We start from the raw sequence: 72,089 nt of genomic DNA, 5'->3' as shown, positions 1-72,089 counted from the left end.
TCACTACCACCTGATGACATCTGCATACATAAAATTAATAACTCAATAATGATATATTGATCGTAGGTAAAAATTTAACAAGTATAGAATTGTGTTATTATCAAGTATAGAATAAACTAACATGCAACTAGTTATCCTCCCACTCATCCTCGCTTGTTTCATTTTCATCAGATGATTCTTCCTCATCGCTTGTTTCAGGTCCATCGGTCGATTCTTCCTCAACATTTTCTATGATAGTTACATCATCTTCATTAACTTCTTCCAATATGTGTTGAGGATGTTCCAAACTATTTTCTAACTCTGTGTCAACCGTTTGATGAACAACTGGTACATCATTTTGATACGCCACATCTAATGCATTATCGACCTCAATCCTCCCCACAGGCTTAGTCTTTATAACCACCCACCAATCAGCCTTATCCCTACGCAAAGGATATGGAGCATAATAGACTTGCTTAGCATTTTGTGCAATTATAAAGGGATCATAGCGATTGTATTGTCTTGTGTGTTTGACTTCAATTACGTTATGTTGACGATTCACCCTTGTACCTCTTTGGCTTGGATCAAACCACTTGCACCGAAATAATGTTATCTTCATCCACATACGATCCATCTACAAAAATATACCCACAAATTATTGAGGTTATAGAAATATATTATAACTTAAGAATTCTAACTTAAAATATAACTTAAGAAAACACAATCCCACCATTTCTAACTTTGGATTCTCAATAACAATTCTAACTTTAATAATTTATAAATTCTAACTTTAATATAATTTTGAAAAGCACAATCCCAACTAATTCTAACTTTGAATTCTCAATAACAATTCTAACTTTAATAACTTATGGATTCTAACTTTAATTCTAAAAATTGAAAAGTAAATGTAGTCAAATAAAGTCTACATTTTAGTTTTGAGGTTATAGAAATATTATAACTTAATAATTCTAACATAACTTAATAATTCTAACTTAATTTGAAAAGCACAATTCCAACCAACTCTAAAAATTGAAAAGTAAATCTAGAGAAATAAAATCTTCATTTTAGTATTGAGGTTATAGAAATACTATAACTTAACAATTCTAACTTTGAAAAGAACAATCTCAATCAATTCTAATTTTGAATGATCAATAACAATTCTAATAACTTATGGAATTCTAACAAAAAGCACAATCCAACAAAAAAAAAACTAGTCAAATAATTAAAGTATATATTTTTGCACATATTCAACATCAATAATATTACACAGAAAGATAACTAAGCTAACACAAATACATTGACAAAGAATATGAAATATAGCACAATCTTAAGCCAAAAAAAAAATGACAAGTAAACTAGTCAAATAAAGTTTACATTTTTTTTTTCACAAATTCAACATTAATAACATTGCAAATGATGTTTAACAAAGCTAAATAGACTAGCATTAGGCCTAAAATCTACAAATAAAACTAAAATTAAAAGAATTTTAAATGCCCTAATTTAAGAGAAACTAACCTTCAAAATGGGTTTGCGGTAGGTGGGAAGGGGCTGCGCAGGTAGCGGCGCTGGGCGGCGGAAAAACGTGTGGCGGCAGTGGGCGGAGGGCGGCGGGTAGGGTTTGGGGGAATGGGGTTTTAATTTGGAAGAGGGAGAGCAGTTGAAATGGGTATGAAACCCGCTGCTGTGAATTTAAAGAAAAAACCGACGGACAAAACCGACTCTGTCCGTAGGTTTTTTCCGCACGTTTGACCGGATTTGGACCCCAATTTTTTTTTTTTAAAAAAGAAGAAACCGACCCTATCCGTCGGTTTCTTTAAAAAAATTGTTTATTATTTTTTTAAAAAACAAAATGAATTGTATATTATTTATAATATTTTTAAAATAAAACCGACGTACGACGTCGGTTTTATATTAATTTTTTTTTTTTTAATGAAACTGACGTGGGACGTCGGTTTATTTTGGCGGAATTATATTTTCAAAATTCTGCCAAAAAAACCGACGTCGTCCGTCGGTTGTCTGATTAAAATAATTTAAAAAAATTAGAAATACAAAAAACCGACTCCGTGAGTCAATTTTTCGTCTGTTTTGTGAAACGACGCAGTGCGTCGGTTTTTTATCCGTCGATTTTTAGCAGTTTTTTAGTAGTGAATCCCTTAAGAAACATTAAAGAACAAGATTAATTAAATCAACAAAGACCCACTTCAATAGCAATAAAAATCATTCAATACATAAGCAAAATAAGAGTTTCATCCAACACTTTAATCATAGAATATTTCCATAAACAAGATTCAAGTGATGAAAATAAATACTACACACTTAGATATACAATACAAAGCAAGGAATTGGAGAAATGAATTAAAGGTTTAAGAAATGCTCAACCAAATCTTCAAATTTTCAACCCCAAAGTGTAGTGTAGGAACCTAGTCTCCAAACCTTGTATGAAATGGCCAAAGATGAGTTTTACAAACCCTAGCATTCTATTTATAGAAGTGCCAAAATGGGAACAAAATCTGGACAAAAATTCCCTGCGTGCACAACATGCTACTCGCATCTTGTGTCGCATGTGCAACATGCCAGTCGCATGTTGTGCCAAACCGTAGCATGTTGTGCAAATATCTCTGTCAGCACATGCTGCACAACATGCTGCTCGCATGCACAACATGCTGCAGCAAGTGCTACTAGCATGTGCTGCCACAAAGTGCTTCTTGTTCTATTTTTGCTCTATTTTGCTCCGTTTTGCTCGGTTTTGCTCCGTTATGCTCTCCGGGCATCTTATCCTACAAAACAACATAAATACACAAAAAGTAACAACAAAAGTGCTTGAAGAGTCACAAAATCTTAAGGAATTAGCATCGAATATCCCGTAATTTCGCGGCACATCAGAAGATATGCTAAAATCAAGGGGGAAAAGATCGATATGTGCTGTTTATAATTAAAGGACCCTTTAGTGGGAAACAACCTGGTTTTCCAGTTCGCAAAGGAAGATATGTGTTGATGTGATATGTGTTGATGTGTTGCTGTGATTCAAAGAGGGAAGATATGCTAAAATCAAGGTAGAAAGATTGATATGTGTTGTTTATAATTGTAGGACCCTTTAGTAGGCAAAAACTTGGTTTTCCAATTCGCAGAGGAAATGGTATTATGTTGCTAACATGTTATAGGTGCCTTAACAATGATGGTCTGCTTCGCAGGGGGAACAAGTGGGTAGCTGGTCCTCAAGGGAAACATAGTCTATAAGTTTGTCATCATCAAAAGGGGAAATTGATACGTCCAAGTGCCTTTTGTTTTGATGATTGTCAAACTGATTCAGAACCAGATAGAGACCTGGTCTATGATCTACTCTCTGTGCATCTTGCATGATAAGCAGAGATAGCTGTAAATCCGAGCTACTTACTGCACACAAGTACAACAGTTGAGCTGGCCCATGCTTTAGGGCAAATATTGAATGAGTGGTCTCTAACCATCCCACATGCTTCCCACTATATATACAACATGTTCCAACATATTGTGCATCACTTGGAAAACCTAAAAATCACTCAAAAGGCGCATCCATCACAAAACACTCCAAGTGTTCAACAAAGCTAATCACAAACTGAATGATCTGTTTCCAACACTGAAGACGCTTTATTCTCTTAGTTTGTTTTAAGCTTTGTTTTATGTGCTTTAACTTGTAAACCTACTCTTCTCTTATAAGAAGCTGTTGTAGGTATTTCAAATTCTTAGTAATTGTTAGGCAGTTTACCTTTCTATCTATTAAGTGGTACCCTTGGCTAGTGTTTAGTCTACGGTGTATTAGTTAGGTTTGGCTAGAGTTAGTCAACCTTAGTTTTCTGGGATAAATTTAGTCAAGTGGAGGTGTTTGTAATCGGTGTATTGCAAAGGTTGAGGGACTACGAGAGTTAGTTCCTAGGTTGCTACTGTTGTAAGGGTGGAGGGATTACGGAATTAGTTCCTAACTTACAATAGGTTGTAATCTGAAGTTGCTCGTGTAGTGGAGTTGAAATCCTACTGGGGTAGGTCGTGCTTTTAATTCCTTGAGCAAGGAGTATTTCACGGTAACATCCTGTATCCCTTACATACTGCACTGCATAAGGGAGCTGGTACACAACCAAGTCCCTCCATATACTGTTTGGTGGACGTACAGCCTCGAAAAAAGGTTCTCTAAATGTGAGTTCTGGTTTAACTTTGTGGATTTCCTGGGCACATTATACCAGAAAAGGGCATCAGGATTGATACGTAGAAGATAAAAACTGTGAAGAGTTGGTCTAGACCCATGACACCGTCGGAGGTTTGTAGTTTTCTAGATTTGACTGGCTGTTATAAGAGGCTTGTAGAGGGTTTCTCCTCTTTCTGCGCCTCTAACGAAGTTGACTCAGAAGGAAACTAAGTTCAGTTGACCGATGCTTGTGAGTGGAGTTTCCAAACATTGAAGGATATATTGATTTCAGCAACAGTTGTTGCACTTCTAGAAGGGTCTAAAGGCTATGTTATTTATTGTGACACTTTCAGCGTCGGACTGGGTTGTATGTTGATGCAGCACGGTAAGGTTATCGCTTATGCTTCGAGGCAGTTGAGGAAGCACGAGAAGAATTACCCGATTCATGATTTAGAGTTAGTTGCAGTGATTCATGTGCTGAAAATGTGGAGGCATTACTTATATGGTGTTCATGTTGATATATATACAAATCATAAGAGCCTCCAGTATATTTTCAAGAAAAAAGAGTTGAATTTTCGTCAGAAGTGATGGTTAGAACTGTTGAAAGATTATGATGTAGACATTCTATATCATCCAGGGAAGGCAAATGTAGTTGCCGATGCCCTTAGCAGCAGATCCATGGGTAGTTTATCTTATTTACAACCAGAGAAACGGGAGTTAGCTCATGAGCTTCACCAGTTGGCTAACTTAGGAGTTCGATTTTTGGACTCGAGCGATGCAGGAGTTACTATTCAGGATTCAACAACCTCATCGTTAGTAGCCGAAGTTAAGGAGAGCCAGTACGAGGATCCCATGCTAGTCCATTATAAAGATACAGCTCCCCAAAAGGAGAAGTCGCCATTTGATTACTGAAGATAGAGTCCTCAGATATCGAGGCAGATTGTGTATTCCAGATGTTGCAGGGTTACGCCGACAGATTATGGGAGAAGCTCATCATTCTCGCTATTCTATTCATCCAGGGAAAACGAAAATGTATCATGATATTAAAGAAGTTTACTGGTGGGACGGGATGAAGAGAGATATAGCTAAGTTTGTAGCTTAGTGCCCTAATTATCAGCAGGTTAAGGTTGAGCACCAGACGCCCGGTAGGTTGCTATAGATTATAGAGATTTCGACTTGGAAATAAGAGGCGATCAATATGGATTTCATTATAGGCTTACCTCGTTCTCAGCGTAAGTTTGATTCAATAAGGGTGATTGTTGATAGGCTCACAAAGTCAGCGCATTTTCTACGTGTCAGAACTACTTATTCCGTCGAGGATTATGCGAAGTTATATATTAAGGAGATAGTGCGACTTCATGGTGTTCCAGTATCTATTATTTCAGATAAAGGTGCACAATTTACAGTTAACTTCTAAAGATCTTTCCAGAAAGGATTGGGAACACAAATGAGTCTTAGTACAACATTCCATCCCAGACAGATGGACAGGCTGAGCGTACAATTCAGACACTTGAGGATATGCTACGAGCATGTGTGATAGATTTTGGAGGCAGCTGAGATGATCGCTTACCACTTATTGAGTTTGCGTAAAATGATAGTTACCACTCCCGCATTCTGAAAGCTCCGTATGAAGCCTTATATGGACAGAAATACAAATCACCTATCGGCTGGTTCGAGGTTAGGGATTCTAAGCTAATAGGATCAGATTTGATCCAGCAGGCAGTTGAAAAAATTAAGCCTATTTAGGAAAGGCTATTGATAGCCTAAAGTCGCCAGAAGTCTTATGCAGATAATCGACGATGAGATTTGGAGTTTCAGATAGATGACTGGATATTCTTGAAGGTATCGCCAATGAAAGGTGTTATGAGATTTGGCAAGAAGGGAAAGCTTAGCCCTAGGTACATTAGACCTTACAGGATTATGCAAAGAGTGGGCCAGGTGGCCTATGCGTTAGATCTCCCTCCAGACTTGGAGTCTGTACATCTGATTTTCCATGTGTCCATGCTTCGTAAGTATATCGGAGATCCTTCTAGAGTCGTACTTGTTGATGATGTTCAGATTACAGAGCAACTATCATATGAGGAAGTCTCTATTGCCATCTTGGATTGACGTGTTCCTAGGTTGAGAACCAAGGATGTGGCATCGGTAAAGGTACTTTGGAGAAACAAGAATGTGAAGGTGATGATTTGGAAAGCTGAGGAAGATATGAACTCGAGATATCCTTATTTGTTTCCGACTTCAGAGCAGATGCAGACTACAGGACAATCGTCTTCAGGTATGTATTATTTATCAGCAACTCTTATTAATCGTGTGGGGCCATATTTATTATTGATTGTTGTGCCCTGTATGGTATTATATGGTTTGGGTTGCTGTGTGGCAGGTTGTAGTGGTACAGTTACAGATGAGACTCTGCTAAATTTTCTATAAGATTCCTGAGAGTTTAACATTCGAGGATGAATGTTTCTAAGGGGGGAAGGATGTTACACCTCGTAGTTTTATATATTGAGATTCGTCGTATGTTAGTTGCCATAGTCTTGGACACCGGGGCTGTTTTTGAGGTTATACGAGGTTAGACATGCCTATCTTATGTTTATAAGGGTTTAAGTTCATGTTTGGTAAGTTATGGAAGGATTAGAGATTAAGTGAATCGAAGAGAATACGTTTCAACAAAAGTTGGTTTTGGAAATGTGAAATACGGACCGTATTTATAAGATATGGTCCGTATTTTGTGATATGGACCATATTTAAGGATTTGAAAAATTAACAGCGAAGGCAGATTTTTAGGTGGTAGTATAGGGACCATGATACGGTATGTATAAAATTATACGGACAGTAAATTGGCCATATAATTTTATACAGTCAATATATACAGACCGTATCTTTATGGCGGTGGATTTTACTGATTTTATATATTATGACCTCCCTTCATTCTTAAGTCATTTTAACCCAAACCCAAGTTCATATAAGCTCTTGAAACTTCTTCCATCATATTCAATCACTTCCCCAAGCATAAATCAAAGATCAAAGTCAGAATCAAAGAGCCTAGGGTTTACAAAGTATTGCTGAAACTTGTCTCCTATTCTTGTAGAAGCTTTGGAGGATATTTCACGGTGAAGTGATCTTGGAGTTGAAGTGTTCTTGAGTTCTTGAGGTAAGAATTCATTTTATTTCCATGTTTATGAGTTTATGTGGTAATTATGCTAAGGTTTGAGGGAAAGAAATTGGAGGAAAGGTTCAAACATGAACTTGATGTTATTTTGAGTTGTAATTTAACTTGAGCTATGATTGTTAGTGTGTTTTGAGCAAAATCTTGTTATGGGGGATAATAGTTAATGTTTAGGGTGTGTTGAGGTTGTATTTGGTGTGTTTGGAAGAAGGAAGTGTTGTATACAAACATATATGGGGCTGCTCAATTGTATATTTTTAAATGTTGTGAATATGAGTTTAAAGAAGATCATATGAGGTTGTTATGTAAATTGTTGGTTGTGGATTTTTTGGTGATAATTAAGAAATAGGGGAAAGGTTGCCCGTTTCACTTTAGAGTCGAGTTATCATTGATATACTTGATATACAAACGCAATCTAAGTTGTATATGTATTCTTTTGTTATAGGATTGGCACTCTAGTGGTGATAAGCTTGTTGTAGGATTATTTGGATGGTTTGATGTATGTTAAGGCTGACTTTCCTTCTTTTTGGCATGATCCTTACGAACAGAACGAAAACGTAACGCTAATCCAAAATGCAGCGACGGATCCAAAATTTAAGGATTGTGGGTGCAACTAAAAGATACCTACATTTAATATTACTAGTCTCTACGAACGTGCCTTGCACGTTATTTCCTATCAATCTCTCAAATGTTAGATGATACTTGGAATTACATATTATTTATTTTATAAGGTACAAAAATATTTTTTGATCTTATCCACTTAATACTTTCCATTATCAGTTATGTTTTTACCTGCGTGGAAAAACAATTATGACTAAAATAACCCAAGATTAGGAATTGAGCTAGTGACCATATATTTTATTTATTTTCATTATACTGAAAAATATTATATTATGCAAAATCAAAAGAATACCAAACATTTGTTTGCCGAAGAAGTTAAATGTATATTAATAAAATTAAAAAAAGGGTAAATGTGCAAATATACCACTCAACTTTGCGATTTAGAGTAGATGTACCCCTCATTCAAAAAGTGATGCATATACACAAATGTGCAAATATATCACTCAACTTTGCGATTTAGAGTAGATATACCCCTCGTTAAAAAAGTGATGTATATACACCCCTGCCGTTACACAAATGGTGCAAATATACTCTTTTCGCTGACAGAATTTAATCATTTAACTTGTTTTTTAATTAAAAAAATATCAAGTGGCTTTAAAAATCTAAGGCTTTCAAATTTATATTTTTGGAAAGAAGTCTTTCCATACTCAATTTAAATTGGAAACACAGGTGATAAAGATAAATTGCACGAGGTCTAATAGTACTAAACCTAAAATTATACAACTTAGTTAAGACATTAACACAACTCAATCCTTTTAATATTGAGACTCAGACTCTTTGATTAATCAGATTGGAAGCCGAAATTCAAGAAGTTTATAGTCTTTATTTTAATTTCTATTTTCAACTGTTATATTCTTTTGTATTTACGAAAATGGTCGATAGAAATATGATAAAATTAGACTAAAAAGATATATAAGTCGATCAGTATCTTAGGGATATTTTCATACTTTTATAATATAGATAATAAAAGAGTATAACATATAACCAAAACCAACTTTATTGAAAAAGTTTGACACAATCAAAGGATAAATTAAATTGAACATAACATTCTGAAATCACAAAGTGATGCAATTAAAGATGTAAAATCACTAGATTAATGCAACAATATTTAACATTTTTTTCCGTGATGATATGATTCACTGTAAACAAAGATAACTAAAACGTTGCTCGTATTTGATATGACTTTCATGGCATTACCTTTTTGTACTCCCGTTCATATCCTTTTAGAATTTTACTTTGGAGTCCGAAATACTAAAGAATAGGTACATAGGAAGTTGAAACTTGATTGCGATTAGAATTCCATAGAAGTTAATATTAGGGGAAGTTTAAATTACAATTTTATCCAATACAAAATTATATTTTGAAGAAATAATTCTTCTTGAAGGGTATAACAGTCGTTTAATATTTGAAGGATATTTTGATCAACCAACATTTATATTCATGCTTTAAAATAAATTGATTATTACCAAAATTGAAATGTTGAGCAACAAGTTCGAACACAAGTCCCCTGCCACCCAAGCCTTTAAGTTCCACCAGGAAATCAAAGCACCCAATTGTCTTATTGTTTTCTAGGGTGCTTTTTTAACATTTACAACCAAATTTCATGTATTTCTTATATAACTGTACCTAGTCTACGTCGGATTTAACAGGTGGTGGAGCAACACCAAAAAGCACATAGGTCCGCCCTTGGCATAATGGTTCTATTCTTAGTAGCTAAGGATGTTCTAGGTTGGTTCATATTGTAGAATGTTATTTTCAGTAAGTCTTTCTTCAGATTCAGTATGATTTTCTAGAGTCACTTGTTAATGAGAATGCTATCCCATAATGATGTTCGGAGATATAACGACCTTTAGTCACTCCGACAGCTGGTCACATGATGATGATGATGCCCACAGAGGCCGATATGATACAATAGGATGCTCACAGAGGCAGTTCAGACATACAGGTTGCACTCATTTCATCTTATGTTCTCTTATGTCTCTTTCATGTTACTTTCATGCCTTACATACTCAGTACTTTGTCCGTACTGACGTCCCTTTCTGGGGGCGCTGCGTTTCATGCCCGCAGGTGCAGATAGACAGATTGGTGATCCGCCCCCGTAGGCCGCTGTTCAGCTGATATTGGAGCATTCCCCTTGTTTCGAAGTTGATGTTTTGTTTTTGATATGTTATTCTTTTGTGTACATAAGGGTATGGTGGGGCCCTGTCTCGACCCTATTATGTCAGATACTCCGGTAGAGGCTTGTAGATAGGCATGGTATGGTTAGACTTGGTATGGCCCCTTTGATCTATATTTTGCTGTATAGTTTTTCATGACGGCCTAGTCGGCTTGTTTAGTTTTGTCCAGCATAGTTAAATAGTATGTTTTCTTGGGCTCATTCCTTTTTCAGCATATCTCTTATATGTTTTTAGCAGATTTTCATTTGGTGATCCCGACGTCCATTCTTGTTTATGATCATGATAGGGAAGCTTATTTAATGGTGCTCGGTAGGTAGAGCCCGGGTGCCCATCATGGCCCTCCAATTGGGGTTGTGACAAACAAGAACTTCAGGATCATACTTTAATTGAGCCAAAGCTCCGATACCATGAAAAGAATGAACCTTGGGCCTAACTCAACCCTAAAAGCTAGTTCATGAGGGAGATTGCCCAAGTCCATATAAGGAACCACCCACTCATTAACTACCGATGTGGGATATTTTTCATTCTTCAACACCCACCTCATGCTCAGAGCTGGACATCTGATGCATAGGCAATTTTAATTTGAGGGCCACATCGGGCGAAATGGATCCTGCTCTGGTATCACGTAAAGAATTAATATTGGATGAACAAAGATAACTTGAGCTCTTTGTATATTTCAGTACATACTTTGTTACAGGGATAGTACCATTTATACACCAAGGTAGACTAAGTAGGATAGTCCTATGCAACGTCTATACATGTTTAGTACTTGGACTCTCATCTACAAAAGTATTGGACTTATCCTAATATTACTAAATCACACACGACTCTCCTAGGATAGATACAATTGCTGCTATCACCGTATGTCTATCAATAACCACAAGATTCAAAGGACATTCAATACATTATACACATCTTTAATTTAGGATCACACGATTAAAAAATCTATCTTTAATTCTTAAACTTACTAAAGTTGGACGGAGGGAGTATTTGTTTATTACTTCTTCAAATACCGTTATCGCTTGTATGATGGAGCCAAGACCAAGGTAAAGACAGTGAGAGGAGACTCAGAGCACTTTTCAGTCGTGATGGGGTTGCACCAGGGATCAACCCTTAGCCCATTTCTATTTGCCTTGGTGATGGACAGACTGTCGCGACAAATCCAAGGTGAGGTGCCAGTGTATGTTATTCGCGGAGGACATAGTTCTAATTGACGAGACTCGTGGTGGAGTTAACGCTAAGCTGGAGGTTTGGACATAGACTCTGGAGTCTAAAGGGTTCAGATTGAGTAGGACCAAGACATAATACTTGGATTGCAAATTCAGTTACGTATAGCATGAGGCTGACATGGATGTGAGACTTGATACTCAGGTTATCCAAAGGAAAGAAAACTTCAAGTATCTTGGATCTATTATCCAAGCAAATGATGAAATTTACGAGGATGTCATACACCGTATTGGTGCAGGATGAATAAAATGGAAGCTCGCATCCAAAGTCTTGTGTGATAAGAAGGTGAACGTGCCGAAGTGGTTATCGGCATGACGTGGGTTCTGCCCTCGCAGGTTCGAATCTCGCCGTCCACATTTTTATTAGCATTTTCAAACATATTGCTCGTCGGTCTGTTTGGGGAATTTAAACCCATATATAACGAAAACGTCTTACAATCCAAATGTATCAAATAATTTATATTTTGGTGATATCACAAAATATTTGACCATTACTATATGTTCGGGACTATTGTCATAGGTACGTTTTTGAAGTCTAAAAGTAGCATTTTGCCCGCTGTATATTACTTTCTTCTATGAATTAAAGCATTTATACTCATCATTAAAACACAAAGAGAGAAAAAGACGTTGGCAAAGGGTCAAAAATGCCCCTTATTTTAGGAAAAGGGCTAAAAATATATTTCATTACAAATTTGGGTAATAAATATCCCTCCCGTCATTAAATTTTTCAAATATACCTCTGTTTTAAATGAAATCTTCAAATCCCCCCAAAATAACCCGATTTCATTTTTAAACCCGCTCCATTTAAACCCGATCTAACTACATAAAAAACCCATATGTGACCAACTTGTTCCTGAGTCCTACATCTGGAGCCACTATGCATAGGAGTGGGTGGCCCATATGAATTTTTTTATTTAGTTGGGACGGACTTAAATAGAGCGGGTTTAAAAATGAAGTAGGGTTATTTTGGAAATTTCCGTTAAGAGAGGGGTATATTTAAAAACTTTGATGGTAGGAGGGATATTTTTTATCCAAATTTTTAAAGGAGGATATTTTTAGCCCTTTTTTCAAAGTACTGGGGTGTTTTTGACCCTTTTCCCGAAAAAATTACTATTCCTTCTGTTTCAATTTATTTGTCTTAGTTACTTTTTGGATAGTCAAATGATATTTTCTTTGACTATAATTTTTTCAAATAACTTTTATATATTTTAAATTGTTAATATATATAATTTTTAAATATTTAAATTTTATTTAAAAAAAATAATTGAAGATTCTATATTTGAATTCACAGTGTTTTTGACCCTTTTCCCGAAAAAATTACTATTCCTTTTGTTTCAATTTATTTGTCTTAGTTACTTTTTGGATAGTCAAATGTTATTTGCTTTGATTATAATTTTTTCAAATAACTTTTATATATTTTAAATTGTTAATATATATAATTTTTAAATATTTAAATTTTATTTAAAAAAATAATTGAAGATTCTATATTTGAATGCACGGTAAACATTAGTTAATTTGAAAACATACTCCGAACCAGCCGAACAAATTGAAACAGAGGAGTACTATCTTTTAATGTGGTCAGTATAGCAAGTATACCGCTCTTCTTAAGACATGGCAAATGAGTAAAGATGATGAAAAAATTCAAAGAACTCTTCAATTCCCAAAGAAGAAAACGAAACGAGTTTTTTTTAAAAATCACTTCACCTTATTGTTTCATACATCAAATTCACTTTTGCTTACAATATTTTTCCTGTTTTCAAAAATCACAGCCTTGGAAATTTGCTTAAGTAACACATACTAAACTCCCTCCACACCCAAAAAAAAAAAAAAAAAAAAAAGAAAAACTCAGAAGAAAAAAGAAAAGGTAATTAAAGACTTTCTTTTTCCTTCTTTAATTTGTTCTTGCATGTGTAAGATGTGGGAGTGATGATGATGTTTTGTTTGTTTTGATCACTATTAGGGAAGATGGAAACTACTACAAAGAAGAAAACAGACTACCCCTAAGTTGACAGAGTTTGTGTTTTCTTGGTCTTTAGGTGATGTGCTGAATAAAAATCTTTACAAAGACAAGGTTTGAATCTTTCTTCTTTTCCATATTGATATGCATGCCTTTAGAGTATTTCTAGTATAGTGTTTAAGTTACATTTAGTGACCATGTAAGAATATTTATACAATCAGATCATTTACTAAGGTAGATGGTAAGCTTGCAGTGAAAATGGTCTATAACTTGTTATTACAGATTAAACTAAACTAATACTGTAAATATACATGTTAACAACTTTAATCCTTTTGAGTATTAAACATCGCCACCCCCCGCCCCCTCCCAACCTCCCCACCCACCCAAAAAAAAAAATTACTGACTCTCTTACATTTTATGTGGCGAGGTTTGAAGTAGCGATGGTTAAACTACTTAAATTTAGGTGTGAATTCGAACCTACATTTTTTATTTCTTTTTGAAATAGTTAAGTAATAATTTAAAATGTTGAAAAAAATATTTAAGAGAATCGTAATCTTAGAAAAATCTCCTTGACTAAGGCAATAGTGTCACATAAAATTGACATTCAGAATTTTATGATCAGATGTTACCATACAGGCTCCCGGACTACCATGTAGCAGCCTGGACTGGGTAATCTGTTGGATTTACAAGTATTCATGATGATAAGTTGATAGATGAAGAAGAGGAGAAAATATTACAAAAGAAAAGGGCGTTGAATCATACAGAAAATGCCAACACTGAGACAAGAAGATGTATATCTTCCTCTCCTTCTAGAGAAACAGGTGGCATGCTAACAACCAACAGATCAACATCTGTTGGATTTAATCACAACCATACAATTACATAGGATTCCATGTACAGCTAATTATAGTTAGTTATTTTTTATTCTTACCTGTACAAATCATAGCTAGACACGTATGTACTTTGTTATTTCTCATTTCTGCTCAAAGTTTGTATATATACAGTGCGTATGGGAATAAAACAGTAACAAAACTTTTCACAAATTCTCTCAATTTCTATATGGTATCAGATTAGGAATATTCGATCCTATTCCTACTTCATTCTTCATTTCTCACTTTCTTTCTTCTTCACTCCCTTTGATCCAAAATGGCAGATGTTCTTGTTGGAAATGCCACTGAATCTGCTCCTGCAGCTACTGGATCTACTCCTCTTGATTCCAGTAGTCCTTTCTTTCTCCATCCATCAGATTCACCTGGTATGACACTAGTCAATACCACCTTTGATGGTCGTGGCTTTGCAGGCTGGAGGAGAGCTCTTCTTATTGCACTCTCAGCTAAGAATAAACTTGGTTTCATCAATGGGAGCTGCAAATCACCATCTGTTGATTCTCCCTCTTTTTCACTTTGGACTCGATGCAATGATATGGTCACTTCTTGGTTGCTTAATTCCCTTTCCAAGGAGATAGCAGCCAGTGTGCTTTACTCAAAAACTGCTGAGAGCCTTTGGACAGATCTTGAAGATAGGTTTGGCCAATCTAATGGGGCCAAACTCTACCACCTGCAGAAGGAAATCAGTGACTTAGTGCAAGGTAACAGTGATATATCAGGTTATTTTACAAAGATAAAGCTATTATGGGATGAACTTGATGCATTATATACCACTGTGACCTGTTCTTGTGACTATAAATGTGGAGGAAAAACTAAAATGTTGAAGTCTCACCAGGATGAAAGGCTTATTCAGTTCTTAATGGGACTAAATGACACCTATGGCCCTGTGAGGAGCAACATACTCATGATCTCTCCTCTCCCCAATGTCAATCTTGCTTACTCTCTCTTGATTCAAGATGAGAAGCAAAGGGAAATCTATGTCAACTCTCAGTTTCCTGGAGATTCATCCTCTTACTTGGCAGTTCAGCAACACTCTTCAACTAATAAGCCTCAGAACTATGAGTATAAAGGAAAGAGGAACAACTTAATTTGCTCACATTGCAAGAAACCAGGACATTCTATTGATAAGTGCTACAGAATAATTGGGTTTCCTGCTGATTTTAAGTTCACAAAGAATCAGAAATTCCAAGTAGGAATTAAAAGCAATGCTGTGCTAGGAACCCCTAACGCACAACACACTGTGTTTCTTAAGGGAGAAGAAAACCCTTTTACTCAAGAGCAAATCAGTCAGCTGCTTCAAATTCTTAAACATACAAAAATTGGCCATCCAGGGGTAAATGCTAGTATGGTTGAGTGTACTGGAAACCCCTTCACACCAGATCAGATTTCTAAGTTGTTCCAGCTTCTTCAGCTGAGTAGCCTGGGGGTTTCAAGTTCAGATGTGAATGCTAATATGGTTCACTGTGCTGGTAATATTTTCAATGACCCTGTTGCTTATTTTACATATATGAACACTGATTCTTGGATCATTGACTCTGGTGCATCTGAGCACATGTCATATGATGCCAAATTTGTCTCTAGCCTTAAACCTTTGCCTTCTCCCCTTTTTATCAATCTTCCTAATTCTTTTAGGGTCAAGGTAACTCATGGAGGTTCAGTTACATTATCTCCTAAATTGATTCTTCATAATGTTTTGTTTGTTCCATCTTTCAAAATCAATCTAATTTCTGTAAATAAATTTTGCAGACAGTTCTCATGTATCCTAAGTTTTTCTTCTACTCACTGTGTTATGCAGGACCTTTTAGTGAAGATCCCTCAGGTTCTTGGTCAAGCTAGAAATGGCATCTATGTTCTCCAGTCACCTGTTTCTCAGCTTCCAAGTTCTTCTAAGAATAGCTTAGGATTACTTTCCAGTTTTTCAATTCCTCCATGTAATAATTTCAGTAGTTCTGTTTCTTTAAATTCCAACTCCAATGTAATGTTGTGGCACATTAGATTGGGACATTTACCCATTTATTCAATGAAAAGCCTGAGTTTCATTTCATCATCTTCTACTCTTGATTGTCCTTGTGATGTTTGTCCTTTGGCTAGGCAATCTAAACTACCATTTCCTACTAGTTCTATCAAGACTAAGTGTATTTTTGAATTAATCCAGATTGACACATGGGGTCCTTATAAATCACCAACTCATAATGGTTACAAATATTTCCTTACAATTGTTGATGACTTTAGTAGATGTACTTGGACTTATTTACTTAGTACAAAGAGTAATGCCTTCTCCATGCTCAAACATTTTTTGTCCATGGTCGAAAGACAATTTAATCACAAAGTGAAGGTCATACGATCTGATAATGCTCTAGAATTAGGTAGTGGTACTGTCACCTCTGAATTTTTTAAATCCCAAGGCATTTTTCATCAAACTTCTTGCATTGGGACCCCTCAACAAAATGGTATCGTTGAGAGAAAACATAGACACCTTTTGGAAACCTCTAGGGCACTTTTGCATCAATCTAAATTACCTATTTGTTATTGGGGGGAATGTTTGCTCACTGCTACGTTCTTAATAAACAGATTTCCCTCCTCTGTTCTTAAAGGCAAAACTCCCTATGAACTGATTTTTGGTAAACCTCCTACATACAACTTCCTAAGGTAATTTGGATGTTTATGTTTTGCTTCTACTTCTCCTCAGAATAGATCCAAATTTTCCCCTAGAGCTAGAACTTGCATTTTCATTGGGTACCCCCAGGGTCAAAAGGGATACAAACTTCTAGAACTCTCCACTAGAAAGATTTTTATCTCTAGAGATGTCCATTTTCATGAGTCTGTGTTTCCCTTCTCATCTGGATCTATTTCTAATCCTATTTTTTCCTCTTACCCTCCTAGCCCTGCTTGTTTTGATCCTATCACCTCTGATGTTTTTCAACTGGATTCTAATCCTCTTATTGTTGCCCAAATTCCTGATTCTAATCATCCTGCAACTCCCCCTCAACCCCCTCTCCCTCCTCAGTCTCCCATTCTTCATCCTGAACCCCCCATTGCCCCTCCTCCTATCCCCACTAGATCCTCAACCAGAACAATCAAACCTCCAAGTTACTTGTCTGATTACTTATGCAATTCAGTTGTCCTCACTGACCTCTCTTCATGTTTCTCTACTGCTGTCACACCCCAAGTTTTTCCTGTTTCTGCTCTTTCTATTTGCAATCAACAGGTATTGAATTCTATTTCACAAATCAGTGAACCTATTAGTTTTTCTCAAGCTGCTGTTGACACCCAATTTTGTCCCTCCTTAATCTTATTCACTCGGGCGTCTAAATTTATTAACGAGCTAAATACTTTATTTTCACTATTATTATTTTCGCTACTTTTTTTTTTATTTATGAGCATTACTTTATCACAAATTTTAAATGTTCATCATCGTTTCGTTTTCGGGTTTGGACTCGTTAAATTAATTACAATACAACATTTTGCAAAATCTTTATTTTTCTGCATACTAATTATTTATTGCCTATACATAATATATATTGTACCAGTTATTAAATTAGAAGCCTAAAATAGTTAAATAGAGGAGGAAGGATCAACAATTTTCAGCCAAATTAATGACCCAAAATATAAATACAATATTATTTCTCTACCCAAATAAACAACCCACATTTTCAACCCAACTAAAATACCAAACGGACCAGCCCATTTTTTCTACCCTAATGGACCAGCCCATACCCGTCATCAACCCGACCCGGTCTGGCCCAATCTTTTTCTTTCTACCCTAATCCCTCACTCCCTTTCTTTTCTTTCTCACCCGCCTCCTTCAGCCTCTTCTCTCTCTCTCTTTCTCTTTTACCTTCATCTCCGCCACTCCTCTGTCTTCTCTTCTCTTTCGCCTCCCTCATCTCTCTGCCCCTCACGTTCCACACATCTCCCCCACTTGCTCTGACACCCCACCATTTCCACCACGCCTCCACCATGCCTTGTCCCCTCTGACTTCGCCCATACCCCCCACGTTACCCCTCTGACGCCTCCACTACACCATCCCACGCGTCTGACACCACCCCACTGTTCTACCTCCCCCGCGCCACTGCTACGCTCATACTCTTGTCCCCCACGCCTTCATCTTCTCTCATACGCTCCCCTTCCATTTAAAAAAAAAAAAACAATCGCAATCCTATAAGAAGAGGGGAAAACAGATCGAACAGGGGAGCAAGAGGGAAACATCTCCTAAACCTTGAAACTTTTTTTCAGTCAGCACATCTAAAAAATAGCATCGCTAATAACAACTTTGACTCTAGCGTTTTCATTCGATTCGTCCAAAAAATGAAATACGGAACTTTGGTTCTTTAAAGCTCTTAATCCTTTCAATCAACTCTATTTGGCTCGAAGTTCGGACCTACCAGTACGAGAAAGGAAATTCGAGACCTCGACGCCCCGTTCACTGCGCATAAAAGAGGTAAACCTTGATGCTTTTATTATTTTGTTTTAGTCTTTAGCTGCTGCCTTAGTTGTTTAACTACGTCGTTTCCTTCGGCATACTGTTTGTCTGATGTTTGGGATATTGTTATGATAAGATGATAATCGCTAAAATGAGTCCGAAAGATGTATATGGTAATTTAGGATGTTCAAGACTAAATCTCCAGGACTTAGGATGCATTTAAAATCGAATGTACATGGGATATACAATGGATTATCAAGATAAGAAGAAGATATACATTCGATATACATATGATATACACACAATAGTGTGTATATCTTAAGTATATTACGTATACGATAAGAACAGGCTGACATTGTCTCTCGTTTACTCTATCTGTTCAAAGAATATATCCTGCCATGAATGTAATCTACTTTAAGTTAGCAGTTGCATTTCTTATTTAGTTATATATGTGGCATGTTCTGTTAGGAAGTGTGATAGGCATCAACACATTTAGATATAATTCTTGCCTTAATATGTATTAGAAATCAAATTGGTTAGCCTGCTGTCATACTTAAGGGGAAATCTGACTTAGCTGTTCAAATGATTGACTCAGAATGATTGCTTGAGTATTGATTTAGACCATGTGAGTTTTTGACATAACTGTCCCTAAACTAGGAGTCTATGTGAAATGTTATTTGCTTATGTGCACTCTTAATGTGATCAGTGATGCTTAATGACTTAAAGAACCTCTGATGGCTGCTGTGATGATCTTATTTAGAATCGTAATAGCTCGAGTATTTTGACCATAGAATTCTGATGACACAGTTTAGGTAAACTGAGGTGCTCATGAGGAATTTGGTTTATAAGGCTTGGTTTTCTCTTGTTCTTTAATACCCTGACCTGAGATATATATATTGTTCTTAGTCTGAATCTGCCTACTTCATGTATCATGTTAATTTGTATGAACCATTGCTGAGCTAAATAAGGAAGTTTGATTAGGATAAATCCAGATCTAGTAAAGTCTGAGGCCTGCTTGCAAAAGTCTTATAATGTGACTAGGTTGTTGGGATGTGACTAAATAAGGCTTAACAGGTCTCAAAGCACATGCTAGTTTATCTTAGTAAGTCTGCATCTGAGTCTAATAAGGTGAAAAGGTCTGAATGAGTTAGGATATCATCCTAATATGTACCATGTTTGAGCTTTCTACTGAAATAGTGAAGAAAGGAAATCACTTAGGTTAATATAAACCTTGTATGCACTAGGTGATTGAAAGGGTTGAACCCTGATAGTTTAAATCGAAATCTGAATGATTGACTTGGAACTTATATGTGAGCATGAACATCCAGTTGTCTCTTTATATGTATGCTTGTGTTAGAACTCATCTAATGTTGGTATTCTGCTTCTGAGAATTCTTTTCATACTGGACTGAAGTTTAAAGGGTCAGTATTGCAAAAAATGAATTCATAATTAAGCTTTTTTTTTACTGTTGTTCTGTGTGTGTTCCTCCTAGAAGTAGCATCTAAACCTTACATGATTCCTCTGTTTCCAGCCCCTTTAACTGAATGGATAACCATGCTTCTGTCCAATAATTGATCAGTGAGGTGTGGCCAAATAAATATACTCAATTTTGATACATATAGAATGCCACTGTATATAGCTTTCTTCCTGTAAGCAAATTTAATACTCTAAATGGGTAAATGGTTGATTTTGCCTCTCTCTCTCTGTTAATGGTTTAAGGTTTGTTTGACTATATTCATATATCGTTATCCTGGAAATTGGATTTACTCTACTTTTTTGGTTGCTTGAACATAATTTTAAGTCTGGTGCTTATTTCCTTGTAACTGTTCGTTGGTATGGAGCCTTCTGCCCATTTTGTTTATTTCTATATGTCTCCAGTTCGGCAGTAAGTTTTGTTCTGGGATGTCATTATTTACGTGATGTTTTTTTTTCCTTGTTATTCCTTTTCATCTAAATGCTGCCCTTACATAATTTGAACACATATTAATATTCCCTCTTTCTGTATGCATGTGATCCTTATTGTTAATCTTGGACCATGGATTTTCACCAACTTGAATAAGACTGTTTTCTCATTATTGCCACCATCTGTTTTCATATTCTACACTCTTATGCAACAACTTATATTGTGCTTTGTTGGCTGCCTATAGCTTTGTAAAGCATGTTGTATATCTGCGTTCATTCATCTTTATATGCTAAGTATATTTGCATCGATTATATATATATACGTGCATGACTGGTATACTTTAGCTTATACATCCTTACGAGTGTGTATACCTGAGATATATCTAAATATACACGATATGCATTTGGTTTGAACTTATACTCTACATGTTTAATCTTATTCGTCGAGTGGGTACTAATTCTTTTCTTTTTTTTCGTTTTTTTTTTGTGCATGACTGTCGTGTATGAGTCCCTCGGACTCATCCTATTCCGCACTCAGTATTGGGCTAAAAACCCAATAAAATTCTCCTCTCGAGTCAGCCCATTTGCAGCCAAGGAATCAAAAGGAATTCTGGGCCAAAGCCCACCAACGAAATAGACTGTAGCAGCAGTCCATGGAAAATGGATTAAACCCATTTAATTTTCTTTTGTGCTTCAGCTTTATTTTATGCTTAACTTGTATTGTTTGACTAACACTTTATCTTACTCTTATTTCTATTTAGCTTAGATGAATTATAAGAGAATTAGCATAGATAGTTTTGGGAATAACGGGTAGTTAATTTAAAGAATACCAATAGTTAATTCCTTAAGATTTCATTCTCTTTTTGTTAGATTATTCATAATATCTACAATATCTACTTTATTATAATAATAGATTTTTAAATATCATGACTATATACTTGGGGTTTAAAGAATCATTTCTCATTATTACCATCCTAGGAATTTGAAAATATCGCTAACACACAAAATATGAATCCAATTGCATTTTATAAGCGGTTTTTCAAGATTTACTCAAATTATACACATTTTTAGCTGAAATTGGTTAAATAAAGAATAAAAAAAAAATAGAAAGAAATTCATGGCCTTTTCATCATATTTGAGAATATAAGTTCAGGCATTTTCATACTATCATATTCATATAATATCTCTTACTTAAAGGTTACATTTGCCATATTGTTTTTTTAAAGAGACTATTATTCATATGCAAATCATTCTATTCTTACAAATCTTATTTTTGAATAACATTATTATATTTTCATTTAAGGCCTTAGCAATATCTTTAAGTCTCATTTAACATTTAGAATCTTCTTTTACGCAAGTTATTACATTTTCTACGAGTATTATTTTAAACAACACTATTACACTTTCGTTTTAAAATCTTGACGACATTTATAAGCCGTGTTTACAAAATAACATTACAAATCATTATTATTCTACAAATCCTATTTTAAACAACATATTTATCTATAACTTTAGTCATACTTACAAAGCTACTTTCTTTTCCTATAAAACCATATTTACACTTAGCCTAATTAATTATAAGTCCGGTCGGTCAACCATTGTTAATGGGTCTTAAAGGATGCCTAATACCTTCCCTTTAGACTAATTGAACCCTTACCTAGAATCTTAAGTTTCGCAGACCTCAAACAGAGTTAACTTTAAACACAACTTTAATAAAACTTTAGGTGTCCTAATTCACCATAAATAATTAGGTGGCGACTCCTTAACAAAACCAACAACAACAGGAATCTCCAATATGTCGTACTTCTAACTTTAACCCGGGTTAAAATGGGGTGTGACAGCTTGGCGACTCTGCTGGGGATTCTAGGTTCTAACCATAACACACTTAGGTTAATAATTAAATTGTTGGATGTTTGATTGTTTTCTTTATGCTTGCTTTTATTTGTTGCCTTGTTTGTTTCTTTTGTGTTCTCTTAAGTATTTGCTTTATTATGAGAAATTTTCTATGTAATAATATGTTACTGCTTTCCTTAAATTGGCATCCCGTTCATATTTCCTCCACTTTTGGAAATCTCACACTATCACACGTACACGCGAGGTGTGCTTAGCGCACCCGCAAATTTCTTCGTAGAATCCAAATCTTAGGAGAGTTGGCGCGTGCGCGGGGGTGTCCGAATAACGGTGACCGCGTAGCCTTCTCACTCGAGTAGTCCACTCGGGAACCTTGCGTCTAGTAAACCCACTCCTAGTCAACCTAGGATAGGGCTAAACCAACACCTTTTATTAAGAGCATACATTTCATATCCTAGGAGGTTTAATATCCTTGGTGTATTAAGCCCATTAGATGACTTTGTCCAAACGTCCAAGCGGGTTCACGACCCCAAGTGACACCAATCATACTTTATATGCATGTTTGAAGGATAACTGTGCCTAAATATTGACTATTTGCTCTAATTAATTAAACTTTAGAAAGGAGGGGGTGACTAACGTTTCTATGACAGGTTTGGATTTGCATTGGAGTACAACAAATGACGAAGATCAAAGACATAAAAAACGGAGCTAGAAGTTAGACATAGGAAGCTGTATTTACTTTACTCAGATTAGGAAACACTTCATGTTGTATTCATTTAATGTGTTAATAAATGTTACACAATGTTTTGTACTTTATTTTGGGGAAATAGAATCCGTTTAATTAATTAAAGCAACAGGATGACATATTATGGCACACTTTACCCTTCAAACGACGATAGGCCTACCTCTGGCACAAAGAGGTCACATGCATATTAGGACACGTTATTGTTTGATATACTTGTTTGACTTTATTTGATGAATTATTTGCTACATGTCTTACTTGACTTTACATGATCATGACTTTACCTAGATATGTTCACGAGACTAACATCATTTATACTTTATGTTTCTTTTATCTTATTCCCAAAAAAAAAGAGTTGATTCGTGTTGACACTCAATGGCCGACCATCCTTACATCACAAGGTCAAAGACGTCGTCGTTACCTGAACGTAGTTGGGCCATTCAAGGAAATGAAATTACTATGTCCGATCCGGCCGCAGCTAGTTTAACTGGTGTGGAAAATATCGTGATCTCTAGCGATCCGCCCGAGACTTCCGAACACGGAACTACTATTCAACGGGATGAACATATCGCCCGCCTGACTCAAGAGATTGAGGATCTGCGTGGAGAGCTAAATCGAGTTAGAAACATGACCAACTTATCCATTACACTCCAAAGTCCACCTCCTGAACCTAGGAGTGTCGCACCAAACCCGCCTCATTTTCCGTCACTTGAACCTTTAGTTCCAGAACATTTTCCTCCACAAAACAATGCACCTACCAACAACAACTTACCTCCAATCACCTCCGCAAATCCACCAAATCCATTGCCCATCTACACCCCTCCACAGAATCAATCACCCACCTACACTACCTATGCCGCTCCTGATCCACCACTCGTCAACCCGCCAAATCAATCACTAGGTAATACTCCTCACATTCCTTTACCCACCAACGCTAATCCACCACCTATAATTACTCCTCTAAACCCATCAAACCAAGTCATTACATACTTTGACCATCCACAACAGCCTTTCTACCCTTACTACTATGCTGAACCCTACCAAGCTCCGCTATTCCCCTACCTTGTCTACAATACTCAAGCAAATCACCGCCAACCTCTAGCACCTCACTATCAAAACCCACTTGTCCAAGCTCCCACTTACCAAAATCGACCACATACCACACGTAAAGTCCGTCCAAACCCTGTTCTAAAAAACACCCGCAATTACACTCGATTCGCTGAACCTTTGGCTCAACTATTTGAAAGACTGAAAGCGGCAGGCGTGGTACAACCTATTGAAGGAAAAATTCTCAATCCTATTCCAAAATGGTTTGATAGTTCCAAGCATTGTGCATATCATTCTGGAGTTCCTGGGCATGCCACTGAGGATTGCTATGGACTCAAAAACAAAATCGAAACCTTGATTAAGGAAGGAGCGATCCAGCTCACTGGAGCTCGACCCGATATGGATCCCCATCCCTTTGCCTACTCACGAAAACGCCAACATGAACATGATAATTATCGAAAAGTTAATAATCGGAAGGAGGCCGTTGCGCCAATTGGAAAAGATGGAGAGAGGCATGTCATCAATGTTTGTTGCGCCTGTGGGGATAATCCGAAAACAAGTGCCAGTGAAAATTGCTGAAACAACTACTGAGACCCCAACCGTCCAGGGTGCCGAACCAGGAGAGACTCTGAAGAATTGGACTTGTACTCCGTCTCTGATTCGCCGGTGGTCTTGGTAGACCGAACATGTAGTGAACCTTTTTTAAAAGGCTTGAATCATGCTCAAAACTTTTGTTTGCTTTGCTTCATCTTTTGGAAGCTTAATCGTGAAAACTATGAATGCATTTCTGATTTTCCTTAATCATCTATTATTGTTATTTTCTACTATAATTATCAAATCTGTCAACTCTACGATTGTGACATGAAATGAACGAACAGACAAACATACATCCCGAGAGAGTAACAAAGAAACTAGGGGACAAGATAAGATTCCACTCGAAAGAAATCGAAATAGCCGATAGGTGATGACATAAGCCTGAAAGCTAGTAATCCAAGAAGAAATCAAAGGACGACATTAGGTAAGACAACCTAGTTTGCAACCTTTCCTTTAACAACCAGGTACGAACTACATTTGACCTGATTCCTCGGCGGATATGTAGGCAGCCCACATAGGGACTCGGTCATACTAGGTTAGAATTTTTGCCATATGAACTACGCTTGACCTGATTCCTCGATGGATACGTAGGCAGCCCACATAGGGTTCGGTTGCACCATAACAGAAAATGCAAAAAAACCTTTATACAAGGAGAACTATGCTTAGCCTGATTCCCTTGGCGAGATTCGTAGACTATCAACATACAGATCCGTCACACCTAGATATAAAATCCAACAAACCTTTATCATTTACATAACAGAACTACGCTGACCTGATTCCCATGGCGGGATACGTAGGCGATCCAGATCGGGTTCGGTCCCTTTATTAGAAAACTTCAGACCATTTTATGTTTCACGAACTACGTTCTGACCTGATTCCTTGGCGGATACGTAGGCAACCTATACAAGGTTCGATCACACCACGACATAAATTTAACATACCTTTCTGAATCCAAAACTGGGGCATATTTTGAAAAGATATAGACGAAAGAACGGTTGGACATCGACAAGATTAAGGCTATCAGACAGGAAGTATTGTAGACCAATTGCTTTAGAAGTGTCACAATCTGAAGTTGGCAGAATATTTTACAATTTACATATATATACGTTTACATATATATCTTTCCTTACATACATACATTTACATATACATATTTAACAACTTATATACGTATAGTTACATTTCCTTATACATATACTTACATACCTACCTTCCGAATCAAATACTTTCTTGCAATTGTTTTACTACTGTTCGTCTACCGAGACTTGAACGGAGATCACAAGATCCAAACAAACAGGATGAATGGAGCGCCAATAAAGTCAAGCTTCGAGTCAACACGAATCAACTTCCCCCTCCCAAACTAAGAATTTTTCTTTGAGTGCAGGAATCAAAAGGCCACGAGATCAATAGTCAAGTCTATCGATCATGGCCAAAAGCATCGTTTGGCCATTGTGGCCTCGCCTCAAAAAGCCATACGGCTTTACTTCCAACCTTGTCTTTCAATTTATTTTTTATCAAAATAATTTTGTAACTTTATACACCTGTTTTTGTAGGTTGACGAGATCGAAGGCGAATTAAATCAGGATTACGTGTCCTAAATTTGGCCTGTCACGATACCATCAACATCATGAGCCAGACGACTATTCCACCACTTTACTCCATACTTTATCAATTATTTTATCATATACTTTACCAGCTTTAACCATTTTACTCTAAACTTTGCAGGAATCATTGTTGAGTTTCCAAAGACAGCTGGAGGCATCTCCCAAGACCGCTGGAGGCATCAATATCACACCCCGACGATAACTATACATTTTAGGCTCGTCCGCCTTTAATAGGACATTTTAGGCTTATCCGCCTTTAATAGGAACATCATTTTTTCAAAAGCATCGCATCGCATATGCACTACTGATTTCAAATGCCCGACAAAGGGACAACATCATTGTTCGCAAACGCACAGCATTTAGGCTCGTCCGCCTTTAATAGGACACTCTAGGATTGTCCGCCTTTAATAGGACACTTTAGGCTCGTCCGCCTTTAATAGGACATTTTAGGCTCGTCCGCCTTTAATAGGACACTTTAGGCTCGTCCGCCTTTAATAGGACACTTTAGGATTGTCCGCCTTTAATAGGACATTTTAGGCTCGTCCGCCTTTAATTGGATATCATTTCTTTAAAATGCCTCACACGGCATATGCATCATGTCCTCGAAAACAACCGGAGACATGCTTGGGTTCGTCCACCCTAAAATAGGATACTTGGGTTCTTCCACCCTAAAATAGGATACTTGGGTTCTTCCACCCTAAAATAGGATGCTTGGGTTCTTCCACCCTAAAATAGGATGCTTGGGTTCTTCCACCCTAAAATAGGATGCTTGGGTTCTTCCACCCTAAAATAGGATACTTGGGTTCTTCCACCCTAAAATAGGATATTGGGTTCGTCCACCCTAAAATAGGATACTTGGGTTCTTCCACCCTAAAATAGGATATCGGGTTCGTCCACCCTAAAATAGGATACATCGGGTTCGTCCACCCTAAAATAGGACATATTGGGTCATTCTACCCTAAAATAAGAATTCACATTTTATCTTGAATTTTACAGGATTGGCGTCGAGTCTCTGAAGATAACCGGGGGCATCATTCGGCTATACAGTCTCATATGCATAAGCCATACGGCTACACTATGAATCTACTCTCTACTTGTCATTTACTTCACCAATTCTAACGATTTTACCTTGAACTTTACAGGAGACATCACATGGCTACACAGCCTCACCCGCATAAGCCAAACGGCTACATCATTTATCATCAAATCCCCGAAGACAACCGGAGACACATCATCGAATCTCTGAAGACAATCGGAGACACGACATCAAGTCCCCGAAGACAACCGGAGACACAGCATCAAGTCCCCGAAGACAACCGGAGGCACAACATCAAGTCCCCGAAGACAACCGGAGACATAGCATCAAGTCCCCGAAGACAACCGGAGGCACAACATCAAGTCCCCGAAGACAACCGGAGACATAGCATCAAGTCCCCGAAGACAACCGGAGGCACAACATCAAGTCCCCGAAGACAACCGGAGACATAGCATCAAGTCCCCGAAGACAACCGGAGATGCATCATCAAGTCCCCGAAGACAACCGGAGATATCGCATGGCTACACGGCCTCACTTGCATAAGCCAAACGGCTATACACTTACTTTACTCCCTATTTAATTTCTTTATTTCATCATCTACTTTACCTACTTTAACGAATTTACCTTAAATTTTGCAGATATCATTTATCATCGAGTCCCGGAAGACAGCCGGAGGCCCTATCACTATCATCTTCAACTGCAACTAGAGAATTCATCACATCCTCGGCATACGCCTCACACATTCATTCAAGTCCCTGAAGACAACCAGAGACAACATTGGCCACACGGCTTCATTTTCATCCCCCACACTCATATTTACTATCACTTTACACTCTTTATAATTTTGCATTTTTTTAACTTTATTACTAAATTTTGACATGAATTTCAGTTTTGGCAGAAAAAACAACCTGCAGGGACGCAACACAACGTGGAACTTTATCTTACGCAGTGAACTGGGGCAAATTTGCTGAAGAGGATTACCAAACTCACAAGCAAAGGTCACGAATCTACTCTCGAACTCAATTCCGCCTATGTCCACCAACACGTGATACATAGGTCAATTTCTCTTCCATATTTCCCACTAAAACTCTATTTAAATCTACTCTTTTCACAATCTCATATTCCTTTCTACATCCCCAGTGTCTCCATAACTCAACACTGGGGCATCTTTTGAAGAATTTATATCGTGCCTAGTAGAGTCCTACTTAAAGTTGTGTTGCGCGCCACATTTATAATTAGGAGGCTATAGGCATATGTTCTATTCTTGAACGTTCTCGTCACCTGTCTACAACCCCCGCAAGATTATGAACTCACAAAAACTTTCGAACTACACATGGCCTGATTCTCGTGCAGCCCGAGATATGTAGGCAACTCGAAACTGAGATTCGGCCATAATTTTCCATAATTCCTTCGGTCCTCATAATATTTCCTATAAATTTTCCAAAAACCGTACTTCCTTACAAACTCACATTCGTCGGTCCAAACAAAATTGGCTACTACGTCAACTTCTTCGCCCAAAGATTCTTACATCATCTCCGGTCGAAGAGGGGCATCTGTTGACACCTAATTTTGTCCCTCCTTAATCTTATTCACTCGGGCGTCTAAATTTATTAACGAGCTAAATACTTTATTTTCACTATTATTATTTTCGCTACTTTTTTTTATTTATGAGCATTACTTTATCACAAATTTTAAATGTTCATCATCGTTTCGTTTTCGGGTTTGGACTCGTTAAATTAATTACAATACAACATTTTGCAAAATCTTTATTTTTCTGCATACTAATTATTTATTGCCTATACATAATATATATTGTACCAGTTATTAAATTAGAAGCCTAAAATAGTTAAATAGAGGAGGAAGGATCAACAATTTTCAGCCAAATTAATGACCCAAAATATAAATACAATATTATTTCTCTACCCAAATAAACAACCCACATTTTCAACCCAACTAAAATACCAAACGGACCAGCCCATTTTTTCTACCCTAATGGACCAGCCCATACCCGTCATCAACCCGACCCAGTCTGGCCCAATCTTTTTCTTTCTACCCTAATCCCTCACTCCCTTTCTTTTCTTTCTCACCCGCCTCCTTCAGCCTCTTCTCTCTCTCTCTTTCTCTTTTACCTTCATCTCCGCCACTCCTCTGTCTTCTCTTCTCTTTCGCCTCCCTCATCTCTCTGCCCCTCACGTTCCACACATCTCCCCCACTTGCTCTGACACCCCACCATTTCCACCACGCCTCCACCATGCCTTGTCCCCTCTGACTTCGCCCATACCCCCCACGTTACCCCTCTGACGCCTCCACTACACCATCCCACGCGTCTGACACCACCCCACTGTTCTACCTCCCCCGCGCCACTGCTACGCTCATACTCTTGTCCCCCACGCCTTCATCTTCTCTCATACGCTCCCCTTCCATTTAAAAAAAAAAAAACAATCGCAATCCTATAAGAAGAGGGGAAAACAGATCGAACAGGGGAGCAAGAGGGAAACATCTCCTAAACCTTGAAACTTTTTTTCAGTCAGCACATCTAAAAAATAGCATCGCTAATAACAACTTTGACTCTAGCGTTTTCATTCGATTCGTCCAAAAAATGAAATACGGAACTTTGGTTCTTTAAAGCTCTTAATCCTTTCAATCAACTCTATTTGGCTCGAAGTTCGGACCTACCAGTACGAGAAAGGAAATTCGAGACCTCGACGCCCCGTTCACTGCGCATAAAAGAGGTAAACCTTGATGCTTTTATTATTTTGTTTTAGTCTTTAGCTGCTGCCTTAGTTGTTTAACTACGTCGTTTCCTTCGGCATACTGTTTGTCTGATGTTTGGGATATTGTTATGATAAGATGATAATCGCTAAAATGAGTCCGAAAGATGTATATGGTAATTTAGGATGTTCAAGACTAAATCTCCAGGACTTAGGATGCATTTAAAATCGAATGTACATGGGATATACAATGGATTATCAAGATAAGAAGAAGATATACATTCGATATACATATGATATACACACAATAGTGTGTATATCTTAAGTATATTACGTATACGATAAGAACAGGCTGACATTGTCTCTCGTTTACTCTATCTGTTCAAAGAATATATCCTGCCATGAATGTAATCTACTTTAAGTTAGCAGTTGCATTTCTTATTTAGTTATATATGTGGCATGTTCTGTTAGGAAGTGTGATAGGCATCAACACATTTAGATATAATTCTTGCCTTAATATGTATTAGAAATCAAATTGGTTAGCCTGCTGTCATACTTAAGGGGAAATCTGACTTAGCTGTTCAAATGATTGACTCAGAATGATTGCTTGAGTATTGATTTAGACCATGTGAGTTTTTGACATAACTGTCCCTAAACTAGGAGTCTATGTGAAATGTTATTTGCTTATGTGCACTCTTAATGTGATCAGTGATGCTTAATGACTTAAAGAACCTCTGATGGCTGCTGTGATGATCTTATTTAGAATCGTAATAGCTCGAGTATTTTGACCATAGAATTCTGATGACACAGTTTAGGTAAACTGAGGTGCTCATGAGGAATTTGGTTTATAAGGCTTGGTTGTCTCTTGTTCTTTAATACCCTGACCTGAGATATATATATTGTTCTTAGTCTGAATCTGCCTACTTCATGTATCATGTTAATTTGTATGAACCATTGCTGAGCTAAATAAGGAAGTTTGATTAGGATAAATCCAGATCTAGTAAAGTCTGAGGCCTGCTTGCAAAAGTCTTATAATGTGACTAGGTTGTTGGGATGTGACTAAATAAGGCTTAACAGGTCTCAAAGCACATGCTAGTTTATCTTAGTAAGTCTGCATCTGAGTCTAATAAGGTGAAAAGGTCTGAATGAGTTAGGATATCATCCTAATATGTACCATGTTTGAGCTTTCTACTGAAATAGTGAAGAAAGGAAATCACTTAGGTTAATATAAACCTTGTATGCACTAGGTGATTGAAAGGGTTGAACCCTGATAGTTTAAATCGAAATCTGAATGATTGACTTGGAACTTATATGTGAGCATGAACATCCAGTTGTCTCTTTATATGTATGCTTGTGTTAGAACTCATCTAATGTTGGTATTCTGCTTCTGAGAATTCTTTTCATACTGGACTGAAGTTTAAAGGGTCAGTATTGCAAAAAATGAATTCATAATTAAGCTTTTTTTTTACTGTTGTTCTGTGTGTGTTCCTCCTAGAAGTAGCATCTAAACCTTACATGATTCCTCTGTTTCCAGCCCCTTTAACTGAATGGATAACCATGCTTCTGTCCAATAATTGATCAGTGAGGTGTGGCCAAATAAATATACTCAATTTTGATACATATAGAATGCCACTGTATATAGCTTTCTTCCTGTAAGCAAATTTAATACTCTAAATGGGTAAATGGTTGATTTTGCCTCTCTCTCTCTGTTAATGGTTTAAGGTTTGTTTGACTATATTCATATATCGTTATCCTGGAAATTGGATTTACTCTACTTTTTTGGTTGCTTGAACATAATTTTAAGTCTGGTGCTTATTTCCTTGTAACTGTTCGTTGGTATGGAGCCTTCTGCCCATTTTGTTTATTTCTATATGTCTCCAGTTCGGCAGTAAGTTTTGTTCTGGGATGTCATTATTTACGTGATGTTTTTTTTTCCTTGTTATTCCTTTTCATCTAAATGTTGCCCTTACATAATTTGAACACATATTAATATTCCCTCTTTCTGTATGCATGTGATCCTTATTGTTAATCTTGGACCATGGATTTTCACCAACTTGAATAAGACTGTTTTCTCATTATTGCCACCATCTGTTTTCATATTCTACACTCTTATGCAACAACTTATATTGTGCTTTGTTGGCTGCCTATAGCTTTGTAAAGCATGTTGTATATCTGCGTTCATTCATCTTTATATGCTAAGTATATTTGCATCGATTATATATATATACGTGCATGACTGGTATACTTTAGCTTATACATCCTTACGAGTGTGTATACCTGAGATATATCTAAATATACACGATATGCATTTGGTTTGAACTTATACTCTACATGTTTAATCTTATTCGTCGAGTGGGTACTAATTCTTTTCTTTTTTTTCGTTTTTTTTTTGTGCATGACTGTCGTGTATGAGTCCCTCGGACTCATCCTATTCCGCACTCAGTATTGGGCTAAAAACCCAATAAAATTCTCCTCTCGAGTCAGCCCATTTGCAGCCAAGGAATCAAAAGGAATTCTGGGCCAAAGCCCACCAACGAAATAGACTGTAGCAGCAGTCCATGGAAAATGGATTAAACCCATTTAATTTTCTTTTATGCTTCAGCTTTATTTTATGCTTAACTTGTATTGTTTGACTAACACTTTATCTTACTCTTATTTCTATTTAGCTTAGATGAATTATAAGAGAATTAGCATAGATAGTTTTGGGAATAACGGGTAGTTAATTTAAAGAATACCAATAGTTAATTCCTTAAGATTTCATTCTCTTTTTGTTAGATTATTCATAATATCTACAATATCTACTTTATTATAATAATAGATTTTTAAATATCATGACTATATACTTGGGGTTTAAAGAATCATTTCTCATTATTACCATCCTAGGAATTTGAAAATATCGCTAACACACAAAATATGAATCCAATTGCATTTTATAAGCGTTTTTTCAAGATTTACTCAAATTATACACATTTTTAGCTGAAATTGGTTAAATAAAGAATAAAAAAAAAATAGAAAGAAATTCATGGCCTTTTCATCATATTTGAGAATATAAGTTCAGGCATTTTCATACTATCATATTCATATAATATCTCTTACTTAAAGGTTACATTTGCCATATTGTTTTTTTAAAGAGACTATTATTCATATGCAAATCATTCTATTCTTACAAATCTTATTTTTGAATAACATTATTATATTTTCATTTAAGGCCTTAGCAATATCTTTAAGTCTCATTTAACATTTAGAATCTTCTTTTACGCAAATTATTACATTTTCTACGAGTATTATTTTAAACAACACTATTACACTTTCGTTTTAAAATCTTGACGACATTTATAAGCCGTGTTTACAAAATAACATTACAAATCATTATTATTCTACAAATCCTATTTTAAACAACATATTTATCTATAACTTTAGTCATACTTACAAAGCTACTTTCTTTTCCTATAAAACCATATTTACACTTAGCCTAATTAATTATAAGTCCGGTCGGTCAACCATTGTTAATGGGTCTTAAAGGATGCCTAATACCTTCCCTTTAGACTAATTGAACCCTTACCTAGAATCTTAAGTTTCGCAGACCTCAAACAGAGTTAACTTTAAACACAACTTTAATAAAACTTTAGGTGTCCTAATTCACCATAAATAATTAGGTGGCGACTCCTTAACAAAACCAACAACAACAGGAATCTCCAATATGTCGTACTTCTAACTTTAACCCGGGTTAAAATGGGGTGTGACAGCTGCTCAACACCCTGGTTGGCAGCGGGCCATGACAACTGAATTTGATGCATTGGAAGCTAATCAAACATGGACTGTAGTTGAGTTGCCTATTGGAAAAGGGGCCTTGGCTTATAAATGGGTCTATAAGGTCAAACATCATTCCGATGGAAGCGTTGAGAGGTTAAAAGCAAGATTAGTGGTCAGAGGTGATACTCAAAAAGAAGGGGTTGATTTCAATGAGACTTATTCCCCCGTAGTCAAGATGACTACTATTAGGTGTTTGTTAGTTGTTGCTATTAAGCAAGGTTGGGCGTTGACACAATTGGATGTGAATAACGCCTTTTTACATGGCAATTTACACGAGGAAGTCTTCATGAAATTCCCTCCTGGTATGTCATCCTCTAGCCCCAACCATGTCCTCAAACTCAACAAATCTCTCTATGGATTACGACAAGCATCCAGAGAGTGGTATGCTCGTCTCACTGCTGCTTTGAATTTCAAGGGTTTTTCTTCTTCTTTGAATGATTACAGCTTATTTTTCAAACAACATAAGGGTTCTATTTCTATAGTCGCAGTTTATGTCGACGACATCATTTTAACAGGAAATAATTCCTCTGAGCTTGCTATTCTAAAGGAGTTCTTACACAACGAATTCAAAATAAAGGACTTGGGTAACTTACATTATTTTCTTGGTTTGGAAGTGCAGAAGAGATGGGAAACATGCTCAATATCATTTGATTGAATAGTTGACCCAGCCCCTTGTTGTTTGAAGAAACCCTCCACTTCAATTGGTATTTTTTCACGAAAAGCAGACATGAGATAAGAAATCCAGTGTTTCACTAATATTTCGAATAGCGGTTCCGAATCTTCGCGAACCTCAGGGCCTCATCCTTTGTCAAAGAAAGTTCACAACTGATCTGCTATCTGAGTTTAATTGCGATCATCTCCCATTGGCACCATCTCCTTTGGATCCTTCTTCTAAATTATCTGCAGACACAGGGGAATTGATTGCTGACCCGTTTACTTATCGCAGACTGATCGGGAAACTCAACTACTTGACTCACACTCGCCCAGATCTCTCTTTCGCTGTTCAGCACCTCTCACAATTTATGCAACAACCCAGAGTTCCACACTTCACTGCTGCTCTTCGTGTTGTAAGATACTTGCGTACATCTCCAGCCCAAGGATTGTTTTTCTCATCAGATCCCTCTCTTTCTCTTTTGGCATTTTGCGATGCGGATTGGGCTTCGTGTGTTGATTCACGTAGATCAATTAGTGGATTTTTTATCAGCCTTGGTGGTTCCCCGATCTCGTGGAAGTCGAAAAAACAGATCTCAGTCTCACTCTCATCCGCCGAAGCGGAATACCGTTCAATGCGAAGGCTTGTCGCCGAATTAACTTGGCTCCATCGTTTGTTAACTGATTTATCTGCAGCACCAACCCTTCCGATACCCATTCATTCCGATAGTCAAGCCGCCTTGCACATCGCTCGCAATCCGGTGTTTCACGAACGGACGAAGCACGTTGAGCTCGACTGCCACTTTGTCCGTCAACAGTTCATGGCTGGATTAATCTCTCTGAATTTTGTTCCTTCATCGTCCCAGCTCGCCGACATTTTTACAAAACCATTGTCGGGTCCTTCTCATTTTCATAGTCTCTCCAAGTTGGGTCTCTCTTCTCTCCCCTCCAACTTGAGGGGGGGTGTTGGATTTACAAGTATTCATGATGATAAGTTGATAGATGAAGAAGAGGAGAAAATATTACAAAAGAAAAGGGCGTTGAATCATACAGAAAATGCCAACACTGAGACAAGAAGATGTATATCTTCCTCTCCTTCTAGAGAAACAGGTGGCATGCTAATAACCAATAGATCAACATCTGTTGGATTTAATCACAACCATACAATTACATAGGATTCCATGTACAACTAATTATAGTTAGTTATTTTTTATTCTTACCTGTACAAATCATAGCTAGACACGTATGTACTTTGTTATTTCTCATTTCTGCTCAAAGTTTGTATATATACAGTGCGTATGGGAATAAAACAGTAATAAAACTTTTCACAAATTCTCTCAATTTCTATATAATCCCTTCCAAGTTTGTTCTTTTAGTTGTAGAAAGCTTTTTGTGTTTCTTGCATTATCATTCTTGGTAAAGTCAGTGGATTCAAAATGAGTATTATCATATATCTATACATTTCAAAAACAAATTCATAAGTAACTTTTGGAGTCGAAAGCAATAAGTTCTGTTGAACGTATATACCTACATGAATTGGCTAAGAATGAAGTATGCATACAGCCTTGCACAATGGAAGGCGTCGAGTTTGTATCGATGAAATCAATGCAGCTCTATCTTGCTCTTGTGTTTATGTGGCTTGAGATCCCTACTCTATTCTCATGAAACATATATTAGTTTAAAAGATTAATTTTGAAACATTTGTCTTTTCTAGTCCTTTTGTGATTCGCCAAGTTATTAGCTATTTTCCTATGTGTTAGGTTAAGGAAATTCCAGAGACACTCTTGTCAATTGATAGTTACTTGAAGTCATTCATTACTCCACTTATTGAAGAAACACATGCTGATTTGGGCTCAAGCATCACCACAGTTTCACGAGCCCCTGTACTCGAGGTTCTCGATGTGAAAGAATCAAAAGGTTTTAAGCCTCCCAAAAATTTATTTTACTAAATTCTGTCGAGCAAAGCCGTAGAGGGAGAGAAAATTGAAAGAAAGTATGAACCAGCGAATGGAGATTTGATTGCACTATCAGATGAGAGACCAAGAAGAATTGATGATTTGAACAGGCTTGAGGGATCTTATGTCATTGCGATAGTTCAAGGCATGGATGATGAAAATCCCTACCGGATACCTTTCATGTCATCGAAGCCTATTTTGTTTCAGCAACAAGACGATGAAAAGGATGAAAAAGGGGACAGACGTTTTGTTGTCTATCTTTCCAATTTGACAAAATATATTCGAATTTGGAAGGCGTTGAATTCAGACCAGGAAAATGCAAATCTGAAGATCATTAGGACTGTGCTGCAAAGTGATCAAAATATTGTAAGTAAACTTCCTTTTTTCTTGTATGCAGGAATTTTTGCACAAGTTGTATCAGCCTATATTTACAATCTGGCTTGTAAGTTACATTGAGTCTGGGATTGTGGTAGATTTCGGGCTTTAGTTTCTATACTTTGCACCATTTTCAAGTAGTGTCGGTCTATTGCTTACATATGTATCGTTTCTTAAACATATATTATTTACACGCATATGTAAAGAAAACTCTTCCAAAGCAATGTAGAATGACAGCTTTTACTGAGGGGTGTCTCTGCCACTGCTTATTCCAGTTCCTTTGTTTTTTGTAGCCATTTTGGAGGTATACTATAAGCTCTTTCCCAGTTAGTTTAGATTCCTATTTCCTATAATCATCTTTTGAGATCGATTATTTCAATCATCCACAGGGTGAAGTAAACTGCTCACTTTGCTCCTCCGGAGAATCTAAAACTAATGTTGTATCAAATTCAAGGGCCATTATTCAGTCCATTGGGCTAGATGGTGCTCAACAAGAGGCTGTTCTAAGTTGTATTGCAACAAGAGAATGCGGTCACAGGAATATGGTTAAGTTAATTTGGGTCCTCCAGGAACTGGGAAGACCAAAACAGTTGCTTCTTTACTTTATGTCCTGTTAAAGATGAAATGCAGAACTTTGACTTGTGCTCCCACGAACATTGCTGTGCTGGGAGTTACTAAGAGGCTGATGCAACATGTACAAGATGGTTTGCAATATGACACATATGGTTTAGGAGATATTGTGTTATTTGGTAATGGGGAAAGAATGAAGATTAATGATCATGAAGATCTGTTTGATGTATTTCTTAGCAACCGTGTTGAAGCTCTTGCTCGCTGCTCGTCTCCGGATAATGGGTGGAGAATTGGTATACAATCCATGATATGTTTTCTTGAGAATCCTGAAGAGCAATACCGTAAGTACTTGGAAAAAGAAAAAGATGAGGAGCATGACACTGATGATAATCAGGATATAGATGATGAGGAAGAGATGGTAAAAGGAAGGGATACTAGTCGAGAATCTAGTTTGAGTGTAAAAGATGGAAAGATCAATGATCAAGGACTCGACAAAAATAGGAAGAGTAAGTTGTGGAAGAAATTTGTCCTTGACACCTTAAAAGAGAACAAGAAGAATGATAAAAAAAAATCTCAAAAGAGGAACAGCTCGAAAGCAGCTGACGAAGCGAACAAGGTCAAGAAAGAAGGGGAGACGAGCAATAAAGAAGCCATTGTGTGGACATTTGAGGAGTTTGTTAGCAAATGATTCGAATGGATCCAGGACCAATTAATATTTTGTCTGACGAGCCTGTACACACATTTACCTACTTCTATCATTCCACTAGAAGTAGCTAAAGAAATGATAGACTACTGGAGATGCTTCAAACTCTTGGAGAATTGTATGCTACTGTGGAAACATCTGAAGGATTAAGAGAAATTCTACCTGGTTTTGTTACAAGGAATAAGGCAAGATGTTTTGTTAATCCTCTTGCAACTAAAACAGAATGCCTAAAAGTATTGAAATTTCTTAAGGAGAGTATCTCTCTTCCCAATTTCATCGAGGACTACCAAATTCGAAATTTTTGTTTGAAAGGAGCATGCTTGATTTTCTGCACTGCTCCTAGCTCATCAAAGTTGCATACAAATGGAATGACACCACTGGAAATGGTTGTGATTGATGAAGCTGCTCAGCTGAAAGAATGTGAATCCGCTATTCCGTTACAACTCCCTGGTCTTCGCCATGCTATACTTATCGGAGATGAGAAACAAATGCCTGCTATGGTTCAGACCAAGGTTTTCAGATAATCTTTTTACTTCATTTTTCTTAATAACTATGCTTCTTTGGAAATTTACAACTAGTGTCTGTTGTTGACAGATCTTTGAGAAGTCTGGCTTTGGCAGGAGCTTATTTGAGAGACTGGTTACTTTAGGACATAAGAAGCATCTTCTTAATATTCAATATAAGATACATCCAGAAATAGGTTTGTTTCCAACTAGAGAGTTCTATCAGAAGAAAATTATGGATGACCTAATGTGAAAGAAGCTATACACGAGAAGACATTTCTTACAGGAGATATTTTTGGCTCCTATTCATTCATTAACGTAAGTAGTGGAAAAAAGGAGCTCGATGACCATCACAACACGAGAAATATGCCAGAAGTTCTCGTTGTAGCCGAGATAATTGCAAACCTTCATAAAGGTGATTAATTTTCATGAACTTAATATATTCTAGATGATTTTTTCTAGTTTCCTCTAGTATAGTATCTTTGTTTGCATGCCAATTGATTTGGAAAACCTGATATTATTATGTGAATTGCAGAATCCATCTCTTCAAAACAAAAAGTCTGTGTCGGTTGCATATCTCCTTACAAGGCTCAGGTTTTTGCTATTCAACAAATTCTTGGAAAGACATATAGCACAGATGTTGAGAGTGACTTCTCAGTGAATGTACGCTCGGTTGATGGTTTTCAAGGTGGTGAAGAGGATGTGATAATTATATCCACAGTTCGTTGTAATGGCAGTGAATCAGTTGGTTTCCTTTCTAATCTTCAAAGAACGAATGTAGCACTAACTCGAGCTAGGTACTATTCTGCTATTCTTATTTAGTGTTGTCTTTCAATGGTGTCTCTAAGTAGGATGATAATTGATGATAATTGATGAACACGCTTTTAAGTGTTTCCATGGTTTCTTATGCAGATACTGCCTTTGGATATTGGGAAATGCTACAACTTTGGTTAACAATGGTTCCACTTGGAAGAATATAGTCATTGACGCCGGGCTCGTGGCTGTTACTTTGATGTTACCAAGGGCAAGAGATTAAATCAAGCAATTTCAAATGCAACCATTGAACTTGGTGAGCTGGAAACATTACTCACAACGGACTTCCCTCTATTCAGAACAGCCAAGTGGAAGGTGTGTTGCTTCTTTTGGCTTAAGCTGGATGTTTATACTAACAGCTGTTGCATAAATCATCGGTAATTTGATTTGTTTCTTGAAACAACAACAACGACATACCTAATGTAATTCCACAAGTGGGGTCTGGGGAGGGTAGAATGTACGCATGTAGAGTAAGCATATTGTGGTTGTTAATCTTTTGTGTTGAGTGCTTAATTCTATTATTTTTCTTTTTGATTTGAGAAATGAAAGGTTATTAACACATCCTAACAGGCTTTATTCTGTCAGAATTTCTCAAAATCCATTGCTAGAATCAAGGATGTGGTGATCCGTAAAGAAGTGATTTCCCTTCTGGTGAAGCTTTCAAGTTGTCGATCAGAAAAGAACAGAATGGTCAGCAACAAGGGTGGGAATTCTTCTGCACTGTTAGAGGTTTACGGTGTCAAGCACCTAAAACTGATTTGGACTATAGATATTCAGCAGCAGAACTCTACGTACTTTCAAGTATTAAAGATATTGGACATTTTACCAGCGTATCAGATACCAAAGTTGGAAAAAGACCTTGACATCCTTTTTGGTCAATATATAGTGGATATGATGAATCGTTGCAAATACAAGCATGTGGAACGGTACAGACATATCATAGTTTTGCCTCTGGTCTGAATCACTGTATTTCCATCTGTGGTTATAAGTCATATGATGTCTTAGTACAGTCAAACCTCTCTATAATAGCATCGTTGGATCTAAAAAATTTAACTGTTATAGAGAATTGTTGTTATACACCTATAACAACATTGACATTTGAATAATATTACACTGTTATAGGCAAAAAAGAAGCATAAAATATAATTTCATTTTTAATTGCCAAATTTTAAGCTTAATCACACTTTATATAACGAAGGAAAATCGTTTAATGATAAAATGTATATATTCATATGATATTTGTTTGTCATAAATGATGTATTAAAGGATAAAATATTTAGTCAAAATCTCTAAACTTATAATTGGTAATCATAAGTATTCTATTCCTATAAAGATGGTTAATTATTATATTACAAAAAAAATTGTTATATGGGGGTAATTTTACAAAGAGCGTATTGTTATAAAATTGATTGTTGATGTTATAGGTAAAATGTTGTTATAGCGAAGTAAAATATAATATAAAAAATCGGTTCCGAAAAAACTTGGTTAATATAGAGAGATATTATATGCGGGTGTCATTATAGAGAGGTCTGACTGTATTTCTCTTGTCTGATCTAAATTTCTGTCTTGTCGTCTCTTCTTAAATGCTGACTTAAAAAATCATCAGGTTATGTAGAAACTTTTTATTTCCAATAACTTGGTCAAATGATGGAAATGCTATCTCAAGAACCAGATCAGCTCATACTGACCGACAAGGCCGGCTGAAAGGGTAGGCAGGTAAGGCAATGGGCTAAGGCCCCACTTTTTAGGGGGGCCCACTGTTTTTTTTAAACACCCTATATGTATATATTTACTACTTTAAAAAAAAAAAGAGTGTACGGTTGAATTGGAAGTTTGAAGAGATATTGGGAAGAAGTACAACAATTATTTATTCCTTTTATTATGGGGGTGGGGTTCGCATTGGGGATATTTTGGGGAAAAAAGGTAACTTTTTCCCTTTTATGGAGGAGTGGATACATTGAGCATAACTGGGGAATGGGATACTATTTTTGGTAATTGTATATTTATAGTATCCTTATTTATTTGGGCAAGTATTTTATTGTCTATATTTACTTATTTTCTTCTTTCTTTCATCACTGGTGTACTCTTATTATTATTGAAAATTCCCAATTCTCCTAAAGACCTAAACATTCTGTTGTAAAACTTAATATTTTACAAAAGATCAAGATTTACTTTTTGGCGTCTTCTTCAAATAATCAAGTGTTGCAACAAGCAATCATTATATTGAAGCACCGCGACACTATTTCGATATCATTATATCAACTTATCAAATTCTTGAACCATGTTTTATTGTTCTTACTTTCTCTTATATTTCATTGAATATTTGTCATTGTTGATTTCATAAGTAAATATTTTGTTTTAGTTATTATTAAAATTTATTCAATTTAAATATGTCAACTAGAAAATATGAGCCCGGTAATGCAAAAAAAGGAAGAAGAGAAAAGCTGAAGAATTAATTAAATCCCAAAAAGGAGCACTTGATAGATATTTAACAAATAATAGAAATATTGAATCGGAAAATTTGGAAGATGTTCTTCAAATGAAAAAGTCACTAATAGACCGGGGTGACTTTTGGGTGAAGCCTCTAAAGCCTAGGCTTTAGGCATCTCAATTTTGGGGACCCCAATTTTCATCAATATAGTTTGTTTTTGAAAAATTATAAAGTATTCTAAGTACTTTTTGTCATTAAAAGAAAATGGTTAATTAATTGACAGAAAATAAGGCCCCTAAATCAGTAAGTAATGTATAGTATATAAATACTCAATTTTTAGCATATTGACAGAAAAGAAAGCCCCTTATTGGTTTCTCTACAATACTCAATCTACTTTTATCCTTTCTCTAAACTTTAATATACTTCTATGCATTTATGTTCTTTGTTTCTCCAAGAGAGTCTTTGACTTATATTGCTATGAAAGACACAATGTATGAATTTTCTCTTTTTGTTTTTTTTCGGGGCATCAAATATTGCAAGAGGTATATTGAAGCACCAAATAAGTATTCTCAAATCAAGTTATCAACTTCTTGAATCAGGTTCTATTATTTCAACTTTTTAGTATTTTTTTCATCTACAACTTGCTTGTTTTGATATTTTACTATGTAATATATATTGTCTCTTTAATTATTTATTAGAATATAAAATATGTCAACTTGATGTTAACACTCAATTTAGACCCTCCTTTCTTCCTATTCACTTTCTAAGCTTCTAAATTAATAATTACATTATTTTCGCTACTATTCTCTACTATTATAGTAATTACCCTTTTTGTTATCATTGTCACCATTTTTAGAATTACTAACTTAATTACATTTTTATTATTTTACACCTCTTTTTAATAATTGATCGTCATTACTTTATTTTCGTACTTATTAAATTAGCTATAAGTCGATGTTTTATATGCTAAATCATTAACGATAAGTTCGTAATATTAGTACTTTGTTTTCTACATATTAATTACTAATTGCCATCACGTGATAATATATTGTACTACTTATTAAGTTAGAAGCCCAAAAGGAATTAATTAGGAGAAGAAAATACCCAACAATTTCAGCTATTTGAAGCCCATTCTTACGAGCCCAATTCGTGTATCTGCAGCCCATTTAGCTAATTAATTACTAAATGTTGAAGACCCAGCCCATAATATCTTTTACCTTTTCCTAAACCTAATTTCTATCCCCATCAGTTGCATCTCATTTTCCCTTCCATTTTGGACGATTTCTGTACCTTTCTTTCACCATCAAAAGACCCTGCTCCACCATTTTTGAGTGAAAGTTTCAGACATTACTCAAAGCTATTTTGTTCTCTTCCACAAATCTCTTTGTTCCAAGTCAAAATTTCATCACAGAGATTCATTTAGACTAGAGATAGGTCACGGGCTTATTTTCTCTCTTGATCCATATCAGTCCCTTTCTCTTCTCTCTTCTGACACGATTTTGACCTCTCACAACGACTATATTTCAAAGTTGAAAAGTTCCCGCTCATGAATCTCGAAACCCTAACCTTTTCCTATAAATACATCTCTAACTCTCAGCCAAAGGGGCCTTTTTTTTACCGAAGACTTACCATAGTTTCACTGTCAACACTATTGCTCTAAAGAAGAGACTTTCTGGTGACTTTTCATCCGAAATTCGGATTTGTTCGTGAGTAGGAGAGTAGATCTGGATCGTCGTCTCGTTCACTGCACCACAAACAAGTAAATCCGACTCTATTTTGTTCATTTACTCCCTCCGTGTCTAGCGTCTTTGCTTATTTAGAAAAATCCATGTTCATGATTTTATTTTTGTGTGTTCTGATAATGAATGCTTAAAGCATGAGTATGATTCTACTTTGGTTAAGTTAATTTATTTTTCTTCTGCTACCTGCCATACTTAAATGTTCTTGAAATCCTATTCCTTGTTCCTTTCATTTATCACGTGGATGAGCATAAATGTTATCATGACTTAGAATATTTATTTTTGATAGTTGTTTTTATTCATCCTTTTAATCACATGTATGAAGGTTTAATGAAAATGTTACTGTCTTGGTTCATATTTCTATGTGTTACTGTCTCGATTTATATTTTCATATGGTAGAAGTATGACCTTAGGTCTCTGTTCAAAGCTTTAGTTATTAAGTCATGATACATTCCTTGTGAACTTGAATGGACATTATTATACTAGTAGTAATGGTTAATCTTTTAATCAACGCCAAAAATGATCCATGACCTCCTTGCTCGTGTAATTCATACTGTCTTGATGCATTATGGCCTGAGTCCTAGTTGGTGATGTTAATTAGTCTATCTCGTTATGCCCGTAATGCTGAAGTTTATTCAAATAGTTAACACCGCACATGCTTTCAAGAATATCTGTGAGCAATAAAGGACTAGTTTGCTACTTATAAAAATCTTGTTGCTAAAATGTGTTAGTGATGATAGTTTCTCTCTATTACTCTTTTCATGGAAAATTTACATTTCTTTTCTAACCACGTCTCTTTTATTATTTTGCATGACATACCGGAGCCGACGAGTTTCACTTTGAAACTCAACGACGCCGCTATTACAAGGAGTCCGCACATCCGCATCCTCTATTGCTCATTTTCAGCCTTACATCGCTTTAAAAGCGAACCACAGAAAAATCTAATTTTGTTATTGGGAGCCAAACATGGCTGTTGATTATCCCGTTTATTTCAACTTGTTTTATTTACTTGTGTTGGTGTGACTAATTGTTTATTTTCAACTATATGTTACTGTTAGAAGAGCTTGATGCACTTATTTTAATATTGAAGTTAGTTGGCATTTAGCAGATGAACTCGTCTTTTAAAGTAAGCCAAGAATTTGATTTTTTCCTAAGTCTTATGCTTTTCTACTATTAAAAAAAAAAAAAAAAGGAAACGAAACGTGGTCTGATTTGAAAGAGTTAAGACTAAATGGTTTTGGCTTTTGGCCACTCTTCTACTTTTAAAAGGGTCAACTGCTTCACTCTTAACATTTTATTCAAAAGTAGTCCAACTAATGCCCCTTTTAAACTTTTTAGTTAGTTTATTTATTTGGTTTCACTGGCTAACTTAGTTTAGATGTCCGAAAATTAGTTTGAATGGTTGTAGTCTACTGTGGAACTAATAGTTACGCCTTAATTTGATACACCACTTAGCCTTTTTAATTGACTATAAGTCCGGCCGGTTAACCGTCTTTTAACGGATCTTAAAGGATGCTTAACACCTTCTCTTTAGATTAATTGAATCTTTACCTAGAATCTTTAAGTTTAGTAGACCATAAACGGAGTTAACTTTAGACAATAACTTTAGCAAATTTTAGGTGTCCTAATTCATCATAATAATTAGGTGGCGACTCTTGAACTTTAATTAACCTCGGAATTACCGAAATGTTGTAAACCATTTTGACTCCGGTTAAAATGGGGTATAACACTTAAAAATATGAATCCGGTTGTTCAAAGATCAAGAAAGAAAAATTGAATCTTTGATACAATCTCAAACATGAGCTCTTGAGGAAGTAAGCAAGATATCTGACATAAATCCTCAAAAAGTAGACTTCAAATGAAAAATAATAATGAATTCTTTTTTCTATTCTTGTTTTTGTGATAAAAAAAAAAAAAGTTAAGCCCCCTCATTGAGGTTTAGCTTTAGGCCCCCAACAGTTTTGAGCCGCCCCTGCTAATAGAGTTGAGTTAGATGATAATAACACGTAAGAAGAAAATTTAGAAGAAGTTACTGAGAAATCTGACATAGTTCCAGAAAATCAAAAACTTCTAAATGATTTAAATAAGCGCATTCCTAAAAATATATGCAATCCAAGTCAATGGGATATTGTAGATACAAAGTTGAGAGATGTATTAGCAGAAAAGGGACCAAGATAGATTGAATGGATTAGTTATATTATCAATTGAAAAAGAATTGTTAGAACAAATAGATTATAAAACAATAATTAATGAGTCGCATCTAAAAAAGCTAGAAAAGTAGATTTTAAATAAAAATATATATGACGATCTTTCCTTTATTTATTTTTAAAAAAATTAGGGTCTCTCTATGAAGTTTGGCCTGAGGCTCTCAATCTTGTTGAGACGGCCCTGCTGACCGAGACCAGAACTTGGCACGTAAACTATCAGCTGTGAGTTTGAGGGATAAACCAGGATCTTCAAGAAGTTCCAAGTGAGTATCGTGTACATTAGAAAGTTTCAGCAAGGGAAACTTACACATGAAAAGTATACAAACAAAAGATTGTTCAATATGCTTGTTCTACTGTGTATATGACTTGTGTAGCTACTAAAGAAATACTCTTTTACAGTAACACATCAGTGTTGTTAATAACTCTGTGTCTGTCATTGCTACCAGTAATTTTCACAAGTCCAAGGTGAAGAAAGGAGGAATAGTCAAAGCAGTGTGGCAACCTGTATCAGATCGATCTAGTTACTAACTTGCCGAAGATCATATGGATCGTTTTGCATAACCGAGGTCAATAGGTTTTAAAATTTTCTCAAATTTTTAGATGATCTATTTAAGTTCAATTACAGATATTAACTAATCAAAGTTTCTATAAACATTAAGGTCTCTGGTTTTTGGCTGTTTGTAGCGTCCATCGCTTGAAAAGCTAGGCATATCATGGAAATGTGTTACATCATGTTATTACTGCAACATTGGTGGTTGATTGCTGCCTTAATTTCTGGTTCAAGTGTTATATCATGTTATTACACCTTGTTTGATCCACTGATTCTTGAACCGGCGCATTTTGTTGTCATGTTGATCCTTGAATGTTTGACTCTGTTTTAGAGCTACGACATGTACACCACTTACATTGTTGATTAATAGAGGTTTGTTACCTCATTAGCCCTAGCCACCCACTTAGCGGATTCGCTTAAAAAAAAAAAAAACAGTTACATTGTTGAATTGTTAGGTGGAAAAAGGAAGAAGTGTTTCTTTTTTAGGATATGAACTGACACTATAAACAATGATTGCTTTATGCATTTTGAATTACTTGTGAAAATTACGTAATCTTATTTCTCTGTACATATAATTGTCGAGCTTGCGAGTGTAATCTAAAGTTCCAAACTCATTTCATTTGAACTGATGAAGATATTAGGAGCATAATTAACAAAGATAAAAGAGCAGTACTATAGGAGTAAGTGTAATAAGCAATTTATATTTTAAAAAACAAAACATAAAAAGATCTAAAAGATCACATTTTAAATGTAATTAGAGCATGTAATTACCATTAATACTTATTAACTCTAGTGTAATTGCACGCAATCACTTACTACCCTAGTAATTACACCTGGTTTGGAAAGCCACCTGGTAATTGGAATTGGTGTAATTACTACCTTAGTAGTTACACAGCCTAGTAATTACACAGTATTGTAATTACAACGATCTGTTTGTTTGTCATAATGTAATTACATTTTAATTACAAGCGTGCTGTTTGGTTGCACATGTGTAATTACACAGTTAGTTTAATTTAAAAATAAATTTAATCATAAAAAATTTAAAATTAATATTTAAAAAATATGTGCATATATAAATGATATTAAATTAGTTATTTAATAATACATTGGTTCTTGAAAATATGTTAATTAATAGTCATATATTTGTCATTAATAGTGTAAAAAAAAATTGATTAATAATATTTTACTTTTAATTGATTATAAAACTTAAAAGCATACCTTTTTTGTGAGAACATCATGGGATGGGATGTTTGACAAAAAAAAATATATTTATAAATATAATGCCACAGCATTATTCAAATGTTTAACTATAATTTTATTAATTGTAAGTGAAAAATAAACAGCATGCAATGTAAAATAACAAGCCAATAATACTAAAGCAAATTTTTTTAAAATCGAAAATATAACCTAAATTCAAAATTCAAAAAAAAAAAAAATTAACATAATACTCTTATGTCAAATTCCAATGTTACATAAGTAAGTTTCAACGTAACATAAGTAAATACTCTTATAATTCAAAAGAAAGGAAAATATAAGTTTATAACCTCATTCCCAACAAAATTCTACTTTAATGACGTCACTCATTATATGTCAAGTTTGCTAATGACTCATTCTTTCTAATATTAAGAGATGTAGTTTCAAAAAATAATATTAACACGGTTATGCTAAATGAATAGAATAAAATAAAAAATAAAAAATATGAGCAATTATATGGAACCACAAGAAGTAAAGGTTGGGAATGAGAAGAAAGGAAATGAAATATAAATACTATAAAATAAAAATATCTTTTAAAAAATAAAAATAAGAAAAAATTAAATAATAGAAATAAAAAATTAGAAAATAAAATAAATTTAAAAAGTTAAAAAAATTAAATAATAGAAATAAAAAATAAATTAAAAAAGAAAAGAAAAAAGAAATAAACTAAAAGGTAACCCTGTAATTACAGGGTGTGATTACACCCAATTCTCACCTCCCCGCCTCCCCCCCCCCCCCCCCCCCCTCCTCCCTCTCCTTGAGAATTGGAGAGTGTAATTACACCCTATCTCTTTTAGTTCCGTTTGAAGAAAGGAAGGATCCCAAAGAATTGATCTTTCTTTTCGTTGTTGAATCTAAATTCCCACCTAACTGTGTAATTACCTTGTCAAACAATAGACCAAACTATGTAGTTACACTCAATTACACTCAATTCCAATTACCTAGGTGGCTTTCCACACAGGCCTTTACTTTTATTTATGATTTCTTAAGGGGCGTAGAAAGAGAAAGCGGATAAGGAGGGAGGCGTATTTAATAACATTTACGATAACCTAACATAGAGGTAAGTAACTTGCCATAACAAATTAAATTACACTGATGATGTAAAAAAGTCATATCATTATCTATATAGACTTAAATCCATTGACATAATATGCACATTAAAATTCTAGGAAGCATGTTTCTTATGTATGAATCTTTACATTTTGGTATACAGAATATCAGGACAACATGAAGATCAGGATGATGCCACAATCAAATATTAAGACCTTCAAGACGTTGTATTTTATTTTACATATATAAGGTCTTAGCTACATATTTTAAAGGATAGAAGTTCCATTTACAAACCATGCACATTAACCGTTGCTACATTTCAACAATATTGTAACCATTAATTACATTTCTCTCGGACCACCAGAGTTACAGGATTAACTTGATGAAGGCAGTGAATAGTACCAAGAATCCTAGCTTTCCAAGCAACAAACTGTCCCAAAAAAACTAAAAAAAAAGAAAAGAAAAAAAAAAGAAAAAAAAAGAAGAAGATAACGTTAAGAAATTAGTTGTTTTAAGATATGAATAATATAAGTTGGTGCTTTAAATGAATTACGGAAAGAAATTGAGAAGAAGTTAGACGCAGTTTATGAAAGAAGTTGAAACACTAGGGACAAGGATACCACTGAATATAGTCTGAATTGACACAGAGTATAAGAAAGAAATGATAACATTTGAAACTTCTGGTCTTTAAACATGTCATAGCATTTGTGTGACTATAAAAACTTTTCATGTAAAGGCAAACTGGGAAGTATAAAATTAATTGTCTCCAAAGATAGAAACTGTGTACTACTCCCTCTGTTCACTTTTACTTGTCCAGTATTCTAAAAATAGATTTTCACTTTTATTTGTTACTTTTAGCATATGAAGACGAGACAATTTCTTTTTTCCTGTTTTACCCATAGTATTAAATACTCACTTCAAATCATTTTTCAAATCCAATAAAAATATGCACCAATTAATATGAGTACATTGGTAAATTACACTTCATTCATTATTTCTCAAGGAGTGTGCATAGTCAAAAGTGGACAAGTAAAAGTGAACGGAGGGAGTATTTTGGAATGAACAAATATTGTCACAAAAATTTGAACAGATGGGGTAACAATATGCCCAGCACTTTTAGTGCCATTGTAATAGAGATGCCAGTATTTTTAGTGCCATTGTAATAGATATGCCAGTGTTTTACCTTTGTTAGGCAATAAGGCCTCCTATTTGCACTTGTTGCGCATATATCGTTCCACAAAATCATCAGCAAGTTGATTTGGTTTCACTTCGCGAAACAATTGTCCTTTCTTCATGTTGGACCTCCGAAAATTACTGGTATAACAATGAGTAGAGTTAGTAACTAAGATTGATCTAACAACATAAAAAGAGTATTTGCCAAAACACAAGCATATATCAGAGTTCAGTTTCACTTTTTCATGTGGTATTTGCAACCTATACTCACTTGGAACTTCTTGAAGATCCCGTCTTATCTCTCAAATTCATCCCTCCCAATTGACGTGCCAAGTTGTCTTCTCGGTCACCATGAACCGAGCTGGTTCGTGAGACAACATTTCCATCAATTGGCCAAGTCGCATTCAAAATTGCTTGCTTCAATTGCTCGTCTTCAGTAACATCAAAGTAACAACCACGAGCCTTGGCGTCAATGACTAAATTCTTCCATATGGAACCACTGTTAACCAAAGTTGTGCCATTTCCCAATATCCAAAGGCAGTGTCTACATAATCCAAGGAAATAATTAAGAACATGTTCATCAATTGTCTTCTTGTTGAAAGAGGAAAATATATAAGAATAGCCGATTCGAACCGATCCTCAATATTCAAACATTTTGAATTTTAGTAATGTTGACCACGAAATTAGTACCTTGCTCGTGTCAGTGCTACATTAGCTCTCTGAAGATTAGAGAGGAAACCAACTGATCCCCTGAGATTACAACGAACAGTAGAGATAATTATCACATCCTCTTCACCACCTTGAAAACCATCAACTGAGCGTACATTCACTGAGAAGTCGCTCTTAACATTTGTGCTATATGTCTTGCCAAGAATTTGTTGAATAGCATAAACTTGAGCCTTGTAAGGAGATATGCAACCAACACGGACTTTTTGTTTTGAAGAGACGAATTCTGTAGGTAAGAGGATATTATAAGGTCTGCCAACAGATTTGACATGCAAACCAAGATACAATAGAGAAAACTAGAAAAAAATTATCTTAAGCAGAAAATTAAGTCCTGGAAAGATATCAGTGTTACCTTGGTGAAGGTTGGCAAGTATCTCAGCTACAACGAAAGCTTCAGCCTTATTTCTCGTGCTGTGTTTGTCATCAACCTCTTCATTTCCACTACTTACGTTAATGAATGAATAGGAGCCAAACATACTTCCTTTAAGAAATCTCTTCTCATATTTTGCTTCTTTCACATTAGGACCATCCATGATTTGCTTCTGATAGAACTCTCTATTCGGGAACATACTTATTTTCGGATGCATCCTATATTGAACATTAAGAAGGTGCTTTTTGTGTCCTAAATTTACTAGCCTTTCAAATAAGCTCCTGCCGAACTCAGCCTTCTCACAGATCTGTATATAAAAGAGCAATAATTTTAAAAACAAGTAATTTTAAAAACAAGCTGTAAAGAGAGTAACCAATAACCTTGCTCTGAACCATTGCAGGCAACTGTTTCTCATCTCCGATGAGTATAGCATAGTGGAGACCGGGGAGTTGTAACGGAATAGTGGATTCACATTCTTTCAGTTGAGCGGCTTCATCAATTACCACCATCTCCATTGGCGTCATTCCTTCTGTGTGCAACTTCATGGCGCTAGAAGCCGTGCAGAAAATCAAGCACGCACCTTGCAGACAAAAACTTTGGATTTGGTCGTCGTCGATGAAATTTGGAAGAGAGATACTTTCGTTAAGAAATTTCAATACTTTTATACATTTTGTTTTCGTCACACGAATATTAAAAAGTCTTGTCTTATTCCTTGTAAATAATCCCGGTAGAATTTCTCTTAATCCTTCAGATGGTTCCACAGTAGCATACAATTTTCCAAGGGTTTGAAGCATCTCAAGTAGTCTGATCATTTCCTTTGCTACTTCCAGTGAAATGAAAGAAGTAGGTAGATGTGTGTACAAGCTCGTTAGGCAAAATATTAACTTGTTGTGGATCCATTTGAATCTTTTGTTAACAAACTCCTCAAATGTCCACACAACGGCTTCTTTGTTGCTCGCCTCCCCTTTGTTCTTGACCTTGTTCGCTTCGTCAGTTGCTTTCGAGTTGTTCCTCTTTTGAGAATTTTGTTTATCGTTCTTCTTGTTCTCTTTTAAGGTGTCAAGGACAAATTTCTTCCACAACTTACTCTTTCTATTTTTTTTGAGTCCTTGGTCGTTGATCTTTCCATCTTTTTCGCCCAAAATAGATACTTGACTAGTAACACTTCCTTTTTCTTCCTCTTCCTCATCATCTATATCCTCTGTATCATCACTGTCATGGTCCTTATCCTTTTGCTTTTCTAAGTACTTATGATATTGCTCTTTGGGATCCTCAAGCAAACATGTCATAGACTGTATACCAATTCTCCAACCATTATACGGAGACAAGCAACTAACAAGAGCAGCAACACGGTTGTCAAGAAATACATCGAACAGATCTTCATGATCTTCGATCTTCATTCTTTCCCCATTACCAAATAAGACGATGTCTCCTAAACCATATGTGTCATATTGTGGAAAGTGTTTTACATTCTGCATCAGCCTCTTTGTAACTCCTAACACAGCAATGTTCGTGGGTGCACAGGTCAAAGTTCTGCATTTCATCTGTAACAGGACATAAAGTAAAGAGGCAACTGTTTTGGTCTTCCCGGTTCCGGGAGGACCCCAAATTAGCTTTACCATATTCCGGTGAGCACATTCTCTTGTAGCAATACAACTTACAACAGCCTCTTGTTGAGCATTGTCTAGCTCAAAGGACTGAGCAATGGCTCTTGAAATTGATAAAGCAGCATTAGTTTTAGGTTCTCTAACGGAGCAAAGGGAGCAGTCAACTTCACCCTACAAACAATTGAAATTTACTGGACCTCAATAAATGTAAACCAGAAGCTAGATTAACTGTGTGATTTCGCGTATCGTCACTATAGCAGTAAAGTCAAACAAAGTACTTTTTTGTCACACTATACTCAACATAGTAAAGTCAAACTATTTATTGTCACATTAAAGTTCAAGAAGGAAAGAAAGTGTTTACTTACAATATCCGGATCACTTTTCAACACGGTCTTAATGATCTCCAAATTTGCATTTTCAAGGTCTGAATGCAATGCATTCCATATTCGAATATTCGTTGTTAAATTAGAAAGATACACGATAAAAAGCTTGTCGCCATGTTCACCCTTTGCCCTATCCGGTTTCTGAAACGGAATAAGCTGTGAAGATAGGATAGGTATCCAGTCTGAATCTTCCTTTTTCTTCCCTCGGACAATAACTTTCTTTTTCTTCCCTTGAACAATATATTCCTTTTTCATCCATTGAACAATAGCAATGAGATAAGATCTCTTAGGCCTGTTCAAATCCTCAATTCTTCTTGGTCTCACATTTGTTAGCGCGATCAGATCACCAACCTCTGGCTCGTATTTCGATTCGTTTTTCGCTTCACTTTTCTCTCCTTCTCCCTCTTTGGTTCTTTTCAACAAAATATCGTAATATAAACCTTTCGGAGGCTTAAAGTCTTCTGATATTATAACATCAAGAACCTCGAGTGCAGGGGCTCGCCAAACTATGGACAAATTTGAGAGCAAATCAGCACGTGTTTCTTCAACAAGTGGAGTAATGAATGACTGCAGGTAATGGTCAATCGACTCAAATGTCTCTGGAATTTCTTTAACCTGTAACAGACAGAGAACAGGAGTTAGGATTAATAATTTGGCCAATTACACACAAAGGGACAAGAAAATACAAAATGTTTCAAGAAGAAAATAGAAATATCCAGTAACATAAACAGAAGCGCAAAATAGAGGTGCATCTTGATTTTGTCAATACAAATTTGAGACTCTCCAATGTGCAAGGTTGTACACCTACTTTACTCTTAGCCAATACAACTAATTACAAGATATGAGACTCTTTGTGGAAACTTTAGAGTTGCTGATCGTTATAGAAATCCGTTTTGTTTTTTATTCTAAATTAAGTTATGAGTCTCGTTAACCAATCACTAGTTTGAATTGACCAAGCAAAAATCTCATTCTTTTAAATCTGAACTAAGCCTTGGTAATTCGGAATTTTTTTCGAATCAAATTAAGGGTTCATTCATTTTTTATTTGAGGTAAATTCGAAATTGTTTGAATTGTGTAATCATCACTTACTGACATTGGTAAGTGATCCAGAGAGATCTAATTATAATTGAATTCATAACGATTAAGTAAAAAGTTCATATTCTTCGGTCATAGTCCATCCAAACTTAATCATGGCAACCCCTAAGTAACTATTTGCGATGACTTTAGTGGCAACTGCTGATAGATCTCCACAAATACTTTTTCAGCCAAATTCGGTTCCTTAACAGAAATAAGAGAAATTTAAGACTCCACATTCATGGCAACCTAAGTATAGTCGCCACTAAAATGTTTCTTTATGTGTCAACTACAAGTCTACAAGGATCACCATTAATACAATCACTTCCTAGGGTAAATTTCGTGAATGGTCACTTAACTATCCTTTTTTTCACCAAAGTCACTTAACTATGTTTTCTAACACAAAAATCACATAACTATCATTTTTTTCTACTAAAGTCACTTAACTATGTTTTCTAACACAAAAGTCACATATCTATCACTTTATTTTTCACCAAAGTCACTTAGCTATGTTTTCTAACACAAATGTCACGCCTACTAAAAATCAACTTCCGATGAGTAATTTTTTTTTATTTTTAATCTAATAGATACAAACTCAATTAAATAGAATTGACCAGATCCAAAACTCATATCTGGATATTAAAATACCAAAGGGTGAATAAATTTGAAATTTTTTTTAGCACAAGGTCATGTTTCCGATGAAAATAATAATAACTATTACTTCGTATAATTCAATTTTCTACTATCCAACAACATGTAACACATTTCAATATACAATATTGGAAAAAAGGGCCAATAAAATTCAAACACTTGAGAGCCCCTAGAGAGAAGGATCGTATATTTGGTGAAGGATTGGTTTTTCTTTTTTAATATTTTAATAAATGCATGAGTTTTGGATTGGATCGGTTCTTTTTAATTGAGTTTGTCTCTATTGGATTAAAAATAAAAATAAAATATTACCCATCAGAAGTTGAATTTTTCTGTAGGTGCGATTTTTTGTGTTAGTAAGCTTTGTGACTTTTGTGTTAGAAGATATAATTAACTTAAGTGACTTTTGTGTAAAAAAGTGATTGTTATGTGACTTTGGTGGAAAAAAGTAATAGTTATGTAACTTTTGTGTTAGAAGATATAGTTAAGTGACTTTTGTGAAAAAAAATGATAATTGTGTGACTTTTGTGTAGAAAATATAGTGAAGTGACTTTAGTGAAAAAAGTGATAGTTAAGTGACCATTCGTGAAATTTTCCCTCACTTCCTATAGCGACCTAATCAGAGTGTCATGTAAACTATTAGTACTACTTTTTACGGTGATTAGTTGTCGCAAGAAGAAAACTTATTTCTTGTAATGATTCTACACAAGGTATGATTGTGCAATAAACATAAAGGCTTTCTACAACTGCAAAACAAACAATTGGAAGTTGGAAAGGATCATCCTGTCCAAGCATCGAAACCCCTTCCGTATTGTGGATGTGAATGTCAATTTCAGATTCAAAAATGAAGAAAATCCCACATGTGATCAATAACAACACTACTTGCTTGGCTTACTAGGAAACTACTTTTGGGCATGCATATGCAATGGCAAATCCAACTACTGATTCACGGTTTGTCCCTATATTTTTAATACAAGATGGAATTAGATATACATTTCAGAACTCAATCTCTCAAGTTAGAACAAACAATGTCTAAATTGTTAATCCGGCATGTCAGCATATGAACACAAAGAAATTAAGATCGTGTCTTTGTAAGATTAATTCCAACCTTGTCTTTGTAAAGATCTTTGTTCAACACATCCTTTAAAGACCAAGAAAACACCAAATCCACTAAACCAGGAACATTTTTCTCTTTTTTCTCTTTTTTCTTGTCTGTCGTATTTGCCATCTTCCCTAGTAGTCAAAAAATAAAAAATAAAAATAATCATCAATCATCATCATGCAAGAAAAAATAGAAGAAAAATTAGAGCTTTACCTTATCTTTATTCTTCTGGGATATATTTTATATTATACTGTATAATATAGTAGTCATCAAAATAAAAAAATAAACAATATCATCATCAGCATCATAATGCAAGAACAAATAAAAAGAAAATTCAAGATTTTATCTTTGGTCTTTATTCTTCTGGGATTATGAGTATTTGATTACTTTATGTTATACGAAATATAGTAGTCATCAAATAAAATAAAAAACAACAACATCATAATGCAAGGAAAATTCTAGACTTTAATTACCTCAGTATCTCTTCTTCTTGGATTATGAACTTTTAATTACTTTATGTTTACTTGCTAAGAAAATTTTCCAGGGCTGTGATTTATGCAACTAAATATTCTCTACTGCTGCATTCACCAAAAATGATGAAAGTTATAAGCAAGAATGAGGAAAGTGATAAGGAACTTTAATGTAGCAAATTAAAACTCCAATGAAATTGCAGATATATAGCTTTCTTAGAAAAAGAATTTTTTTCGTACAATCATAGGATAAAAAGGAGAAAAAGTATGGAACAAAGATCATAAAGACCCGACAAGGTTGATGAGGAGTCAACAACTTAAATATAGAATAAAAAAAACATAGATATATTTTGCTTACTCAAAGCTTAAGGAAAGTTATATATATTAATATTCCATATATGTTGGTGTCATTATACTGTAGCAAAAGTAGAAAAGATTCCAAAGGGTGCAATGAAGGTAGAGGAACATGTTGAGAGAACCTACAAGGAAGACTTACAATCGAAGTTATTAGGCCAAATAAAAGAGGAAATTAGTTAAAAGGGGTCTTTATAAAAATGAATTGAGGTATATGACTCTCACATGATCCTATATATACATGGACAATTCTGAAATAACACATAAGCGATTTGTTATATTTTGTAGAGGGTCATTTAGTGGATTCATATAAGTGGGCAACTTAAATCAAGTGTTTAAATCATGCAAAACATATTTATACAATCATTTCACTTAAAAAATAATTATAAGTTATTATTCAACATGTACTTCCTCCGTCCCAAAAAGAACATCTTAGTTTGACTTGGCACCGAGTTTAAGAAATAAAGGAAGACTTTTGAATTATGTGGTCCAAATTGTTATACCCCATTTTAACCAGGGTCAAAATGGTTTACAACATTCCGATAATTCCGGGGTTAACTAAAGTTAAGGAGTCGCCACCTAATTATTATAGTGAATTAGGACACCTAAAAATTGCTAAAGTTATTGTCTAAAGTTAACTCCGTTTATGGTCTACTAAACTTAAAGATTCTAGGCAAGAGTTCAATCAATCCAAAAGGGAAGGTGTTAAGCATCCTTTAAGATCCGTTAAAAAACGGTTAACCGGCCGGACTTAGAGTCAATTAAAAGGGCTAAGTGGTGTAATAATGTATAATATAATTGGTTAATTATAAAACAAGAGGGAATTAGTAGTTAAAAGTGAAAAGTCGTGACTAGCTTTACATTTAAGTCCAGTTGACGTTATTAAAAATGTGATGTGGAGTTTAAATAATTTTATCCTTGGATTCAAGAATCAAGAGTGCACAGCAAAGTGATGAATACTTTAAAATCATGTTTTGTATAGAAAACCAACTTCCGTGTTGAATTCTTCATTTAAATTTCATTAAAGTTATCCAGCATGCCAAGTTAGGCCAAAAACAAAGCCTGCACTTTGAAAAACGGCTTCATATCTCCTGGACCAAAGGTTTTCAAAAACGTTTGGAGTTCAAGAAATGAATATAAGAAATGGACCAAACACCTTAAATAAAATCCTTCGAACTTGTTTGGAAAAAAAAAAAGAGAAGCTAAAACGAGTATGTATTACATTGAATAGGTGATATAGTTAACTACCTCTAACTGGTTCAGCTATATAAACTATATTTTAAAACTAAACTATTTAACACAACAAGTTTAGATAAGGCCAATAAATAATTAAAAGGCTAAAACAGAGAGGTAAGAAGCCATTTATATAGGCCTCCTAAAATCAAGAATTGTGGCTGTTAAGTTTTGATATAGACATGGGTTTAAACACGAGATGGAATGAAATAGTAGTCGATGTCGTCAAAGTCTCATGGCGAGACCTGCTTGGACAGTGAGTCTTTTACAAAGACTCCATTTTGCTCCCAAAGTGTACATGTAAAAAAAGGAAGAAATAAAAATTAGCGATATAATCTAACGGTTCTGTTGGAATGCATAACTAGTTGAAGGTAATACAAGAATGCAAAGATGACAACGACAACGATGCTAAAACATATCATCAACATAGAAGGAGATTCTTACAAAAATTCTATACTAATTGGACAACGTAGCAAAACAAACTACCTCACGTAATGTTAAATTACTCTCACAAAAGCTATTTTGGTATGACTTAAAGTGACTTTAAGTGTTTTTTTCTTTTTCACCAAACATTCTGAATAGCTATCAAAAAATGGTTTTCTATATGAAAAAAAAAAAGGTTCATAAAGTTATAGATTCATTTCCAACGTTTCTAGCATGTCGGGTTAAAGCATTAGTAATGTCTATATTTAAACATACAGCAACTTATGGTTTGAGCTAAAATATAACCTTATCCCTATTTATTTCAAGCAACCACTATACAATGCTAAAAGGGCATGTGTGAAGCAATCAGACCCCAAACTAGACTTCTATCTTGAGTTGAAACGACTTTCAGTCATATTGAGATTAAAAAAGGATAGGATCTCAGCCATTTAAACATCTAAGATCTATATCTATACTTTGGTGATGACATCTAAGTCCTTACATAACATCTTGGCAGTGATTTCATTTAAACATCTCAAAACATTTACTCTCAAGACCATATTCCATATGTTGACACCCAATTTTGTCCCGCCTTCCTCTAAATATTTATTTACACTCCTAATATTTTGGCAACTTAAGAAGTAATTATTTATATTTATATTTTTTTTTTACTATAATTATTAACACTGGCGTTTCATTATACTGTTGTAGTCACTACTGTTCTTATCTTTTATTTTATTACCGTTATTACCACCACCATTATCATCATCATTATTATTATTATTATTATTATTATTATTATTATTGTTATTATTATTATTATTATTGTTGTTATTATTATTATTATTATTATTATTATTATTATTATTATTATTATTATTATTATTTTGCTACCAGTATTATAATAATTCACATTTTTTTATCATTTCAGCATTTTACCAGCTTACACACACGCATCGCATTTATCTTCGCATAATTAATGTAAATAGCGTTTAAACCATAACTCAAAGAACATCTGCACGCAGAAAAGGCCCAACATAGGAATATCCGATCATTCAGCACATATGTTCATGTGCTGACCGACAAGATCATCACAACATAACGTATATCATAAAGCCGACAAGGCTAACAATAAAGTAGCAAGAGCTCAAAATAAGGGCGACAAGGACACCAATATATTATACAACAATATGAACCGGTGGAGCTATAAACATATAACTGTACACACACGTCTACGAGCATCTACATAGAACACAAATGATCATAAGGACAATACCAAATAGAATGCAGCTCCGAAGTAAGTGGAGTGCTCCTGAGAATCTGCTGATAGGACACCTACGGGTCAGATCCGTCTCCGTGCCTAACTGCGGGCATGAGCGCAGCGTCCACAAGAAGGGACGTCAGTACGAATAATGTACTGAGTATGTAAGGCATGAATAACAACATAATATAGATATGAAAGGTAACATGGAATAAGAGAGATAACCTGTACATCTGAATGCCTCATAAGGCGGACGTCATGCATGCTTAGCCTTTAAAAAAAACATTTCTATACATATACATAGTACCATGCCCGGCCATTAAGGCTCGGTGTCATATATATAGTATCATGCCCGGCCATTAAGGCTCGGTGTCATATATATAGTATCATGCCCGACAATTAAGGCTCGGTGTTATCATCGTTAGCCCGCGTCCGAGGCAATATCATAATATGCCCACTGCAGTGGTGTGCACATCTACGTGCCATGCCCGACCGACTATAGCGCGGCGCGGTGTGAGAAAATGCATACATATATATAAAGCATGCATGAGAGCCCAATCAAAAGCCACAATTATATCGGAGTGACGTAAGGTCGGTAGCCTCCGATTATATTATGGAATAATCATCATCGCTCTATCTCATCTTGAAGGAACAATTATTATAAGGCGAGATCAACAACAATGAATAAAAATCAATAAAGAAACGAAAATAACTCAACATTCTCATTTTCCCATTGAAATCATAAGCTTGGGACTTTTAAACATGAAATCATCATCGTCGTCGTAATCATCATAGAAACATTCTCTACTTTAGCATTGTCATTAACATTGTAAAAACATGTCCGTTGTTTTCATAAAAGCTTACTTATAGAATCATAAATCTTTGACTCGGAAAATAGGGACATTTTGGAAAACATTTATGGATTATCAAGAAAGGGATCATGGGACATTTGGAAAACACCTATTGGATTCATAAGAAAGGAATCATACCTTTAGAATAAAGGAACTAGCCTTAACATATCTGTTCAGCCTCCAATTATCTACACTTATGTCACGCCCCGAACCATGGCCTGGACGTAACACGGCACTCGGTGCCTGACTGCATATGACCGAGCGAACCACATGGCTTACTGAATCATCATGATACATAATATAAGCGGAATATAACGTGAATGCATGATGAGCCTTTATAAAACGTAGTAAGTCATAATACTTAATAAGAATACTTGTTTAAACACGAGTGCAGAAATAACATGAATGAGCCAAAATGGATATACGACTCCGAATGTCTGACATGACATAACTGAATTGTCTAGTCTATGAAACCTCTATTATGAGTCTGACTGGAAAACATACTTACTGGGACAAGGCCCCCAGCATACCTTAGATGCATAACTAATCATAAACAAAAGTTAACTAAACCCCGAATGAGATAGGGCTCACCAATAAGCTGGTACGTGCAGATCCTAATGAGCAGAGGCGTCGTCCTGTAAGTTCGTACCTGCATCGTGAAATGCAGGCCCCCGGGCAATAAAAAGGGGACATCAGCACATTGAATGTACTGGTATGTAAAACAACTAAAAGAAAGAACATGGGACATGGAATAACACGATAAGAACTGAAACTGAAAACCTGGACATGAACATGAGCATGAGTACATATATATATATATATATATATATATATATATATATATATATATATATATATATATATATATCATAAGTAAAAACATGATAAGTAGGGAGAGCAATAACTTATAACCGATCCATGGTCTGGTGCTTGCGTCCCGCCAGCAGAACACTCAGTCCTTGCCAGGGAACATGAGATTTGATAAAATATGAAAGGATCCAGTCATTATGAGAGATCGTCCGGGACATGGGTGGAGCGATCCTTATCCTACGGTGGCTACGTAGCGTCAGGCTATCTAAAGCCCTCCTCAGTAATTAATGCAACTCCCAAAACATGAACAAGTAAAATAGTGGCACTTGCTGCCCATGGTATATCATGAATCATAACTTGCTTGTACATAGTGTTCATGAATCATAACTTGCTTATACATGGTTTTTCATGAATCATAACTTGCTTGTATAGTTTCATAAGATAACTTGTCATAGTCTTGCAAAACATGTTTTTGGTTCATGAGTAATAACAATAGTTCGAAATCATATATATATATATATATATATATACTTGTCTTGAAAACATGCTTGTAACTTGCTGGATGAAATCATAAAGTTTCATATAAACATAATGAGAACACATGAGGAAGAATTCATGATTCATGGGTTAAGCTAGGATTCCTAATAACCGTAATGGAAGATTAGGAATACAATAACGAATATAGATACAAAATTCATGTACATGAATACATAATTACGGGCTACCAATATGTTGGGTTTAATGCCCTAGGATTTGAACTTCATGGATTTTATGAAACGGGTCATGGGGAAGAACGTAGAGATTCCCACATGTGGATGGAAGTTCTACATACCTTAACTTCCCGCTTTTGAGCGTATCACAATGTCCTTCAATCCCTTCAACTTCAATCTATAGCAATACAGGTCATAGGGATTCTATATTAGCAACAATATCCATGCTTTGTTCATCTAAGCATTTTATCAATAACTTGGTGGGCATGAAGCTCCATAACCTTCATTAATGGTGTTTTCTTCACCCAATCCCCATTCTATTACTTCTAGCTAATTCTACAATCTCAATTAGATGTAATTAACATCATTCTTCATCACCCACATGAATACAACTATCCCAAGTCAACAATCCAAAAACTCTAGCATAGTTCATATAATTCTCTTTATCACCCATTTATTATTCTCCCAAGAATTCATCAATTCACAACTATAAATGATTAAGGAGTAGAAACATTACCTTTTATGAGTAGTCACTATGAAAACAACATCCCCAAGTTCGATTTTTAGCTTAGAACGACGACAACAACTTGTACTACACTTTATCCTTCACGAGCCTCGGGATTCGGGGCCTTCAACTTGATTGATTCTCTACTTTCTCTCTCTAACTCTCCTCTCTCTCTATCTCTCTCTCGCTCTCTCTAAAATCTGAATATATGATGAAATGAGGCTGCTAGGGTTAACATTTCCCTTAAATAGCAAGGGGAAATGGTTTTGACCCAACTTGAAATCGGGTTGGGACCTTTCTGTCCTAAAACGTCCATATCTCCCTATCTCGATGTCACATGTAGGCCCACGACCTATGGTTGGAAAGGTATTTCAATTATATACAACTTTCATTCTTTTAGTTTTCCCAAATTCCCAATTTATGATAGGGTTATGGCCTCTCGAAGTCAGGTGACCCGAAACGTACTTAACGGACCAAAGGAAGCCCCATGTTACGGCCCCGTAACACGAAGGATGGACCGTAACTTGAGACCGTTCCTTAGTGAAAATTTCCAGTGAGTTTCTGGAAATTTTTGGGACGTTACGGCTCCGTGTTACGGTCCCGTAACCCGTGTTACGGCGCGTAACGTCCACCGTAACACAGGCAGAATTTCCAGCGAAGACAGGCTTCAGTAAAATGGGCATAAATCTTTGCACAGATGTCCGTTTGCCCCCATAATATACCGTTGGAAAGCTATTTCAAAGCTCTACAACGTTCAAAGAGGAAGTTTTCCCAAATTCCTAATTAATAAAGGGGTTATGGTCGTTGGAAGTAAGACCTTCTATAAACTCACTTGCAAACATGCCCCGTAGAGTGGTTTTCAACTTTGCTTTGACCAAAGACTCTTCTCATGTCTTGATTGGGGTTTAAACACCATTTATACACTACTCAAATTGGGTTCATTATACCCCCGTCTTATGAGTCAAATCTTAACCCGAATGCACGAGGTGTTACAATATCTCCCCCTTGGGATCATTCGTCCTCGAATGATGGGTCATGGTTTAGGATATAGCTGGACATAACTTGAATGTATGAACGTGAAGAAACAGGTCATGGAACATGGAAAACTGACATGACATAGTTTCATGAAAACATGAGTGCTAAAACGTGAGACATGCACAGAGAATACATGAACTTGAACGTGAAACGTGAGGCATGAATACATAAGGGACATGACATGAATACTAAAGGTATTTACCTTGAAGTCATCTGCCTGCTCTTCAAACAAGTGAGGATATCTGGATTTCATGTCTTCTTCGGCTTCCCATGTAGCCTCTTCAACCTTCTGGCTCCTCCATAAGACCTTTACTGAGGCTACTTCCTTAGTTCTCAACTTGCGAACTTGACGATCAAGAATGGCTACGGGGATCTCCTCATAAGTCAACCCATCCTTAACTGTTATAGTATCAGTAGGAATAACCAACAATGGGTCTCCTACACACTTCCTCAACATGGACACATGAAACACTGGATGTACAGCAGCCAAGTCTTGTGGCAACTCAAGTTCATAAGCCACTAGACCAACCTTTCGTAGAATTCTGTAAGGTCCAATATATCTGGGACTTAGCTTCCCTTTCTTGCCAAATCTCATAACACCTTTCATGGGTGAGACTTTAAGGAACACCCAATCATCAACTAAAAATTCTAAATCCCTTCGTCTCACATCTGTATAAGACTTCTGGTGACTCTGAGCCATTTTTAAACGCTTCTGTATTAACTTGACTTTCTTCATAGCCTGATAAACCAAATCTGGTCCTAACAACTCTGCTTCACCTACTTCGAACCAACCAATTGGTGATCTGCACCTTCTCCCATACAGAGCTTCAAATAGTGCCATCCCAATACTAGCATGATAACTTTTATTATAAGGAAACTCAATGAGAGGTAAGTGATCATCCCAATTATCTTTGAAATCCAAAACGCATGCTCTCAACATATCCTCCAGAGTCTGAATAGTACGCTCTGCCTGGCCATCTGTTTGTGGATAAAAAGTTGTGCTGAGGTTCACCTTGGTCCCTAATCCTTTCTGAAAGGATTTCCAGAAGTTCGCCGTAAACTGAGCACCACGATCTGAAATAATGGACACTGGGGTCCCATGCAATCTGACAATTTCATTAACGTACAGTTTGGCATAATCTTCTGCTGAATCTGTGGTCTTGACTGGTAAAACGTACGCTGACTTAGTAAGCCGGTCAACGATCACCCAAATAGAGTCATGTCTCCTAGCTGAACGAGGTAAACCTGATACAAAGTCCATATTGATCATTTCCCATTTCCAGACAGGAATATCAATATTCTGAGCCAAGCCACCAGGCCTCTGGTGTTCGGCTTTCACCTGCTGACAATTCGGGCACTTAGCTACAAAATCTGCCACATCATTCTTCATATCGTTCCACCAGTAAATCTCCTTGAGATCATGATACATTTTAGTGGAACCCGGGTGAATGGAATACCTGGAATTGTGAGCTTCTGACATGATTCGCTCTCTGAGCCCATCTACATCTGGGACACATAATCTACCTCGGTACCTCAAGGTACCATCATCTCCCCCTTGTTCGAAAGTCATCGTCTTATGCTTGTGAATCCCCTCTTTCAGCTGCAACAAGTAGGGATCATTAAACTGTTTCTCCTTGACTTCCACGACTAAAGAGGAAAGAGCTCTATTCTGAACAACCACACCACCATCCTCGGAGTCCAAAAGTCGAACTCTAAGATTGGCCAAACGGTGAACTTCCTTTGTCATAACTCTCTTACCTACATCCACGTGGGCTAAACTTCCCATGGAACGCCGACTAAGAGCATCAGCTACAACATTCGCTTTCCCCGGATGATAGAGAATATCCATATCATAATCCTTAAGCAATTCGAGCCATCTCCTCTGTCTAAGATTTAGCTCCCTTTGCTTGAAGATATACTGCAGGCTTTTATGATCTGTGAAAATATCAACGTGCACTCCATACAAATAATGACGCCATATCTTAAGTGCAAAAACTACAGCTGCCAACTCTAAGTCATGAGTCGGATAATTCTTTTCGTGAACCTTGAGCTGGTGATATGCATAAGCTACAACCTTACCTTGATGCATCAAGACACATCCGAGACCAACTCCCGAAGCATCACAATAAACCACGAACCCTTCAGTTCCCTCTGGCAAAGTCAAAACTAGAGCAGAAGTCAATCTCTTCTTCAACTCCTCAAAGTTTCGCTCACAAGCATCTGACCATTGGAACTTAACTTTCTTCCGAGTCAACTTAGTCAACGGAGCAGAGATAGAAGAAAATCCTTCTACGAAGCGTCGATAATAGCCTGCCAGACCCAAGAAACTTCTTATATCGGAAACTGAGGTGGGTCTGGGCCAACTCCTTACGACATCAATTTTCTGAGAATCAACTTTAACACCTTCACCTGAGATCACATGGCCTAAGAATGCCACTGATTTAAGCCAAAACTCACACTTTGAGAATTTTGCAAAAAGTTCGCGATCTTTAAGAGTCTGCAACACTATTCTGAGATGTCCTGCATGATCATCCTTATTACGGGAATACACCAAAATATCATCAATGAAGACAATGACGAATAAATCGAGATAAGGTTTGAAGACCCTATTCATAAGATCCATGAAAGCAGCTGGCGCATTTGTCAACCCAAATGACATAACAAGAAATTCAAAATGGCCATAACGGGTTCTGAAAGCGGTCTTCGGAATATCAAATTCCTTAACCTTTAACTGATGATAGCCTGATCTGAGGTCAATCCTAGAATAACATTGGGCACCCTGTAGTTGGTCAAATAAGTCATCTATTCTAGGAAGAGGGTACCTGTTCTTAATGGTGACCTTGTTCAGCTGACGGTAGTCTATACACATACGTAAGGAACCATCCTTCTTTCGGACAAATAAGACTGGCGCACCCCAAGGCGAAACACTGGGCCTAATAAACCCCTTATCAAGAAGATCTTGCAATTGGGATTTTAACTCTTTTAACTCTGCTGGAGCCATTCTGTATGGAGGAATAGATATCGGCTGAGTATCGGGAAGTAGATCAATTTCAAATTCAATCTCCCTGTCAGGAGGGACTCCTGGAAGATCTTCTGGGAAGACTTCTGGGAATTCATTTACAACTGGGACAGATTGAAGAGTTGGAGTCTGGGCATCTGAATCCTTGACTCGAACTAGGTGATAGATATAACCCTTGGAAATCATTTTTCTGGCTTTTAGATAAGAAACAAATCTACCCCTGGGTACTACTGAATTACCCTCTCATTCTATGACTAGCTCATTAGGAAACTCGAATCTTACCACTTTAGTTCTACAACATACTGTGGCATAACATGAAGCTAACCAGTCCATACCCATGATCACATCGAAATCTACCATTTCTAATTCCGCTAAATCAGCTATGGTTCTGCAGTGATAGACTAAAACTGGGCAACCCCTGTAAATACTTCTAGCTATAACTGACTCCCCAACTGGGGTGGACACCTCAAAGGGTTCATACAAATGTTCAGGTTCAATACCAAACTTTTTAGCAACAAAAGGGGTTACATAAGATAAGGTGGATCTTGGGTCAATAAGGGCATATACTTCCAAAGTGAAAACTGTGAGTGTACCTGTGACAACATCTGCTCTAGCCTCTGTATCCTGACGACCTGTCAATGCATACAAATGGTTCTGACCACCGCCTGTATTGTTGGACCTTTTCGTGCCACGCCCCTGCTGGGCCTGATTGTAACGAGGAGCTGTTGAATTTATGGACTGCATCACATTACCTCTGGTACCCTGTCTGGCTGATGGACAATCCTTCTGAATGTGGCCCTTCTGGCCGCAAACATAGCACGCATTTGTACCCATACGACATTCACCTAAGTGTCTCTTGGTACACTTGCTATAAGCTGGAATAGTATAGACTGACTGAGCTACACTAGCCTGAGAATGAGAAATCGATGGTCTAAAGTTCTGCTTCTTGTCATTTCTAAAATTAGGGACTGTAGCACTAGCTACAGATGGAGCGGGTCCTACTGACCTATTCTTAAAGAACCGCCTACCTCCTCCCTGACTAAAGTTACTTGAAGATTTAGCCCTCTTGTTGAATTCTTTATCCTTTTGTTTCTGCGGGGCTTCCTCTTCCTTCAGTTCAGCTTCATTACCTTGCACAAATGCCTGGATCTTAGAGATAGTCATCTTATCATTCTGAGCAGTAGTCTTGGCATCTCTATACAATTCGGGTTTCAATCCCAGTACAAATCTCCTAACCGTTGCCCTCATGTCGGGAACCATGTGAGGGGCATATCTGGACAACGAAATAAATTTGAGATAGTACTCTTGAACGGTCAAGCTACCCTGCCTCAACCTCTCAAATTCCATAGCCTTTGCTTCCCGGACCTCGATAGGCATGAAGTGGCCAAGGAAAGCGTCAACGAACTCATCCCAAGTAGCAGAAGATGCATCCTCCCCTCGAGATTGTTCCCATGTCTCATACCAAATTTGAGCAACATCCTGCAGTTGAAAAGCACCAAACTCTGTTGCCTCAGTCTCGGTGACATGCATAATACGAAACACTTTCTGTAGGCCATCAATATAGTTCTGCAGATCCTTCTCAGCCTTAGTCCCTGTGAAAGTTGGAGGTTTCATTCGCAAGAATTCCTGAGTTCTTGAACTATTTGACCCACCACTAGCACCTAAGCTAGGGGATGATTCTTGTTGCTGCGCCTGGTTGGCAACGATCTGAGTAATCAGCTGGATGGCTCCTCTCATATCCATGTCTGAAGTGTTAGGATGTGTAGCTGTAGGAGCAGTGGGGACTGCTGTTTGAGTCGGAACAGTCTCTTCGTGAGCTACTTCCGCGGCAGCCCTTTGGCTGGTGGCTGTGTTTCTCTTCTTGTACTTTCTTTTGTAGGGCATTTTCTGAAAACACGTACACGCACGAATTAGGAAGCCGTCCTAGAAATACTGCTCTAACTGCACGATCTAAAATATGAAAGAAGTGAGACAATCCTGAATGTCTTGGTAGTCAACTATTTATATGTATGGGCCCTCACACATATAAAAGAGACCCCACTGGACACGGTTTCATAGACTTCCTAAAGATCCTTGAACCTAGGCTCTGATACCAAGCTTTGTCACGCCTCGAACCATGGCCTGGACGTAACACGGCACTCGGTGCCTGACTGCATATGACCGAGCGAACCACATGGCTTACTGAATCATCGTGATACATAACATAAGCGGAATATAACGTGAATGCATGATGAGCCTTTATAAAACGTAGTAAGTCATAATACTTAATAAGAATACTTGTTTAAACACGAGTGCAGAAATAACATGAATGAGCCAAAATGGATATACGACTCCGAATGTCTGACATGACATAACTAAATTGTCTAGTCTATGAAACCTCTATTATGAGTCTAACTGGAAAACATACTTACTGGGACAAGACCCCCAGCATACCTTAGATGCATAACTAATCATAAACAAAAGTTAACTAAACCCCGAATGAGATGGGGCTCACCAATAAGCTGGTACGTGCAGATCCTAATGAGCAGAGGCGTCGTCCTATAAGTTCGTACCTGCATCGTGAAATGCAGGCCCCCGGGTAATAAAAAGGGGACGTCAGCACATTGAATGTACTGGTATGTAAAACAACTGAAAGAAAGAACATGGGACATGGAATAACATGATAAAAACTGAAATTGAAAACCTGGACATGAACATGAGCATGAGTACATATATATATATATATATATATATATATATATATATATATATATATATATATATATATATATATATATATATATATATATATCATAAGTAAAAACATGATAAGTAGGGAGAGCAATAACTTATAACCGATCCATAGTCTGGTGCTTGCGTCCCGCCAACAGAACACTCAGTCCTTGCCATGGAACAGGAGATTTGATAAAATATGAAAGGATCCAGTCATTATGAGAGATCGTCCGGGACATGGGTGGAGCGATCCTCATCCTACGGTGGCTATGTAGTTTCAGGCTATCTGAAGCCCTCCTCAGTAATTAATGCAACTCCCAAAACATGAACAAGTAAAATAGTGGCACTTGCTGCCCATGGTATATTATGAATCATAACTTGCTTGTACATAGTGTTCATGAATCATAACTTGCTTGTACATGGTTTTTCATGAATCATAACTTGCTTGTATAGTTTCATAAGATATGCAAAACATGTTTTTGGTTCATGAGTAATAACAATAGTTCGAAATCATATATATATATATATATATACTTGTCTTGAAAACATGTTTGTAACTTGCTGGATGAAATCATAAAGTTTCATATAAACATAATGAGAACACATGAGGAAGAATTCATGATTCATGGATTAAGCTAGGATTCCTAATAACCGTACATGAATACATAATTACGGGCTGCTAATATGTTGGATTTAATGCCCTAGGATTTGAACTTCATGGATTTTATGAAACGGGTCATGGGGAAGAACGTAGAGATTCCCACATGTGGATGGAAGTTCTACATACCTTAACTTCCCGCTTTTGAGCGTATCACAATGTCCTTCAATCCCTTCAACTTCAATCTATAGCAATACAGGTCATAGGGATTCTATATTAGCAACAATAATCATGCTTTGTTCATCTAAGCATTTTATCAAACACTTGGTGGGCATGAAGCTCCATAACCTTCATTAATGGTGTTTTCTTCACCCAATCCCCATTCTATTACTTCTAGCTAATTCTACAATCTCAATTAGATGTAATTAACATCATTCTTCATCACCCACATGAATACAACTATCCCAAGTCAACAATCCAAAAACTCTAGCATAGTTCATATAATTCTCTTTATCAAACCCATTTATTATTCTCCCAAAAATTCATCAATTCACAACTATAAATGATTAGGGAGTAGAAACATTACCTTTTATGAGTAGTCACCACGAAAACAACATCCCCAAGTTCGATCTTTAGCTTAGAACGACGGAAACAACTTGTACTACACTTTATATATATGATGAAATGAGGCTGCTAGGGTTAACATTTCCCTTAAATAGCAAGGGGAAATGGTTTTGACCTGACTTGAAATCGGGTTGGGACCTTTCTGTCTTAAAACGTCCATATCTCCCTATCCCGATGTCACATGTAGGCCCACGACCTATGGTTGGAAAGGTATTTCAATTATCTACAACTTTAATTCTTTGAGTTTTCCCAAATTCCCAATTTATGATCGGGTTATGTCCTCTCGAAGTCAGGTGACCCGAAACGTACTTAACGGACCAAAGGACGCCCCATGTTACGGCCCCGTAACACGAAGGACGGACCGTACCTTGGGACCGTTCCTTAGTGAAAATTTCCAGTGAGTTTCTGGAAATTTTTGGGACATTACGGCTCCGTGTTACGGTCCCGTAACCCGTGTTACGGCCCGTAACGTCCACCGTAACACAGGCAGAATTTCCAGCGAAGACAGGTTTCAGTAAAATAGGCATAACTCTTTGCACAGATGTCCGTTTGACCCCCATAATATACCGTTGGAAATCTATTTCAAATATCTACAACTTTCAAAGAGGAATGTTTTCCAAATTCCTAATTAATAAAGGGGTTATGGTCGTTGGAAGTAAGACCTTCTATAAACTCACTTGCAAACATGCCCCGTAGAGTGGTTTTCAACTTTGCTTTGCCCAAAGACTCTTCTCATGTCTTGATTGGGTTTCAAACACCATTTATACAGTACTCAAATTGGGTTCATTATACCCCCGTATTATGAGTCAAATCTTAACCCGAATGCACGAGGTGTTACAACTTATTCGTCCGAGCTCGCAAGTCTACATTTAAGAGGATTCGCACAATCGTTAGACTCATCGTTATGCGCTTGTCTTAGTCCTTCAAATAAATCCATTTATAATCTGCAGAAATTCGGGCAGCACCTCCCCTGTTTATATGCCTAGCCCGAAATCGCAATACCAACAAAACAACAACTACAACAGCACCAACATCAACAACATCATCATCAATACCAAAATATTCCATAAAACATCCCATGCTATGTTTGTCCAATTTCTCAACCAACAACTTTATTATACAACTATTTCATCACTCTATCTTCATAAACCAAAAGTAATATTAATAAGGAGAGATCCATACCTTATTTTTGTTAAAACAGTGATATCTTCACTATCCACCTTGAATCCGCCGCAAAACCATACTAAAATCACATCTATGCGTTTATCCGAGCTTCGATTAATACTCCGTCACTTGAAAATTGCTTACTTTTTGATTTCCCTCACTCCCTCTTCAAATTTTCTAGAATTATTTGGGCAAATCTGGTGAAAAAAGAGGGTTCTTATCCTTTTTATAAGGGTCAAATTCAGGTCGGGTCACTGTAGCATTTTACTGTAGCAGCATTGTCGCAGATCGGTACTGTAGCACGCGTTTCTGCTCTGTCAGCTGAACTTATAACGTCCATAATTCTCTACTCCGATGTCCTATCGACGAGCGATTTATTGTCTTGGAAACTAGACTCGACAAACTTCATTTCACTCCAAAATACTTCACATGCTAAGAGATATTCGTCCCTCAATTTGGACCAAAATTTTCATACGAAACTTTACCCATCCTTTCTCCAATGTCGTACTACTCCCCCTGCATGATATTTATCATTTATTATACT

General features: G+C 36.2%; 2 protein-coding genes across 2 annotated transcripts; one reads left to right on the top strand and one right to left on the bottom strand.

Annotated features, from left to right (window-relative positions):
* Nucleotides 1-14,902: 14,902 nt before the first annotated feature.
* On the top strand, nt 14,903-16,173 carry LOC132620365 (uncharacterized). Its single transcript, XM_060335030.1, has 2 exons — nt 14,903-15,638; nt 15,965-16,173. The coding sequence occupies exons 1-2, from the start codon at nt 14,987-14,989 to the stop codon at nt 16,003-16,005; spliced, it is 693 nt and encodes a 230-aa protein (XP_060191013.1). The 5' UTR covers nt 14,903-14,986; the 3' UTR covers nt 16,006-16,173.
* A 32,569-nt stretch (nt 16,174-48,742) lies between these two features.
* LOC132618998 (uncharacterized) lies at nt 48,743-56,543 on the bottom strand. The gene is made up of 9 exons (XM_060333988.1): nt 56,250-56,543; nt 55,783-55,907; nt 52,935-53,567; nt 51,343-52,740; nt 50,945-51,269; nt 50,557-50,818; nt 50,138-50,410; nt 49,877-50,007; nt 48,743-49,137 (listed from the first exon to the last, which is right to left on the bottom strand). Exons 2-8 carry the CDS (start codon nt 55,900-55,902, stop codon nt 49,899-49,901), a joined length of 3,120 nt encoding a protein of 1,039 aa, XP_060189971.1. The 5' UTR covers nt 55,903-55,907; nt 56,250-56,543; the 3' UTR covers nt 48,743-49,137; nt 49,877-49,898.
* Between the last annotated feature and the right edge of the window lie 15,546 nt (nt 56,544-72,089).

Source organism: Lycium barbarum, chromosome 11 (genome assembly GCF_019175385.1).
Source record: "Lycium barbarum isolate Lr01 chromosome 11, ASM1917538v2, whole genome shotgun sequence".
NCBI lineage: Eukaryota > Viridiplantae > Streptophyta > Magnoliopsida > Solanales > Solanaceae > Lycium > Lycium barbarum.
The sequence above is the reverse complement of the archived record's forward strand: the minus strand, read 5'-3'. Positions and strand labels throughout refer to the sequence as shown.

Coding starts and splice junctions, on each gene's coding strand:
- LOC132620365 (XM_060335030.1), top strand. CDS start 14,987: ATGTTGAAGTCTCACCAGGATGAAAGGCTTATTCAGTTCTTAATGGGA. Junction 15,639..15,964: donor TAATATGGTTCACTGTGCTG/GTAATATTTTCA, acceptor TGTGTTATGCAG/GACCTTTTAGTGAAGATCCC.
- LOC132618998 (XM_060333988.1), bottom strand. CDS start 55,902: ATGGCAAATACGACAGACAAGAAAAAAGAGAAAAAAGAGAAAAATGTT. Junction 50,411..50,556: donor GTAGCACTGACACGAGCAAG/GTACTAATTTCG, acceptor TGGATTATGTAG/ACACTGCCTTTGGATATTGG. Junction 50,008..50,137: donor GGATCTTCAAGAAGTTCCAA/GTGAGTATAGGT, acceptor TTGTTATACCAG/TAATTTTCGGAGGTCCAACA.